The sequence below is a fragment of the Anomalospiza imberbis genome, chromosome 1 (assembly GCF_031753505.1).
Source record: "Anomalospiza imberbis isolate Cuckoo-Finch-1a 21T00152 chromosome 1, ASM3175350v1, whole genome shotgun sequence".
Lineage (NCBI taxonomy): Eukaryota > Metazoa > Chordata > Aves > Passeriformes > Viduidae > Anomalospiza > Anomalospiza imberbis.
In genome coordinates this window covers 118,292,810-118,349,149 of record NC_089681.1, presented here as the reverse complement: position 1 = coordinate 118,349,149, position 56,340 = coordinate 118,292,810, and the positions used below count along the sequence as shown (strand labels likewise).

The window sequence follows — 56,340 nt, the reverse complement described above, 5'->3', positions numbered from 1 at the left end:
ACAGTCGCTCTTATCTCACCCCTCCGTTGCCCTGGGAAGACCTGCAAGGCTGGCAGATTAACGGTGACCTACAGGGTGACGGCACGCCTGTGTCTTGACGTGGGACGGAAGAGGAGATGATTAATTCGGGGTAAGTGGGTGCGACAGAGGTGATGTTGTAATCGCGGACAAGACGGGAGGGCGCCGTGGGAGCGCTGTACGGAGGTAACAGCAGCCCGGTCGGGCACACGCCGCGTACAGCGCCGTGCCCGCGTCCCCGAGCCGCACCGGGGGTGCGTGCCTGTGGGAAGCGGAGACCACCGGGCGGCTCTCCGGTCCCCAACCGCATCCGAGTCGGGGCCCGCCCCGTGCGGGCAGGGCCGGGCTGGAAGTGACGCGGGCGGACGGGCGGAGCTGCGTGGCGCTGGTGGCGGAGGCCCCATGTTGATGTCCCCGGTGCCCTCCGCGTCTGCCTAGGTAAGAGCTGTCCGTGGCCGGCTGGGGGTCCGGGCAGGGCTGACACGCTCTTTCCCGCCGGCTTCCAGCCGCTTCTGGGCCGGGCCGGGGCGGCCGGGCCGTGCGGCCGCGGTTCTGCGCCACCGGCCCTCGCCAGCTGTTCGGGCCGGCCGTGGTCGGCAGGGGAGCGGCGGGGCCGGGCTGCGGGAGTCGGCGGGGCTCCCCTGCCCGCGGGGGAAGAAGAAGGCTCGGAGCCAAGGTGACCGCGTCGGGCAGGTGGCGGAGCAGCGGCGGGGAAGGGGCGGGAGGCGCGCAGGTGGGGGTCGGGGGTGTCGGGGGCCCGGGACCGCAGCTGGAGGACTCCAGGAGGAGCTGTCTGGGGTGGTGCGGCTAGTCCTGCTTTTGTTTTTCCTGCTCGACGAGCTTTTCCTCCTTTTCACCGTCCTTTCCGCTGTGCAAAGCCAAAACGCGTCGTTTAGCCTTCCCGTGGGAAGCGCTTGTCATGTCAGTAATGAAGCCTGTGCGTAGCTCTTCCTCCTCCTCTCCCGTTGCCTGGCCCGTAGCTGTGAGTTAAGCAAGCAAGTACCCAGCATCCCCATAACTATCCTTGAACTGTAAGTAATCTGAGCATCACCTAAGCTCCGGGGATTTTCCTGCCAGGCAACAGTAATCCCAGATGATTGTGCTGGTCTGCACGAGTTAGATTTGTGAGCAGTTCTGCTTTGGGGTTGGAAACCAGTCTACCTTTACTGGTTCCGCTAGGGCTAGTGCTCAGCTGTGGCAGCTGACAACCAGTGTGCACAAATGGATAATTTTTTCCCTTTTGGTTGGGGTTGTGGGTTTATTTTGGGTTTTGGGTGTGTTTTTTTTTTTTTTTTTTTTTTTTTTTTTTGGTAATATGTGCTTTGACAGAGATGTACAATTTTAAAGACAGATTTACTGAAAAAAATTCAATTGGTTTTATTATTAATGCTGTGTTTACTCTTTTTGTACTTATTCTACCTAATGAAAATTACACTATCTCATGTCAATGTTATTTGGCTAAGTTACCGAATTAGTAAAAATGAATGAATTTGTTGCAATTGAAAATGACTAAGGTTATTCATTTTCTTTTAGAGCCATAGAAATTGCTGATGCATACCATTTGTAGTTCAGAGTGAAACTGAGAGATGCCTTGAATGTAATCCTCTGTTTTGAGATGTGTGGGAATTTTCAGGATTTTACTGTGCTGTAACATTTCCTATTCTGGACTCTGAAGCTACATAACTGATAAGATTTATTGTGTACCCTGTTGTCTCTAGAAAACTGTATTTTGATCTTTACTCAATTTCTTGTTTGTGGAAGTTCCTTTTTTTTCTTTTATATCTATAAATCTTCACAAGCTTTGTATTTTATCTTGTAACGCGTGTTGTTCAGTATACAAAACTGCTTTTTATTTAACATCTGATACACTGAAATGATGTCGTGGCTGCCCACCCCTATGTACTTCATGTGTTACTTTAAATTGTGCAGTAATAAGCTTAAAATATCGATGGCTTAAAACTAAAAAAGCCTTTTGTATTTACCTTTTCCTTTGGGTGATGGATACGTGTTTACTTCAGAGTGCAATTTGTTTCAGAAAGCATAAGGTCTTCGCTACTTATTTTTTAACTAGTGAAATTTTAAAAGGCAGGAGGAGGTACAGAAACACCTTTTCATATTTGAACTACTTGAGGCTTGCAGTGGCCTGTCTCCTTTTGGTTTTGCTTTCCACATGTATCTTCAATGAAAGTAGCATATTATGTCACACACTTGGCAGTAACCTCTTTCAAGGTTTGAATGTGCTTGGTTGGTATAAAATTACTTTCAACAGCAATTGCAAGAACAGGGTAGCTCATCTTTCCAGAAATGTCAGATACATAAGGCCTTAAATCCTCCTAATATCAAATGTTTTGGCAAAATGTTGATTATACAATGGAGTCAGACACTTGAAACTTCTCAGTTGCATATTATTCTATTTTTGGCAGATATTGCCGAATCTGAGGAAGGGATGTTCTTGTTCTGCTCGTGAAGCATCTTGTGTTACTGTGGTTGTAGCACTATGTATCCTGAATGAGGTAGTAAATGGAAAGCACAAAAGCTTTTGCAGTCCAACTGATTAGTGTTAGTCCCTTCAACTGTGTGCATACTTCAATGTTCCTGCTATCAATGCAGGCCATTGTTTATGGTAATGAAGCTAAACACCAAGTATGTGTTACAGTGAGAATAGTAAAAGATGCCCACAGACTGCTAAACGGGGGCAGGAAATCTCTTGAAGAAGAAGTAGGGAAAAAAGCCAGCCCAAACAAACCCTCCTGTTTACATAAACTTTCTTATTTTTAAAAAAATGTCTTAAAATGGAACTTTGATGCTTTTACTGAGAGGGGAGGAAAAACTTTATGTGTAAAAATGCTGTGAAAAGCACTAAGCAGTACAGATTTGAGAAAAGTTAAAAGCAGGGAAACTACAGAACTTTTGTTTCTCCTTCTCTGGCACGTCTAGAACCATTAAGAATCTTTCATTAAGTTAGAACTCTGCTTTGTTTTCACACCACTGCTTTTATTTTCCACTTTCTGACACTGAGATATAATACTGGGGGCATTCAGCTGAGCAATGCTTTCTCTCCATCTTGATGTCATTGCTGAAATGACTGCTCTTTTTATTCTGAGAGGTGGTTGTTTTGGAGAGATGCTGAGGCAGTGCACTTTGGTGAATTTAGTCTATGGCTCTCTGTTTTCAGAACAGGGCAGCTAATTATTAGGCTTTTCGACTAGATTAATTTCTACTAGATTAATTTTTGTAACTTCACTAGTTTTTCCACTATGTTCAAGTAACAACTTCTACAATTTTGTTACAGATAACCATGTCGTCCTTTCAAGAAGTTCCGTCTTCAGCTAGCACTTTGCAGACATCCAATTTTGCACATGTGATTTTTCAAAATGTTGCGAAAAGTTACCTTCCAAACACGCATCTTGAGTGTCACTACACTCTGACCCAGTTTATCCATCCTCATCAGAAAGACTGGGTTGGTATTTTCAAGGTAAGTTATGCTTGTTCTATTGCTATTTTTGAAACATTTGCTTGCTCTCTTGCAAGTTAAAAAAATAAATCTCAACAACAGTACTTAAGTGATATATTGGTTCCTGCTGTTAGAGTGTTAGTTTTGTAACAAAGACCAAACTGGAGACCAAAACTAGAGGAGTGAGTCCAGCTGGAATTCTGCTGGAATAAAGAGAAGGTTTAATGTGTGCAGAATTAAATGGAAATTATTTGGGAAGAGATGTGTGGTTACAGAGTGATATTGTGGACTGAGTGAAGAATGTGATACTGTGTGTGAAATGTGTGTGCAAAGAATGAAAACTAAGCTGAAGATAACCTGACCCACAACCCTGACTAATTTTTATTGCTAGAACAGGATGAACAGTATAGATCACTAAAATTTTTTTAAACAGATCCTTGGAAAAACGATACTTGGAGATACTTTCAAACATTAGTAAAGTTTCATCTATGGGATTAGAAATTGATTAATTCTATATCTACTTCTGATAAGACCTTGATTTATGTATCTTTGTCAGTATAGCTCCTCATAGATGATGCTTAAATTCCTTATTTGCATTTTATGTAATAATGTTTTGATTCAGGCTTTAATGAAGTGATGCTTTGGCAGCGGGGAGGGGAGATGGGTGGCAGACTAATTTGTTACTGGAGCACTTTTCCCATACAACTCAGTTCACTGTTTAAAAATGTAAATGATTGACTTTGTTGTAATCTGCAGATTGTGAGTCTTTATTCAAGCTAAATGACTCCTCTGCAATATAGAAATACTGTGCTGTGTAACAAAGCAGAAGTGTTGTTAATGCAATGTGCACTGACTGTATAGTCACTAAATTGTGCCAGGGAGGCATTAGCTTACAAACAGGCACATTTCCCTAGTAAGACATTTTTAAAAATAAGTGTGTATGTGTCTTATTTACAAAGTTTTGACAAATGATGTAACTGAGGAAACACTTTAATGTTTAGTTCATGGCATTTGTGAAATGTAAAAAAACCCTCTTTATCAAAATTTTATAGATGGTTCTGTTTATATTGCATGTAAGCATCTTGAAATTATTGAAATGCAAATATAATGGCTTTGTATGTTGGCCTAAGTGAGGGAGGCAATCAGGCAGGACTCTAGAATTACTAATTAGGTAAAAGAAAAAAGAAGTTGAGAAACAGTTTTTCAGTGATTACACAAAATACTGTGTACAATGTACAGGTATCTGATTTCATCTTGACTGTGATGATAATTTTCTTAAACTATTGATGTTCTACTTTATTCTGCTTTAACAGTGGCAAATAATACTTTTGCAGTCATTTGAGGAACATGTTGAGCTGGCATAAGGTAGTGCTACTGTTCAAAGAAACATCTTTAATGCAGGGTGGCTTTTTTCTTGTGCTTCCTCTTTATGTGAAATGAGATCTTGTGTGGCAAATCAAATTGAGGTTAAGACCTCAATGGTTTTGTGACTAGATGTTTAAAATGGAATTCCCCAACTAAATTTCCAGTTTGCCTGATACACATCAGCATAAGGGAAGGAAGCATTGCAAGATGGCAAGAATAAAAATGGTTTTCTTTTAGTGGTTATATCAGCTTACACTAAGTGTTGTGAATATACTTAGTATGGTTACAGTACACTAAGTTAAATTGAGCCAGCTGTCTAACTATATCTGTGTCTACAAATATGTGTGTGTAATCTTTACAGTAAAATAAACTATGAAACCTAGTCATCTTGGGATAGATAATAGAAATTGTTCTGTGATCTGAATGTAAAAACGAATGACTTCTAGAGAATTGATTGTTCATGAGCAAATAAAAAAGCACCTGGATGTGGTTTGAAACCTAATGAAAGCAGAAAGGGGTGTTACTATTTACTTCTCTTAAACACATATGTAGGTTGCAATGCATGGTTAGTAAATTGAGCCTATGATTAAAAAAAAAAGGACAAAAGAAAATCTTGACTAATTATGAGAACAGTAATTAATGATCATCAATATTGGCTGGTATGCAGTGAAAGTGGGGTTTCTATGAGAGAACTCAAAGTGTTGATTCACAGACTGTTCATGTAGAGGGAATAAAGTTCACTTTGTCCTTTTGAAGTGCATAAGTTGCTTAGAAAACAAATGTGTTCAAGCTGGTGTCATTTAACCTTTGTCTGAAATTGCACAGAACGTAACTAGTGTTGCAATAGTGGACAGAGGAAAAAGGCACCTAGTTAAAAAAAGAAATTAAAAATCTCAGCCAAAACCCAAACAAATAGTGGTAATTTCAGATTGGTGTAGAGAATAAATATGAAGTAAGATTCTTCCTGTGCTCTGTGAGCATTGTTGTTTTTGGTTCTAATGTTGATTTTTGTTGAATTTTAGGGGTCAGTGGCTTCAGCAGTAATTTATCTTGTTTGCTCTACTGGCTGGATAAGAATTTTTTGTATTGAACTGAAAAGAAATAGGTAAAAATTAGGTACCTTTTTAAGTAAATGGTTTTTATTTAGGATGCGAGTGCATTTCTTCAGCAACAATAATGCCTTGAGTAAATATTACTTATATATATCCTTATATTACTGCATTTGTTTTGCTTGTCCAGCTGTTAGTGCAGCTGCACAGTGAAATGGATCAGTAGGGTGATCTGCCAGGAAAATACAGACTCTCCTCCTTCAGCTTTTACCATCTTATTTCATAACTGTCTTGGTTCTTCAGTTTGATCATGGTGTGGTGCAATGGACAGCTGTGCTGGTGTCACTGTGATAGAAACAAGGGGACTGGGAAGATGTATATGGGAAGGGCTATGCCTGCTTTATTGGCATGGCTGCTTAATATGGAATGACAGTTGAAGCTTCTTTTTCAATATGGAATGACAGTTGAAGCTTCTTTTTCAAACTTTTTCAGAGTTCTCTTCTTAATAGCAACTTACTTGAAGTTGTGAAAGTTAAAGACTCTACCAACTTCTCTGCATATGCTGTAGGTGAAATGTGATTATTTTTTTGTTCCCAGTGTAAGTTGCTAAATGTTGAACTTCAGTAATAATGAGCAGAAGGCTCTTTGAGGTGGCAGTAACAGGTTTAAAACTGTTCCCAGGCAAGTAATTTTGTATTGCTTAGAAAAATGGAGACCCACTGTTCATAAACCGAAAGAGTAACGTTGCATATAAGAGAATTATTTCAGGTGTACCAGTTTTTTTACAAACTAGATGTATTTAAATGCATACACTAATTCTGGGATTGGATGTCTGGCAAAAACTGGCAGATGTAGGAAGTGCAATAATGAAGATATCCTTTAGAGCAGAAGTTCTGCGTATGCATTTTTTTATTGGTTTTGTGTTTATTTTTCTTACTTGTCCCCTACAGGAGAGGAGTCAAATGCAGGTTTTGACTTAGTCTTAAAGTCTGTTGTCTGTCATTGCTGCTATGTGTTCTTTTGCTTTTATGATACTCTGGAGAGTCAACTGTAATCGAGTACTAAAAGGTCTTGATGAGTTTTATCCTTGTGTGTTACCAAGGGAAAAAAAGCATTTTTTTCAGATAAGTACTGGTGTAGTAGTTGGCATGGACATCTGGAGCCCAAGTTCCTCTACATGCAGTTTTATGAGAACCTGAATTTGAGATCAAATTACTCAAACCCTCTACTGAGGCCTTCTGTGCAGGATAATCTGATGGTTCCTAGTGTGGAGTCAAAGGTGAGAAGACTTAGCATCCTTGATTCATTTCATAGGAGGTGATTCCTAGAGTGATCTAAGACCTCTTTATTTGTTTCTGCTCATCTCTGGTTAATCAGAATCTGGAGAGGCCTTTAATGTAACCCAAATCTAAACCTTTGAAATGAGGAAAAATAATGAATGTGTGCACTACATCTGGTTGCAAAACTGGCCTGTCTGTAGGTAGTCCTAATTTCCGGCTAGGGAAGTCTACATCTCATGACTATAAAATAAAATAATCATATGGCTGAGTGATATTTTTGCATTTTTAATACATAATGTCCAGATTTGCAGAAGTGTTTGAAAAGCCTGCTTGGTTTCTAGGAAGCAGCGCCTACCTCTTTGTCTGGAGCTTATGTCTGAAAATAGGGCTGTCAAATGTTCAGTACACAAGAGATGCAGGTTTACTCCACATCTCAAAGGCACAAAGAAGGGCTCTTGTGGGCTTTATAAAGATACCGCATCAAAAGAGTAGTGTTAAAGGTGTGGGTGCTTGTGGGGTATATCATAATACTTTGTGAATTTCTGAAGTTATAATTTAGCTGAGACAAGCATGCTGGAATGCCCTGCAATATCACCACGTAATCAATCTTACATATGTTACGTTAATGACTTTGGTCTTATTGTGTCATTAATTAACTATTCCATCACAACTTTTCTGTTCCTCAGTTCTAGTTGATACATTTTTCTGAGTTCTACATTGCCATTCTTCTAGGATAGACAAGTTGTAGGCATGCTTTGGATATTGACTGTCTCAGGGTACCTCTAGAGAAGAAAAGGAAATAATTTCTTTCCTAATTTCTGTGTTTTTAATGGCCACAATTAAAAATTAAAAATTGAGTGCCGATGTTCTGGCAACCTAAAATATGGAACAGCTGAGTAACCAGAATTGGGAAGATCTTAGTAACTTACTGAACACAAGAAGTGCCTCTTGCTCAGAGAGAGTACTCAGTGTTTACAAGGCCACATCTGTGCTACTGTTTGTGCAATAGTGCAGTGTGTGTGTTTGTATGCAACTTAATTTCTGTCTTTTCAATGTCCCTATTTATTGAAGAACTCAGAATTAAATTGTCTGTGGTCAAAAACTTTTGTAACACAGTTTGACACTGGATGTGATAGAGACTTTAGAAACAACTTGGTGTTTGTGTTTTATCAAGGCAATGTACCTATATCTCTGCATAGTACTCTGGGTTATTTAGTCTCTTTTGGACTGCAAATAATAGTACAGCTTGTGTGAGTCATTTCAATATCCTGATTTTGTTGTAGATTGATAACTTAAGCAACAATTACTTCCATACAGATTACATGCTGAAGTACAGCAAAACATCTGGATGTGTTATTTGCCACATGCATATAGAAATACCATTTTTCTGGCATGGAATCATCACTGCACAGCTGGCCATGATAGATACAGGAATGTGCAGTGCACGGTATGTCCTGTTGTTAAAATAGTTGGGAAAAGAACTATTGGAATTCAAAAAGTTTTTGAGAATTGCTATATCTGATTTAGAGTGATTCTGTGGATTTCTGGTTTACTTTCTTTGAAAAGACAAGTAAACAGTACTTAGCATGAAAAAGAAAGACCCTGGCAACAATACTTGCTATTTCTATATGAGATGGAGAGAAGGATAATCTGGGTTTATGTGATGTTACCTTTGACAAGAAATTGTAACATTTTTTTCCAAGTGTCAGTAATTTTCTAAAACTATTTGGTGCGCTAGGTTGTAGAATTGTCACTACAAAGTAGTAGGTACCTGGTAACTATTTTGAAATAAAGGATTGTGCTAATTGATAGTTCTCATATGGTAGCAAAGGAATAGTTTACTTAAACCCCACCTGCTCTTTTTTAATACATTTTCATGCTTATCTCCTGAAGTACATAGTAGCTTTGTTACTCTTTGATCTGTCATACATTTTTTTGGACAGTAATTTACATATGTAACAGGTTTATTTTTAGGGAATTCATATTGTTTCTGTATTTATTTGATTTATACCTAACAGAGGAAGTTGATCCTGTGGTCTAGGCACCCTGTCAATGTCATTTTGACACATTCCTCTGAACTATGAGGTAGAAATATAACCAACGAGTGATGATCATAACTTAGGATCCTGATAGTACCTTGATACTGCAACAAATACCATATGTTTGCAAGAGTCCAAATTAATGTACGTGTTTGTAACATTCAGCAGAGATGGACTTCTTCAGGGCTGGGACTGAAAGAGCATTTTGAGATTAGAGCCTTTCATGAAGAATCTAGAGTACTTTGCAGCCATCTTCTACCCGAGAATGTCTCAACCTTGGGGCTCCTGTTGTGTAACTAATTTTAATCCCAGCGTGAGTAGCAAGGTTATGTCTGAAGTGAAGGCTTAAGCATCTTGGCTAAGTCAAAATTGCATGTGGTATAATATGATTAGACATAGTAAAACCTCCAGGGTTTGACTTTGCTTACTTATTTTGAAATGTCTCTGCCTGAATGTTACTACAGTGTACTTAATACTTAAATAAGTACTTTTCCTTATGTCCATGTTCTGAAATTTTTTGTACAGTTTGATTCTTTCAGAACTGCTATCTAGATACCATTATTTTCTGATGATGCCTGTGTTCAAAAGTACATTGCATCAATGGCATGTCAGTGTTGTCTTGGTAATTTTGGCTGGTATGGGCTTTGCTGTACCCAGATGTTTTCATTTTCCTATCTACTAGTTGTTTTAGAAGAACTTGGTGTTTGTAGCTGCCTGTTGTAGATTATGTGTTACAGTAGCACAGACATTGCTGTCACTTTCAAATAACATGACTTTACTCAGGATTATGGCCCAAGCCAAGCCTGCTTGGAGAAATCTCTTCCTATGATACTGGTCCCAGTGGTGTTTTGCTTAGACACCTGTGCTTTCTGTGGTTTGGGGCAAAGTAAATGTTTCTTACCATGTGAAGCATGGAAAGGCTGCTGACTTACCCTTGTCAGTAATAATTAAACTGTATAACATACACCTACTGTATGTAATTTTGCTTCTTTCAGAGGTAGCAATTGTCATCTTGCAGTATTTAGGGTGCTCTGCCAAATTTCTTTCTTAGCTATTTAATTTACCTTTTAAATTAGAAAAAAGGTTTAATTTTTACTCTGATAAATTTTGTGGTCAGGTTTTTTTGTCTGATTTTTTTAAAAACTGGATTGTAATTATGTATCTACAGTAAAGACCTGCTGATTATGCCCAAGTTGGTTCAGCCAAACAAATGTTTTCCAAAGAGGTGTTTGCTTCTTTGGCTTGTTGATGTTGTGTAGATGGGTCAGGCACTGTTAATATAGCAGAATGAACACTGCTGTTCTTTCAGCTGTGTAACAGCTTTCTGAGGCCAGGGAACAAAATGCCAAGTGAGCCTCCCATGCTGATGGTCTTTCTTTAAGGCACCCTGTCTCCAGATGGAATCAGCTGACTTTACCAAGCGATTATAAAAGGAAAGAAATTTAACAAAATGGAAAATCAGAAAAAATTTATTTTCCATGTTAATCTGAAACTCAAGAAATGAAAACAAAGTTGGAAATAATTTTTACACTGAAAACACTGTGGAGTTGTAAAGTAGAGCTTTTTTGCCTTAGAAAAACTTACATTCTGTGTAAAATGAAACAGATGAGAGTTGAGGGAGATACAGTGAAATAAAATGGTTATTATTTTCCCTCAGGTATTGGGTAAACTCATTATTGCCATACAGACAGGCACTCCTTATTCATGCTCCCTCTCTCATCCTCCCATTTATTTTTCTACTTGGCAAATTTTCTTCAAGCTATTCTGTTGAAACATACTGTGGGTGAAATGTAAATATGGGAAAGCTAATCTCATTGTGTGATGTGGCATTGCAGTAAGAAAGGGGCTTGTATCTGTGGGGCAACATAGAAGAAGAAAAAACTTTGTGATGACTGCATGTCTATTTGTCAGTAGAAGGAAAACCTGTCTAGTGTGAGTATTATGGGACAGCTGAGCTGTCCCTACTTGCCCAGCCAAATTGCAAAGTACTTGGTGCTGGGCTCTTAAACTTTACCAGACTTGAGCATTTCCACTGTGGCTACTGAGTTGGCTTATATGACTGAGAAGTGTTTATGATGTCCTAAATAGAAATAAATATTTTTGCTCAAAAGTGGGAGATAAGACTATCGTGATTGTGTTACTCTGTAATGGCCTATTAAAAGTTTACGTTTTATGGAGGGAAAATTAAGTAAGGTTTCAGTTATACATTGTACATAATAACCTAGCCTGGATATGACTTTTTTGTGGGATAAATTATGTGTAGTCATATTTTGGTTTAAAAACATGGCTGAGAAGGTGAAAATAGGATTTGGTTTCTGGATTGTTAATCTCTTAGTTAACTTCTGGAAGGAAGGCAAGAATGTTTGCATTTATGCACAGCTATCTAATTAAAAAAATGTATTTCAGAGTGGAGTTTGAAAGAATTAAATGTAGAGCATGTAGAAGAATGTGTTGAGTAGCAGATGAGTTATGTCTAACTCAGTTGTAAAATGGATTTTTCTTCTTTCTGTTGCTTTAGGGAAGTTATGTCATCTAAGGCTTACATGCTGTTTTAACTGAGAAATAAGAATGTTTTTTATTTTTTGAGTTTTGAACTCCAAGTAAAATATTTTCAGTGTTTTCAGTGAATTCCTTAAAAAGTAGTGGTATCAGCACAGTCAGTCAGTGCTGATGGCTGCTGTGCTCATCAGATGATGAACCCGAGTTCAGGCTTCACAACGAGTAAAGTGTAGTAAGTGTAGTTTGACAGGTAATTCTTCATTTTTCTCCTCTGAACTTCAGAAGTTTTTGTGTTGGGAGTTCTTCTATAATTTGTGGTGTTTGTGTGCTTGAATGTGGATGTTGTAATGGTTGCCATGGCCTGTGCCAGGTTTTTAAGCTGGACTAATAAACTGTGCCTGTTTTCATCTTCCTGGCTCAGAGAAAGTTTTTCAGTGTGTCCTATAGAAATTTCTCATTTACTTAAGGTTTCTGATAGTAAGAAAGTACTACTGTGCATCAGCACACACTTTATACTTTGAGTGGAACTTGGTTTCATGTTTGTAGTCGACTTTTTGTTGATTGTGGTTTTTTGTTGTTGTTGTTGTTGTTGTTTTCAGCTGATATGTGAAGTTAACTTTAACTTTGATTTCATATTTTGGTACATAAGAATGTGTTCTTCATACCAAAATAGAGCTGTTAACTTCACATGAGTCTTCAACAAGAATTAAGTGTGGGTTTCCACATCTTTCCCCTTGTTACCGTCTTTTGACAGCTGTTATATTCCAATTAATGTAAATAAATATGCTTGGAACTTCATAAATTTTCATAATTTTCACAATTTTCATAAATTTTTACAACTTGCTTAGTAAATGAAAAATGATACAGTATTATTGAGTATTATTGAAAACTTAAATATATTTTTATACTGGACAAAATTTCTCTCAATGGCTGTTTTTCATTGTTTTGAATTTCAAATGCAAGAATGAAACTTTCAAATCATTCTAACAAGCATTTGTTTGTTTTCTATATAATGTTTTAATGAGAAAAGGTGCTCAGTGTTAGGCATATCAGCTGTTTGGGCAGTTGAAATAGTCAAACTCCTGTTCTTATCAACCAGAGAATTGCAATAGCCACTTCCTCCTGTCAGTGTAGTACAGGCAAGGTGTTCACATCAAGTGGGCTCTTGTGGGGGATCTGGACTCATCTCCCATTTCAGAGACTAACTTGGAAGATAGTCTGTATTATTGGTAGTAGGTTTTGTTGGTATCATCAGCAGTAACACAAATAGTCTAGCTTTTCTGATTCTGAAATGAAACTATTTTTCTAAGCTAATATACCCGATGTTGCTGAGGATGCTGTTTGTTTTGCTTCCAAAGCTACAGGGTTTTATTTATCATATAAACTCACTGTGGAGCTGCTGACGAATATACCTATCTTCTCTTCATAGTTTTCATTTTTTATTGATTTACTTTGTAGCTTTTGCCACTAGTTTTAGTTTCTCAATTTTTATTTACTTTCCCTTAAGCGGTGTTAAATTTTATTCATATGGTTTTAACCCTAGTTAAAGTTTAGACATCTGTTGGTTTTCTTTCTGAGCTGAAAGAAATACCTATGTCAAAGATCACATTTAAATCATTGCTGAGCCATCCAGTGTGTGCTGTAGTCTTAGATCTGTGATAGTGTAACCTGTTGCCATAGAGAAACTTATGACTATGTATATGTATGTATATAGCATAGTAGTTTGTAGTTTGGAGCCACTGTGTACTCTGTACTAGGCTTATTAGAGAGAATATTGACAAAAGATAGAAAGTACTAAAATAAAAGTTTATTAAAACCTGTTGATAAAAAAACTGATTTCTTTTGTTTTTTTAAATATCTACATCCTACACCTAAAACATGGATTACTTAAATTGGTTTTTATTTTATGCTCAGTATATCATTATGTGGCTTTGCTCCTTGTTTGTGCCATCTAAGAAATAACCTTGTGGAATTTAATGATATTTATTGTTATGTAGGAAGGATGTTGAAAAATGTTACTGAATTAACTTGCTTGGCTGCAGAATACTCACCTTCCCCTTTTAAAATGTATTGAGATGTGAGGAAGATGACATTTGTTCATATTTCCTTCTCTGCATTGTCACATTTTGACGTGTGCAACGTGTAGCAGGGAAAACCCTCATTTTCTGAAGTTCTGTGCAGTGACAAGAGCTGTTGGGCAATGCACACCGGCTGATATCTTGCATGTGCCCATTAAGAAAGGATGGAATTGTCATAATCATAAGAGTGTAAGACAGGGAGCCTTGCCAGGGGAAAGAGATTCTGGATGACAGAAAATGCGGGGAATTTTACAGGAAATACTTGTGGGGCAAACTTCCTTGGGTATTCCTTGCTAGCTCTTGATGTGTCACAGTTTTCTCTTTACCAGTAGTCCACAGATTACAGTTATACTTAAAAATACAGCACCTGCTGAGAAACAGACCAGGAGAGTTATTTGTTTTCTACATAATTATTCTTTTTGTTTGTATCGGTATGGCTAAAGTTTTAAAACCTTTAAAACTTAAAACCTGGACCTCAAAAAAACCCTTTTGTTGATTACTACTGCAGGTAGGGTATTGATAAAAACAACTTTTGGTTTCTGGATAAATCACTAAATTCATGAATCAAACAAAAATATAAAAAGATAGAATTCTTGGAATAAACTTTTTATTGTCGTGTTTATGTTCACTGGATTTTGTTTCTTCTCTTATGTTTTCCAGTGTTAATTATCAGAAGGAACAATGTTAATTTAGTAATGAAAATAGCATTAGAAGCAGTGTGTGCGTATTCTGGTTTTTAACAGATGAAAAGATTATTTCATTTCTCTACAGTATTTGTTCTGGAGATGAGAATATAGTTTCTTTACTGGAACGAAAAAGATGATGTTGAATTTTCACTCACCGAGAGCTAAATTTAGAAAACAGTGTGCTTTAGTTTAGGACAGCAAATAATGGTATATGCTTCTCTTTTCTGAAGTAAAAGCAAGGTCAGAATAAAAAATGGGTAGTAACGTCTGAGTTGGATTTGAAGACATGACTAATGTGAAAATTTGCAAAATGTTTCCTATGAACTTTTGTCGAGAAAAAATTGCTTTTACTGCCTTCAAGTTACTGGAAGAGTTTTCCTTGTTATTTCTGAGATATCTAAAAATGTGGGAACAACAGCACCAGGAAGTCTCATTTCATTGACATTTTTAAAAGCTGCTTGATAGGAGATACCATAGAACTCTTCTTTGCTAGGAATAGGCCTAAGACGTAGCAGGTGATTCCATTATAGTGGATGTGTTGAGCATCTGCACTACTTCTCTTTAATAAGTGTTGCCTTACAGAAGTGGTGAGAAATTCATCTGGTTTCACTGTTGTTAATCTGTGTTTTTTGAGAATATAAGAAGGGCTCCATCATCTTCAACATTAGTTTCTTCCATATTTTTTAATAAAAAGTGAAGAAGTGAATGGATATCTATGGAATAATCTATTCAGATTTTTTTTTTTAGTAATGCTGTGTATTAATTTCCGTACATGAAATGCATGCTTATATACATATATAATTGCTGCTTTGCTGTTGAATTACTTTTACCTCTGATGTTCTTTTTACCTTTGCCTATCTAAACATGTTCTCCTTTTTTTTTTTTTGCTTTTTAAATTGAAAATTCCTTTAAAACCCAGCTATTAATGCTTTTGAAACACACTGCTGCAATGTATTCTTTATAAAGAAAGACTTCTAACTTGGAGTTTGGAAGTGTTGCCTATTGAAGCAATGAAAATCATGATTGGTAACTTAATATTTTCTTGGTTGTTGTGTGGCTTTTGTGTGTGGGTATTAGTTTTTTTCTTCTTCCTCTTGAAACAGTCTTACCTGATAAAAATTGGGAAACAATTTATTCCCTTTCCATCTCTTAATTCTTCCATCACAGTATTTCCAGTTACTGATAAACTGTACGACACCTAGCATTTGATAAGTTGTTGGTATTTTCTTTTTTCATCAGTGGACTAAATCAGATATATTTATTCTTTTCCTTTGCCATTATGCTATTACTATCAATATCAATTTTTTACACAGTTGCTTTGGCTTTCTGGTTCAGTTGCATGTATTTCAAGCCTGTTGGGATGTATGTCTTCAGAGGGTAGAATCGTAGGCTCATAGAATGACCTGGGTTGGAAGGGATGTTAAAGAAGATGTAGTTTCAAGCCTCCTGCTTAGGGCAGGGACACCTCTCACTAGACTTTGTTGCTCAGAGCTCCATACAGCCTGACCTTGAACACTTCCAGAGATGGGCATCCACAGCTTCTCTGAAGTGGCTCACCACTGTACAGAACTGCACTCTTAGGAAAACTCTGAAAGCAGAGGGTTTTTGAAATTAGCAGAAGACTGTGCTGACTTATCTGAGTTATGTTTTCATGCAGATCTGTTTTTTTTTTTCTTTCCAGACATAGCGTGTATGTATGAGAGAGTTAGCATGACGCTGAAATGCTGGTCGTTAGCATTGCAGAAGTTGTCAAAAAAGTTTGTGTCAATTGTGATCTTTTCAGTAGCATAGAAAGCTGTGGTGGTGAAACAGCAGGCTAAAGGCCTACAGACTGAATCCTGACTTGAGCTGATAGAAGCCATGAGAAAGCTGACAGCTCTTCATGAGAACAGATTTCTGCAGCAGTGAAAAGCAACTTGTTTTCCCTGAGAAAGAGCTCTAGGACTGTAGAAAATAACCAGCTTTCCCTGAGAAAGAGCTCCAAGACTGTAATAAACACTAGCCACCTGTATAAACTGTTTTTTTACGCAGTTAGAAAAATGAAAACTATCTCTCACAAAGAACTTTTCCTGTGCATACACCCCGGGGATTTGAGTGACCAGTCAATACAGAGTAACTACTTGTTGCTGACCAATGAGAGTCAGACAGGGATGGTCTTTAAAAACCCTGTGAAAAGAAACGCGCAAAATAAACCAGGACTGATCCTTTCCTTTTCACACCATAGAGCGTGTCCTGCATCCTTCCATCCTTCTTTATCGAGCGCCACAGAGACAGAAAGCTTTTTTTATTCCCCCCCCTCCTTTTTGTTTTATGATGAATCAGTTGGACTGTGGACACAAAAGAGTCAACATTGGCAGAACCTACACTAAGGAGATTTCCTTACAAAATCAGGAATTAATCTTTTTGTATTTTTAATATAGAAATGTGTATCATTATAGAAAAAAAATGGTACCAAATAGTTTAACATACAGTGAAAACTGTCTGGTATTTTACTTTATATAGACCCTTTTATTGCCTTAGACCCATTTACTGCCTTAGGTAACAAGCTTAATAAAATTAATGCTAAATCTTTGACGTGCTTGTTAAAATATTCCTGATTTGTAAACATTGTTAAGTATCTTTTTATTGCATTTTGAAGCAGAAATATGCATATTACAGTATGTTGTAAAGGCCAGACCATGATATCTTAACTGTGAATATCAAACTTCTCTGTTTAATGTTTTCTCTTTCTGTTCTTAATTTTTTTATTCTTTTTTGTTGTGGTTTATTTAATTTTAGGTTGGTTGGAGTACAGCAAGAGATTATTACACATTTCTTTGGTCACCTATGCCAGAAAATTATGTGGAAGGATCAACTGTTAACTGTGTGCTGACTTTTCAAGGTGAGTATAAGGCAGTGTCTATCTGTATTTTCCAGCCTACTCAGCTTTTTAAATACTTATCAGTTCGTTTAAATGCTGAGCATTGTATAACAGTTCTGGAGTTTAAAATAGATAAATTGGAGGATAATTTTCAACATTTCACTGTGTTTTAGATGTCAAGGAAAATTGTAAGGAAAAGTATGTGACTTAGTATGTTTTTTACATAGTAATGGCAGATATTCATGACTGATGGAGAAGCTCTGTTGGAAACTATTAAAATACAATAAGTGACTTCATTTAATCATCAGCAGGTTTTTAAAATCTTGGCCTCTCTTAGTGCATTGTGTCTTTACATAGTCTTCAGTCCCTGGACTTTAAACATTATCAATGTGAAGTGATTCTTGTCAAAGAATAAATAATGTAGATGATGGCTTCATGAAGGTTCAGAGTAGTCATAGAGTTGCATGGGACCTTTTGCTGCAAGGAATTGATGGAAATGTCTGAGGCTGTTAAGAAAAGAATAAGGAAGAAACCATAAAATGTTATACCACTGTACAAGTCTACAGTATAACTACATTTTCAACATTGAGTGCAAATCATACCCTCTCCCTCCCCTTTGCAGTCTAGTAAAGTGCAAGAAAGGAGATCAAAATTGAGAAATAGCTTCTCTGTAAAGGTGTGGAGTTACAAAGATGAGAGCCAACTTGTTAAATAGAAAAAGGGACGATGGCTGTGAGTTATGACGTGGGAAGTTTATGTCCAACATTAGGAAGAGCATTTTTACCATGGAAGAGTAGTGCGGCTCTTGAAGAGGTATCCTGGTTTGGAAGGATGAGAATTCCATACAGATGTTTAGACACAGCCACAGTAATCTTAGGTGCTGACAACAGCCTCTGGAGTGGGAAACCTGACAAAGTGACCTTCCAGACTTCCTTCAGCCGGGTTTTTCAGGCTGGGCAAGGGAAATAATGTGAAGTGACCGATGTCTCTAAATTCAGCTACACATGGCATGAGTGGATTAACCATTCTATATATCCAAATAAATAGGAACCATTGATGCCAATGGTTCACTACCACTACCAAGTCACTTCCACTACCAAGTGACAAATTCAAAATGGAGGTAGATTTGATACTTTTATAACACAGTCAACATGCAGAGCTTGTTGCCACAGGAGACGTCAAATGTCAAAAGTCTACACACATTCAAAATTTCATGTGAAAAGAGCACCTCCACTAAATCAATGCTTTTCTGCGTACAAATAGTGATAGCTTTGAGTTCAGTTCTTTCTCTTGCCAGATCTTTTTTTATTCTGGTGCTTTCAATGATGATCATATCCACATGGTCTTATAACCTGATAACCATTCTATAACCCTGAAGTTGATTGAAAAGTGTGTGTAGAAAAAAAAAGTGTCTGTAGAAACTGGAAGGAAATAATTAGTTTCTTTTACAGTTACCAAAGTTCACTGAATGAATGAAATTGGGTTGGACTGAAACAAAAAGTAATCTAGAAGAGTAGAACTCTTCTGTTAAATAGAACTGCCATTATCAGTTCTTTGTACATAGAAATTTTGCCACGCATAAAGGGACCAAGTATCTCTGTCCCATCTGTTACATTCCATCCTGACAGATCTCTACTTTTATAGAGCTGCCAGATTGAATCTCCATTCAAACAGTCTCCTGGTTGTGTTTGGCAAGCTATTATAATGTTGCTGAGATGAGATCAGTAGAGCTTACAGGAGCTTAATTATCTGAGCTAAATAGTAAATGTTGTGTGGCATGTTAAATGTGGTTGGTTTTTTTTATGATCAAGTAAGTGTACTGGAAGAAAATAATCAGAAATGTGTTTCTCCAGTACATGTTAGAACAAGAAAAAAGACTTTCAGTAGTTTTAAAATCAGGTTGTCTAAACCGATATTAAAATGTGCTGAAGCAGCAATGTAGATATTTCTGCATAGTTTCATCTTACTTAAACACTGAATCAGGTAAATTGAAATACAGTGCTATATAGGAAAGTGTAGCCAGGCCCGAAAGCATGAATCCTGATGATTTGAGACTCAGATACTATTCCGTGAGCGACTGTTAATAAAGTATAAGACTAATGGAAACATGAAGTTCTTGATACAAGTGCTGTCTATGTAATGTAATGTTTTACTATTTCCAGGAAAGGTAGTTAAGAGTACTGGGAAGAGACTTCCAGGAATCTGGAATAAAAGGTGGTGAAAAGTTAATGGTAAAGTTAGAAAGGGAGAAGATTGAAATGTGGTGAAATAAGAACTGAAAAGGGTGGCATCACCTATTGGACTGAGCACTGGGTGAGGGTTTATTGTGTTAGTATCATCCTCAGGCTGTCTACAGTATCTGAAAATAAGTATTCTGAATAAAACTGGCTGGTTTTCTTACCATTAAATTGGGTAAGGCATGGGTCATGAATATATTAATAAAGGTAAAAATGTCAGTAGTTCTCAAAATTATTGTTTTACATTCATAAATCTTATTTTGTGAATCTGGGTCATGCAGGAGGCTTGAAGCTTTAGTGGGCAGCAGTTCAGTTATATATTCACACAGAAATTCTTCTCAAATAATTTGCTTGCACCATGTACCATTACATAGCTTCAAGAAAGAGGACTTATTCTTACCTTGTAAAGTTTAGAAGAATATTTTTCAGTTTTAAAAAACAAGCTCTTTGTTAAACTCCAGACTCATCTCTTTTGGCTGGTATCATCCATCAAGAGCATTTCTGTGCTTTGACATTAAAAAATGGCAAAAAAAAAAAAGGATGTTTGTCCCACAAACCCCTGCCTTCCAAAACAACAACAACAAAACCCTGTGTACAAATGCTACCCGGTGAAGTTGCAGATTCTTGTCATTGCATAATATTTTGTCTTTATCTGCTGTATTTGGTTATGTATGTATTTCAAGGCCAAAAAATCAGTTACTCTATATTCTGTGACTGTACAGTAGTCACACGATAATGTGGTCATGATGCAACTTCATGGCATCTGATAACTAATGATTCTGTTTCATAAATGTATAGGCAGCAGCTGTTACCTGATGCATGTGAGGTGATGTGTACATATAGCAGCTATTGCCTAACACTGTTTAATCTTTGTCTTAAATGCTAGCAGAAATGGCTGGGGGATGAAGGTTACTAAATAGGATGACTTTCTTTCTGCTGTTTTGATGGTATATTTATGCCTTACTGAGGCAGTGAGCATGAAATTTAATTTTAAGTCAAACATGGTGTTGTAATCTGTCTGCAGATGGAGACTTGTAAGCATTTGTAGAATATTTCTTGAAATATGAATGTATTTTGATAGGATATTATCTACCAAATGATGATGGAGAATTCTATCAGTTCTGTTACGTGACTTACAAAGGAGAAATCCGTGGAGCAAGCACACCATTCCAGTTTCGTACCTCTTCTCCTGTTGAAGAATTGCTCACTATGGAAGATGAAGGAAACTCTGATATGTTAGTGGTGACTACAAAAGCTGGACTTCTTGAGGTTTGATACAAAAATTCTTAAAATGCTATTTTTTAATACTGTATACGTACAATCACAGATACTGAGGAAAAAAATAGTAGGAAAAGACATGCATGTGTCAGTGTAGTGTATGTATTTCTGGCTTGTTCTATAGTATTTGGTTGAAGTTCAGAATATTTGTATGTTTTTACATTTACAACAAGATGTAAAAATGTATACCACTAAGCATGGACAGAGAAACATAAGAGTGGATACCGCCCTTCTCTCACACCTGTAATTACCAACAACTGGAGCAGGGGGGAAAATACCCTTTGTGTGAAATGGTGCTTCTTGTAAGGAAAAAGAGTTATGGAATCAGTATACTTTCATTTTGCCCAAGTTAAGAGCCCTGGAGACTGAGCTGAATAATTGCAGGTGCCTAAGTATATTAGAATAGCTCTTATTTTATTTAAAGCAGTTTTATATGTGTTGTGTTTTTTGCTAAAGAGATGTGGTTGGTCTTGTGTGTGTATATCCAGAGTCAAGGTGTTCCTAAGTCATTTGCTTGTTGCTGTTCATAGGCTGAACACTATTTTAACTCAAACAAACAAAAAAGAAACCCAAACTAATTTTTGTTTGAGTTGCTTCTTGGAAAATTGTTCAGTGCAGTTCCCTTACCTTGAGATCAGATATTTTATCCTGTTAGGTGCATCTAGGCACATACGTGCATGTATTTGATTTATGATTTTCAAAGTTTAGGGATAAGAGCTTTAGTACAGAGAGACATGTGGGATATTTTTGCTTTTCAGATATGTACTCGTAGTACTAAAATTAAGTAAGTTCTCAAGTATTTTTTATGATCTTTGTTTATAGAACTGTAGAATGGTTTGGGTTGGAATGAACCATATTATGTCATCTGCTCCAACCCCTTGCAGTGAGAAGGGACATCTTCAACTAGGATCAGGTTGTTCAAAGTCCCATCCAGCCTAACCTTCAACTTTTCCAAGGATGTTGCATCTACCACCTCTCTGGGCAACCCTTTCTAGTGTTTCACCATCCTCACCATAAAAGTTTCTTCCTTATATCTAATGTGAATCTATCCTCTTTTAGTTTAAAAAAAACCCTTGTTCTGTTACTACAGGTCCTACTAAATAGTCTGCCCGTCTTTTTTATAAGCTCCCTTTAAGTATTGAAATGGCACAGTTCATGTTCCAGGGCTTACTTTTCAGGTGTTGGTGGGCTGTGGAGTGTATGTGCATATTCATTTTTCTCAAAAATTCTTCAAATACTGCTATAGAGAGAACATGTGTCTCTACAGTCAGCTGTCATTTTTTCACCAAGCTGCCATCATCAGAATTAGCTCTTCCATAGTTGCTGTCACTTGGGAACAGTAAAGGCACTTCATTTAAGGAAGAAAAACTTGAGGATAAATCAGGACACTGCAAAGTATGCTATCTAATGGTACTATGCAGTAAAAGCAATTAAACGTCAGAAATTTGAGAAAAAGGGGAAAACTGTAATAACCTAACTGGGGAACATACAATTTGTGTTTCTGCTCAAACACTGGAGTAATAGTTATCCACTTGTTTGATTAGAATGAAGGGCAAAAAATTACCAAACACCATTATTTTCCCTTTTTTTTTTTTTATTTACAGTTTAAAATTGAAAAAATAATAAAAGAAAAAGAAGAGCTGTTAAAGGTAACTTCTGTTCTGGAAAAGGAAACTACACAACTCAGAGATCAAGTTGAACAACTGGAAAAAGAACTTAACCATGAGAAGCAGAGATGTGAACAACTGCAAGCAGAGCAAAAGGTTAGTTGTTTAACTGATTAAAGCTGACTCATAATGTCTGCATTACTGCTTTTTCAATAACCAAACTATGTGAAAATCAGCTGTCAAAACCCCTCAGCAGTTAGACAGACATTTACACTAGAATAGGTCAGTCCTTATTAACCTCCTGCCACTATTCCTTTTATGTCATAAAATGGCTAAAATATTTAAGGCTTTTGGTACCAGGCTTGGTAAGATAATCTATGACAACTGTTACCAGATGTTTGATATTTAACAGTGGAATTCATAGTGGAAAGTAGTTGATAATTTAGAGTTTGCTTACATTAATTTATAATGGAGAAAAGCTTTTCAAAAAAAACTCTCCTTAGGGAATTACTGCACAGAGCACAGGCTATTGAAAATGATAAAAAATTTTGGTATGAAAAGCAAAGATCAACAGAGAATGCTTCTGCCAAGGTATGTAAAGAGTCAAAAGCATCTAGTAACTGACTTCTCTTAAAAGGTTTCACAACTCAAAAGGACAAGAAGCATAAACCTAAAAATCTGTTTAAGTGTTAATTAATAGGGAAAATATAAATGTAGCCTAAACCAAAGCCAGCTTAATTTGGAATTCTGCATGTTGATAAGGAGGAATTCAAATACTATAAAAAGGGCACCAAAAAGTTGAACCTAATCTATCTTTAAGCTACTGCTTTTTAAAAAACCCAGCTTTTAGGAGAACATTAAAAACATGTGGGAGGGAGGTGGTGACATGGACAAATTTGAAGTAATGAAGCCTACATAATTTAGCTGTGGACAGCAGTTAATAGACTGTTTCTAGGTCCTAGTATTTACATGTCAACAGTCCTGTGTCATACACCTTTAATAGGAGTTTGTTGAGAGAACTTCAAAATGTTAGTGCTTTGTAGTATACTTTTGAACAGTGAATGGAATGGACTGGAGTGTTGGCTAAGGAAAAAAGAAAGGACAAGATGTTGTTTAGAAAAAAGCTTTTTTTATTAAAGAATGATTTTAATTTCACATGCATGGGAGAACTAGCTCAAATCAATGACAAGGATATAAATACACATTTCATTGATTTACAGATCATAAGTGTGGTGGATAAATCTGAATGAGCTACATAGATACTGTTAATTGTCCCTTGAGGCTCTTACTTAAAAAAAAAATATTTGAAAACAACTCTCAGTTCCAGCCCATGTTAGCTTTACAATTCCATTTTAGAACAATTTCTGAAATGGGATTCTCATTGCTGTCACGCAAGGATAAAGTTAGACTGTATAGGAACAAAAATGTCTCAATGCTTTCTCACATTTTGCAGTGAACTTCTCTAATCCAGAATAGTTTTGCCTCTAAGATACCAGAATTTAGCAGATAGAACCTAATTTCAGGAATGTTTGGGTTTGTGTTTTTTTTTACTGTCTTTTTTTTTTTTTTTCCTGCTGTTGTTGTTCTGCTTTGGCCTTTATTTTCATGAAGTGAGAATGCAGTGTGAGAAACCTCTCACTTGTATTTAGCTACAAATAGATATCTGACCTAAGGCTGATGCAGCTCTTCGCCTGGCTAAAATACTATGGAAGTTTTCTAACTTAGGCAATTATTTTTTTGTCACTTAAGAATTTGATGCTGTCTTATTTTACATTTTTTTCTTATTTTCTGTTTTCCACTTCTTTAAAAAAAAGAAACTTACCTGCTGATTTGAAGAAGTGTTCATTTGTTTATGTATATAACCAGAATATAAATTGAGCGTTATTTCTGAAAAATATGTGAGCATCTACTAAATCAGGTGCAGTTAGTGTTTTAAACATTGGAAATTTTAATAAGCAATGCTTTATATGTGGCTCTTCAGTCTTAGGGATGACATTCTCTCCCTGCTCCCCTCAGCCCAGTACATAGCAGTAGATCACAGGATTATGTAATTTATGTTTGCTGGGAATACATACAGTGCATTAATGGATTGATTAAAAAATTCCTGAGAAGCAGTGACACAGCACTCAGCTGGATTTCGGTACCTAGATTTTATTTTTCTTGTGACTTATTTAAAAAATAAAGCATCAACCAAACCCAAAAATCCAAAGAAAACTACCCCACAAAACATCCCCATTCCAACTAATCACTAATACAGGTGTTAGAAAACAGCTCCTGAGCACAGCTTTGTGTGATGTGAATAGTTGTTATTGGCAGTAAACCTAAACAATGTATTAATTTGGATGTTTTTATATTAGACTGCAGGGGATTATCTTAGAAGTGATAAGTAATCAGAATGTATTTGTATTTTCTGTAACAGCAGAATCTTCACAGGTGCTTAGTGTGGGCCAGGTTGTTTTGGCTTGGCTTATAGTTTTTTTGCCTTTGAGTGGTTGTTTTAACTAAGTACTGTGGAGGCTTTTTTTTTCTTCTTTTGTTTCTAGTTCTCTTTTCTCATATGCATGTGAATTTTTAGTTATGCTCTACAAACTTTTAATATTTAAATAGATAATAAGTGGAACAGATTAATTTAAAATCTGTATTTTAAAAAATCTTTAACTTAGGCAAAGGTTTGACTTTTTGGAATTGTATTAAAAAATCTTCCAATATACTTTAGAGCATATTAGACTAATGTAAAAAGAAAAGGTAAGTTACACTGAACCTGTGTGCAATCTCTTAACAGCATTTTTTTTTGTTTTGTTTTGTTTTTGTTTTTGCAAGTACTTCCATCAGGAAGTGCACAATATATTTCTGCTTGTGCAAAAAGCTCTCAAAAAATCCACAGTAGTACAAAGCACTGTGTCTAAAAAGCAGTAATTGCATGTGTCAAGGAAGTGGGTATGTCTGTACAGACACATATATTTGGTCCTAATTGAGTGCAGAGCTCTTTATGCTGCCACTGTATTGGCAACTAAAATTTGCTTATTACATTTGTATTGTGATAAGGGAGTCCTGGAATTATGAGCCCCTAGAACCATAATACTTGCCAATCTGCCCAATTTCTGAAAATCTTTCTTGGTTTCTTCAGAGAAAATTATATGGGTATCTTAGCTCATTTTGTCTTTTGATCAAATCCATTGTTAAGATATGTTATATTTTTGTAATTGAACAGAATGTGGATGGTATGGTTAGGGGTTGTAGTACATAATTTACTTTACTCTGGTGCAGTGTAACAAATGGAAGATGGGAAAGCTCCAAGTTCCTACTATGAAAATATTTCCTTAAAAAACAGTTCTCTTAAAATCCTTTTTTTATTTATATTTATTCATATGCCTTTAGACCACTTTCTTCTTTTTGGTGTTGATTTTTATCAGGACTTTTTTTCAGAAATAGCTCAGAAGTAGTTTGGATCATTGAGAAATGCTTCTGAAGAAGCATTGCATTCTTAAAATAGACAGGATAGTTGTAGACATGACAATGCCACAGCTAATCCCAATTAGTGCTTCCCTCCTACTCCTGATTAAATGACCTCTTCACACCTCGTTACTCGTACAGAATTTTGGGCGGTGGAACTAGTGTCTTCTCAGTCTTCTTTTTGCTGAGTTGGGGTATTTTGTAAGTGCTTGGGGAAAATATTAGGGAGACATAAGCTTAAAGTAGATCAGTCTTTTAAGAACATGGCTTTTAAGAATCTATTCAGGTGTAATACCATCAGTGCTCCATCAAGCTTGACTATTGGGATCTATGCATGTTTTCAGGTATTGAAAAGATTCCCATTTTTTGAGTTTACAAATAGTTCTGGTGTTTGTGGCACTTGAAATTAATGGCTACAGCAGACTACAGGCTTTGGTTTCCCAAGGCGCCCTTGCTGTTCAGGAGATAGACAGTTTTGTGTTGCCTTCTTAAAAGGTAGGCATGTCGTTTCCTACCAAAGGTAGGAGGAGTAAACACATTCGAGACATAAAGTTATAATGTGCTATTAGAGTTCCTGAAGCAGATCTTGTAACACATTATTGCACTCTTGTCCCTAAAGGCTTTTGTTTTTTAGATTTGGTTAATTTTTTTAGTGCTTTATCACATTAATAAAAAAGATTAGTATTCAACATATGAATGATTCTGCAGACAATATTTTTTCTTGTTGTTGCCGCCATCACAGAAAAAAAGATATTTGCAAGACACATAGCTTGGCATTAGTCAGTGTTTGCACTCACAGGGAACATGCTGTCCACCCCCACTTTTTTAGTGTGTACTTATGGTTTATTACCACTAAGTTGTGTTAATAACCCCATCCTGCCAAAGCTTGAGATATTGTAAGATGAGAGACAAATTCAGTCTTTATTTCTTATAGGTTGATCTTTTTCCTTGTATCCAAGGCCTGCTTAATGCAGTATGTAGTTGTTCTGACAGAATCAGTTTAGAGAAAGGTGTAAGTGGCCTTTCCTTTTTCTTGCCCCCAAGCATGAAAGTTTCCTGCCCCCCTCGTCTAGCCTTTTGAAAAGGGCTTGACATAGGGCTTGCTATATATTTTCAGTTAGAGGAAAGCATAGTATTCCTTTGCAGCAGTTTTCATGTCAGCTAAACCATTCCTACTATTTTTTCCCCTGATGACATTAAAATAGTTCTTACTGAGTGTGAAGATTTAACTTAATCTGTTGCTACTTTGTGTGGGAATTCAGAGTAAATGCGAAATTATTGGAAATGTTTCAGAAATGTCACATCTTTTTCTTGCAACCTTCTGTTAGTGTTTCAGAGTTACTCTGTTTTTACTAGGGTAATGTTCCCTGGTAGCATACTTTTATTTAGGATCATGCTATATATGGAACTTGCAACTCTAGCAATATAACACTGTTAAAATAATGATGTAGCTACACATTAAGATTATTTTGCTTAAGAAGATGACACATTATATGTGATTACAGAACTGTTTCAGGTTGCTTTTAATATTTCAACTTTTCCTTTGGTTTACTTTTGTAAACTGATACTTAATCCATGTGTTGTATAACATTATTATGCTACTTTTATCTGTATATATTTTGCTTTTTAAAAATTGAAGGAAACAAACTTTTTTAAAAAAGGGAATAAAAGCTTAGTATGTTTTTATTTAGAAAATGAGAATATAAATATTTCTAATCTTCATCTTAGATATTATGAATATAAAATGTGTTTAGCTTTGTACATAATAAGAATGCTTTCTGGTCTTTGTGTTCCCAGTTTTGTGTATGCTTAAACCATGTATTAGGTCAGTGGCAGCAATGCACTTGCCTACTTTTAAGATTCAGTCTTACTGTGCTGAAGAAGAGAAGCATGTAGTAATCATTGTGTGTCTTTCATTGTTTATTCCTTTGATAACTCTGCAACCATTCAATTTTGTGAGCACTGGTTTTGTGCTTTTGCAGAGAGCAGATGCTTTTGCAGTCATTGGTCTCCCTCTAGTGGGAAGAGGGCACTTCTAAACTGATTTCTTTAATGTGACGGTGGTGAGAAGTCTTATTCCTCAGGCAGTAGTTTCTATGTTTAACTTGACTCAGAAACAATGGATATGAAGACTGCCTTTTCATCTTTTGATCTTGTGAACATTTGAATAGTGTTTCTGTTATGATGCTTGCATAAATTGATGCAGAAGTGAATTTACTGACTTGATAAACTTGTTCTTTCACGCTTCTTGTAAATTTAGTTTACCATTTAACTTTTTAAAAGTGGGCTTATTCATCTATCTGATTGGGAATTTTAATAAGGCATCCATGTAAATTCACATTCTGCTGACAGGTTCTACCTGCACAGTAGCTTTATTTATTAGAGAATTTTATTCAAATATCAGGGATTCATTTAAGCTGGCTTTTGATGCCATTTTATAAGGAGAGTTTCTCTGCTTAGATAGTGAAAAAACACTGTTGTGAAGTGTGATAATGTCAGCAGTATGGGTAAGCAGTGCAAGTGCCCGGTCCAGCCTGAGAGCATAGAATTAAGTGAATCAATTGTTTTTTCAGTGTCTCTTTAGACCAGGCTCTGTTCATACTGTTCATGTGCGCTGCATATGTGAAAATCTGATGGTAACAAACCATCCAAAAGGCAAACTGCCCCCCAGCCCAAAAAGCTAAACTCCCCCCAGTTGCATTTAATTTTAGACACAAATTAAACACTCTGAATTTGCTCAGGTTGGTTCCAGCAATTACAGCACCCTTGGGTACTATAAACATCATATGAAGAGAAAATCCTGTTTCATGGGTTTTTTTTGACTGTTCTCTGTATGAATATTTCTTAAACTGGGCAATTGAAAATTATTTCACTGGAAAATTAAATAGTAACTTGAGATATTCTACAGTTCAAATTATGTATTCATGGAAACAACCTTGCAAAATCAATTGCTTATAGTGAAATTATAGCATGCTTTAAGAAATTAACATTCTGACATGTAAATGCATGCTGCAAAATCAGTGTGTGTAAATGCTTCAACTGCTTCCTGTAAAAACTTACTTGTTTGTAATCTTCATGACAGTAATTGAATGACTGATGTAACTTAGATGAACTCTTACAGATTTAGTTTTGTGGACCTTAGTTTTGTAGTTTTGATAACTGTTGTAGATGTTAGTTAAAGTACTACCACTGTGACATCTTCTATTTTCAAAATAGACTGCAGTGTTTTTTAGAGCGGTATTTCTATTACAAGTCATAGTCACAAGGATAAAAGCTTAATGTCATTGAGTTTATTTGGAATTGGCTTGCTCTTTACTGAATGCTTAAATTTTTTTTTAAATTACAACTTGAGGTTTCCTTTCGGAACTTTCATGTCGTGTTATGGGAAGACTTGGTTTTGCACTGGCTGCAATTGTGCTATGTTGTGTTCATCATTTATATTCAGTGGTCATTTAAACAGAGTATGATGTCAAACAAGTGTTTCACATGATTCTATTGGAGCTGCTGTGATGTCAGTGGTATAAAGAAAAGGCTCCTGCAGATAATCGATCTAAGCCCCCTAAATTCTCTGTAGGATATCAAGTATAATGGTTCCTCTGACAATAATTTACATCCAGACAAATCAATCCAGATGAAAGGTGGTGCTGCTTTTTGTTTGTTTGCTTTTTATTTTTTTAATTTTTGTTTTTAAATATATTGCCTTGTATTTAGTGACTTGACTTCTTCAGTGTGAGCTGCATAGCCATTTTTAACTTCTCACCCTTCATTACAGTGTATGCATTCTCAAAAAGTAAAAACAGGCTGCAGATACTAGCCAATAATCAAAGGTGAATGCTTTAGGTGTGGGATGATTTTGAAAAGGTTGGTAGGGAGTTCTATGTGTTATGGAAAGGGAAGATGAAGCATAAAAAGCCATGCTGACCATTGCCATGTTGCAAGGTGTTACAACTGGAAATAGTCTTGGATTGTATTTTTCAAGTATTTTATTCTGTCTGCTGGATCTCTCTCTACCTTCAGCATGTTTGAAAAATGTGTTGTTTGTGCTGATCAGAGGAAGGGATGTCTGTACCATTCCATTAACCAGACTGTGCTCAGCAATGTTTTACTGCTGTTGTAAAAATCCATTTGAAGTAAGAAATAAGTAGGGAAAGCATGCTGTTCTTCATTGTTGAATGTGGGGATTTTTGACATTATTTTCTCTTATGAAAATGAGAATTTAGAAACATGGCTATTCCATTCTCCAGTGAAATATTATTAGTTCTTTTGCAGCAGAAATTTATTTATTAAATGAATTTTAACGTGTTTCAAGGATGACCCCAGGCATGATCTTTGCATATCCTTTAGGTTGAGCTTATAATAGCTTTATGAGGACAGTGTTGCATGGAATTACTATAAAATTATTTTTAAAATAATCAGTCTTAAATCTTCTGCCATTTTAGAATAGCAGTAAAGATTTTGGATATTTCTTCTTGTTCTGTATCTGAAGGTACATCAAGATTTTCTAAGTGGGGTTTTGATTCTTGGGAAATTTACCTTACAACTCATTGGATTTTTGCTGTTTCATTTTACTTATGAGACTCCTAGTAATTACAGGAATTTTTGTTTTGATAACTTCTTTTTTTGCAGTAGTAAAGCTGATTTAAGTAATTTCTGGTTGCTTACTCTTGACCCTTGTGATGCAGTTTGTGTCCCCACCCTTAGGGCTGTTGCAACTCTAGGGAAGGAGATGGGGGAGCTGCATTTGTAACTGGATTTAAAATAACCTTAAAATTGTTGAGTGTTTTTAAACCAGTTCATTGAAATGATTCATGCTCTTGCTGTGCTTTTTATGTTCCTCTGTTAAGAAGGTGGAAGAAAATAAATAATATTGGTAGATGTACCAGGTAAGATAAATGAATTAAAGCAATGATTACAGAAAGTAATTATCTTTTTTGTAAGAGGGGTTTTACATGTGTTTATTCTTCCCCTTCAGACTCCTTCTGAACATAGTTGACTTTACCTGTAAAATAGTCTAAGAGCACTCATTTTAAATTTTACAGGCTCTGAAACCACTGTAACCAGTGCATGGGACTCGGGATTGCTACATCTAAATTGAATGACTAAGAATTCTGTAAAATAACAAGTCGTCTCTAAAAATGAATCCATTTTTTTTTCTTTAAAAACTGTAGGCTTTAGTTGTATCTAAACAAGTTTATTAGGTGAGAATCTGTTAAGTATGGAACTTTTACATTTTAGTACCATGTCCCTTTAGAATAACTAGCAAAGCAGCATCAATTGTAATGCTGTTTGCGGAGAGAATTTTTTCAGGCTATTAATTCCTTTTAATATATGTTACCTTTGGCAGCCTGTTTGAACTGTTTGTACAGTTTGTATATATAATGTATCAGATTAAATTCTTTTGAAGGCACTTGGGTTACAACACTTACAGTTATACCAAAGTGGTGTTTAGAGAAAACACAGATATGCATTGAAATAGACTTTTTACTATACTAGGCTTTCAAAACAGGGGCAAGTAATTAGTCTCCACTGCACTAGGGGAGGACAAGCAGTTATAGAGTGTGTTGTTGCTGCTGGTTATATAGCAAGTTTTACTTGGAATACTGACTTTAATTAAAATATCTTGCCCTTTTTACACCACGTATTTAAATTTTTGATTGGAAGAAACTGATAGCTCTTCAAAAATAAAGACCTTGTGAAAGTTGTGTGTTATCTTCTCCAATGCTGTTTTTTAAAAAAAGATGGCACATTCATAATCCCTTGAATTTCTTTTTTATGTTAAGACATAAGAAAGCCATTCAGAGTTGAAATAGTAGTAATATATTAGTCCTTTTATGTAGCATATATAACAAAAATTTAAAAAAACAAAATAGATATAACAAAATATAACAAAAAAAAAAGTAACAAAAATTAAAATCTACATGCTGGTGTAGTGTGTAGCAAGTGAGTGAGTCATCATTTGCCACTCCTCAATTCAATACTGCCTACCCCTCAACCCCCTCCCCCCCAAAAGAAAATCATAATGCTCAAACTTCTGTTTAGTTGCTTGTAAAAGTGAGGCTTAATTATACTTGCAAACAGTGTATCTTGACAATTAATGACTAAAACCAGTCCTCATTATATTTTATTGTACTTAAAACATTGTTTGTTAGGTTGGAATTTGGTCAGTAGGGGTTCTTCATAAAGTCTGGCTGATGTGTTTCTCTTGATATAACAGTACAGTCTTGTTATTTCAGGGCATTGAGCTTTGTTTAAAAATGAATAGATGATGTAGTGGTTTAATCTTCCAAATCTAGAGCAGAAAGACAACTTGTACCTTAGTAGCTACACAAAAACTCCTAAGTTGTGCTGTTGTTAGGTATGTTGGTCAGTCTGTCTTGACCTTGTTTTACACTTTGATCCATATCACTGTCATGGTTGATAATAAGCTGAGCTTTATCATACTTTCATATCAGAAAAATGTGGCATATTATCTCAGTATGTGTGATTTACTTTAGTGCTACTTATTTTTTTCAAGAAAATAGTTATATTGAAAAAAAAAAAAACATTTTCAGGCTTATTTAAGATAACTTGACTTTAAATGGCTGTTTTGCTGCAGTGGAGATGGCATTCAGCTGTCCATTGCCTTAGAACAATATGGACATTACTGTAATTAGATAACGAATGCAGTACTTAACAGTGGTTTCCCATCTTGTATTTGTCAGTTTTCTGACAAAGGAATCTGTTTTGGGTATTGTCATCATCATCTGTCTCAGTTTCCATAATCCCACAATGGTTGCATGAGCTTCCTTGAGCTATGTGAGGCAATCTGTATGTTCTAGCTAGGAGAATGTCAAGTAGTAACCAGCTCTAAATCAGGATTTTGTTTTGTTTTGTTTCTCTTTTTGCCTGCAGTTGTCTTTACTGTGGTTTGCTACGGTGGTGTAACTGTCTGGAAAAATGCAAGGTCTTCTTCTTTTTAAGTAAAAGCAAGTACAAAGAGAAATAAAAGTTCTTTGTTTTCTAAGCTAGACAGTCAGTGGTTTGTTTGCCTAAAGGAAATAGGCAAAAGAAGTCTTTGGTAGGCTCTGAAGTCTTTGGTAGGCTCTGAGTAACTGAATGCTTGCACCCAAAAAAACTCCTTATTGACCCCTTATTAATACATGAACTGTACATAACAATATTCAATATATATTTACTTATGTATACTTGAAATGGGCTTGTTATACATTTTAAGGAAGAGAAGATATCTAATGGCCATATTTTGGCATTAATTCAAACAGCATGTTTTACTTCTGAAGAATTACATTCTTAAATGGCATCTATTTGCAATTTTTTAAAAAGGAAAATATTCAAGCATCAGAAGATTTTAAAAGGGAAAATAATGATTTGAAGAAGAAGCATGATGAAGCTGCTTCAAAAGTTCTCCAGCTTGAAGAAGATATCATGACTGTTACTCAGAAAGCCATTGCAAAAGAAACTGAGTTAGACAGGTACTTAGTCTTTCGTTCCTTACCTTCCTTATTTTACTTTTTTCCCCTAAAGATGTTTTTTTAAGCTAAGTATATTTGTTATATGCATGGATTTTCTGTATTAATAGTTCTTTACCACTAATTTTTCAATGTTTTAGTCTGAAGGACAAACTGAAAAAAGTGATGCTTGAGAAGGAGCAACTTGAATGTGTGTTAAAGACAGAAAAGGATGAAAAAGAACTTTATAAGGTAACTTTATTACATGTACCTGTATACACTGGAATGAAGTGGTTTGAAATAAAGGTAATAATGTTTTATGGATAAGTCTAATAAATTGAATTTGTTAAGGAAAAAAGGAAATGGGTAATTTCTGTGAACATATCTTTAAGATAGTTAGAGGTGTTCTTATATAAAAATGAATGAGGAAAACAGCATCTGAATTCAACCATGTTATAAAAAGGTCTCTAAGAAGGAGAATGAATCACCAATTTGTTAAAGCTGAGACATAGTAACAAAAAATAAAATATTCTAGTGAGAAAATTCTTTAGTTATACAGTGCATCACCCAGTAACTGATCATCTTTAACACACTTTTTCATAACTAAAATACTTCCTAGTAATTTAAATTCTCTCTCCAGACTTTGTTTTCTAAATCCCTCTTCTTGAGCCTTGTGTATAACACTGAGAAGCTTTAGTAGATTCTCTATTGCATTGGATTTTACTAGCATGGCTGATTTCTTTTGCTGGTGTTGAGAGACACCCATATATAGAATAAAATACACTACCTCCCTCCCTCCCCCAAAGCAGAGAAAACATTATATGCTAAAATAATGAAATCCTTAGGTTGTGTGAAACAGATCAAGTGTATTTAAAAGCTTATTTCTGTTCCTAGATTATAAAATCTCAAAGCATCATTTACAAGCATAGAATCCCTTTGTAAATAACACAGATCTTCTGGTCTGAGTGGAAAACACTTGAATGCAGGAGCTATTCTGCATTATTGTAGGCAGAGTTGTTAGAATTAGTTTGCTGTTGTTGAAAATTAATATTTCTGATGTAGACCTGTTTGCTTAGATGACTATGGGCAAAAGTTTAATTTCTCTTTGGGTTTCTTCAGGTCATTTCTCTTTTGCTTGTCCTTAGTTGTCCAGCATTTGTGAAGAGAGGAGTGAATCCTGAATAACTTAATGTGATGTGGAGAGAAATTAGGCTTTAACTTCTAGTTGTAGAGTGGAGGTGTTGTTAGGTGACCATGCTGAAAGAATTCCAGCCAGAAAGTTTGGGCTGGAGGGCAGTGATAATATAAATTATTTAATTTTTCTCTTTACCAGTTCTAATCTGCCTCAAGTTAGAATAGATTAGAATTTAGTGAGCACATAAATAGGTGAGCAGTAGTTCTAACCTGGAAGAAGTTTGACATGTTTTAGCATCATTGCAGATACACTTGAAGAATACAGAAATAGAAAACACCAAACTAGTAAAAGAAATCCAGACGTTTAAGAATTTGGATGCAAACAAAGAAAACATGATATCGTATTATAAAGAGGAGGTTGGCAGATTACAGCTATTAATAGCTGAAAAAGAAAATATGAAGAAAGCTATTTTGCACTCCTCATCAAACAAGGTAAGCAGTACTCAATATAATTGGCCTGATTTGAATAAACATATCTAATGTTGTACGTGCTTGACAAAAGAAAGGAAGAAGTTGAAGAAATCACCAGGGTATAGGCTAAGAGGCATGAGGATTATGATGTTCTCTGTAGATGCAGAAAATGGTGAAAAGACTGAGATCTGTTCTAGTTTTGCACCTTTTGAGCTTATTGAGGTCTCACATGATGAACTGATATTAACTATGCGTGGAAAGGTAATTTTTGAGTTCAGTAAAAGTGATGTGCTTCTGCATTGCTTTTAGCTTCATGAAAAATGAAAGGAGGTTGAGGAAAAAGTTTGTAATATAGCTGTGTTGAGGCTGTAGAGGGTGATGGAGAAGAGAAGAGGAGACGTGGAATGATTGCTGAAGGACTTGTTAGGTGAGTGTGCTGTTGAGCTACAATGCTGACTGAGAACTCTGCAGTGACAGTAGGGTTTCGAAGGAAGAGGTGCCTTACTGTGCCCTGTGGCAGCACTGTGGTTAGCAAGCAGTGTGGTGTAACAGGAGAGTGAAATTGCTGAAGAACTCATATTTATGCTGTCCATGGTCCACGTGTGGTTACTTCAGACTTAGTTCTAGTTGGGTGCTATGGATGCCTGTAATGGGTTTGTGTAGGTTTTAGTAGCTGAGTGGCTTCTGTGAGAAGCTGCCAAAAGCTTCCCCTGAGAGCCAATACCAGCCAATGCCTGACAGAGCCAATGCCAGCAGGCTCCAAGATGGACCCATCACTGACCAAGGCTGAGCCTGCGGATGATGATGGTAGCACCTGTGGGATAACAGATTAAAGAAGGCTATGGGAGAGGGGAAACCATGTGAGAGAAATTGCAGCTGAAGAGAAGAGTGAATGCATGAGAGACAGAACTCTGCAGACATCAGGGTCAGTGAAGGAGAACAAGAGGTTCCAGGTGTTGGAGCAGCCCATGGTGAAGATCCTGGTGAGGCTGGCTGCCTCCTGCACCCTGTAGAGGACCCCATGCTGGAGAAGGTGGACGTGCCTGAAGAAAGCTGTGACTCTGCACTGGATCCTGCTGGTAGGATCTGTGCTGGAGCTGTCTATTCCTGGAGGACTGCACCCCATGGATGGGATCCTACACTGGAACAGTTCATGCAGAACTGCAGCCTGTGGGAAGGATACACGTTGGAGAAGTTTGTAGAGGAGCGTCTCCCATGGGAGTTACCATACACTGGAGTGGAGGAAGAGAGTGAAGAGTCCTCCCCCTGAGGAGGAAGGAGCAGCAAAGACCATGTGTGATGGACTGACTGCAGCCTCCATTCCTCATCCTGGCTGTGCTGCTGGAAGAGAGGAGATGGAGAATTTGGGAGTGAAGCTGAACTTGAAAAGAGGGGTTGGGGTCTGGATGTGTTAAGATTTGGTTTTATTTCTCATTATCCTATTCTGATTTGACTGGTAATAAATTAGATTAATTTTCCCCCCAAGTTGAGTCTGTTTTTGCCCATGACAGTAATTGCTAAGTGATCTCTCCCTGTCCTCATCACAACCCACAAGCCTTTTGTTATATTCTCCCCCTTATCCAACTGAGGAGGGGAATTTTGGAGTGGTTTTGGTGGGCACCTGGCATCCAGCCAGGCTAAACCCACAATAGAATAACCATTAGGTGTTTTTTCCTGATGTACGTCATTCTCCATTTCATCCAAAAGGAATGCAGTTTCTGTGCCCTGAGATTGTTCTCTGATCTACAGTGTGATAGGCAATAATGAAATTTACTGAGAGTTTTGCTTTACAAATGTGCTCTTGATCCAAATTAGAGAGTCACTTTAGACATAGCCTTTGAGGCCAGCATGGAAAAGTCAGATTATGCAGGCATCTTTCTGGTGTATCTTGCCAATCTTTTCACAGCAAAGCAACTTGGATCTCAAAAGACTAGAAATTGTTTTAAAGTAATATGAGTTATGAATATAATATTGAAGTGGAAAAGTAGTGCTGTTGAGAATGGACATAGAGGTTAAAAAGGGCATACTGTCTAGCTTTAAGTTACATCTTGTTGATGTAAAAAGAAAGAAAGTCTCTTCCTTGCTTTTTTGTTTCTGAATGTGTTAAGTTAAATTACTACTGTGTTTTATTTTGAAGGGAGTGGATATGTTTCAGTACTGAAGGGACAAAACGTTTATGTAATTTATTAATCTTAAATTGCTTTTGATGTTTCTGGTGGGATCATTAATAGTTTTATCTCACACTGTGAAACTGCAGATATTTACTGAAATATGTTCCCGATGTATCATGTGCTGTAAAAATAGCTAGGAGACAGGACTTCAGGGCATTTTCTTGTCTATCCATCTTCATAAATGGTTACAAAATGTATTAGTATTCCTCTGGACTTACATGATATTAAAAAAAATTAACAAATAACGGACTAGAGATAGCTGACTTTATGTCTGGACTCAAGAATAAGATGATTATGCCATCAGGGAGACTGGAGGCAGTGACTACTTTATATAGTAGCTTTTTTTTTTAAACTAAAATTATATTTTGTAATCCTGGCCTTCTTGGAGGAGTGAGAGGCTGGTAGTTCAGCTTGGTCAGTTGGCTCTTGGATTACCCTGAGTGCTTAGTGCTACATGCTGCAGCTTGCCCTTCATTATTATTTGTTCTCTCTTCCCTCTGGAAAGCTTGTTGTGCAAGACCTTGGGAAATAGAGCTGTGAGAAAAACATCCCAAAGCTGCTTTACAGTGTTTTACATCAACCAGTTGTAGGCACTGTAAAACCTCTTGCTCTGTTGATACTTTCAGTGTGTTTCTGTGGGATGAACTTTGCTTTTGATGCTGGAGTCCTACAGTGATAAGAGCAGAGATGTGGAAAACAGACTTTTTTTGGTCATACATTTAAAACCGAAGCTGAAATTCCAACAAAAATCCAGAATTTAAACTTCTGTTTCATAGTGAAACTATGTCACTATGCCTTTATTTCACAGTGAAATAAATTTGCACATCATTGCTGGCAAAGAAGACAAGTGGGGAAAGTAGTACTTGTGTACTGACTTCTTAATTTAGTAGTTTTGCTAAAGCCACCAGGAAAACTTGTTTTTTCTTTCAGATCTTTCTAATCCCTATACCAACCTTTATTTAAGCTTTGAATTAAAAAATGAGCAATTCTCTTCCATCTCTTCTCTTTCCTAGGACGAAACAAGTATTTTGAAGGAGCAGCTTCGGAAAGCTGAGGATCAGATTCAGGCAAGCAAACAAGAAGCTGTTCTCATGTCAAAAGAGCTGAGTGATGCAGTAAATGTGCGGGATAAGACAATGGCAGATCTTCACAGTGCCCGGCTGGAAAATGAAAAATTCAAAAAGCAACTTGCTGAAGCTTCAGCTGAACTCAGAAACATCACAACTTTGAAAAAAGAACAGGTAAATTGTCAGTGTTTAGTATTGAAGTTTGTCTGTATTAAAATCTTTACTGGGAAAAAAATAGGTTTCTGGATGATTAGTGAAAATAATTATCAAATTTTCTTTCAGCATTCAATATACTACCTTGAATCAAGTGCAAGTTAGCTGATTTGGAAGTTTGGTCAGAAAGCTCTTACTCACATCTCCTTCTCCCCACATTATTTTCACAGAATAATGCAGTATCTATGTTATTTTGAATCCTCTCCCTGTCTTAATTCTGTTAAGTGAGCCACAGTAGCATTAAATATTCATTCAAATAAGAAAATGTATTGGTAGAAAATCGGGTTGTTTTATAATGTTCTTTTGTTATGAATAGATTCTGTCTAAATCCTTATAAGTCCTTCCAATATTTGTAATCAAAGTTAACTTGCTTTAAGTACTTATAAGTATAAAAAATATTAATGTAATGGAAACTGTCTTGACCTTAGTCTTGGATAAAAGTATAGTGAGCTAATATATGTTTCATCATTTTGATTAAAATTAGCTTTATCAAGGATCTTCAGTGACTGCAACTGTATTGCATTTATTTGCTACTAGGATTACTGTTATGGTGTAACTGTTTGAAGAAAATATATTAATCTGAACAGAATTAAAGTAGTACTGTAATATTACAACACTCAAAAAAACTATTATATTTAAAATGTCAAAGAATTGCATGGTTTTTTCCCAGTGAGTTTCAGTTGTATACAATGTGTTTTGAAATGTATCATGAAAGAAGTAGCGAGTCATCTGAATGCCTCAAGTTACCAGAAAGAATCTGAGCATGGCCTCTGTCTACTTGCTGGATGTGCTTTGTGTAGCTTGTGTATCAGTGTAGTGGCTCAATGGAGCCAGTCCCAGGTGAAACCTAGTGAGTGTGAGGGAATAGCTGTGGACTGTGCACTTTTGCTATGTGGCTATACTTGTCTGTATGATAGCTGGAACACCCCCTGGAAGGTGTTCAGTCTTTTCCTATACATTCAGACTTTAGATACACATTAATGAGCTCATAAAATAAGAATCTTCTTTACCTGCCTCTGGTATTATACCAGTGCCTGTTTATGTCCCTCAGTGTGTCCTGCTTGGAATGAAGCTCAGCACATATTCTGCCTCTCTCTGTGCTCTATTGCTTGTGCTATTCCTTTCTTTCCCACAAAGAAAATAGGAGCTTCAGTTCTTACATGGAGCATTATGCTTTTTTTAATTGAAAAAAGACTTTTTAGGAAATAGTGGTATTTGAACATAAGGGAGAACAGTTTATATTTTTTTTTAAGGAAGCTTCAAACGCAGTGGAACAGGAACTGCGCAGAGAAGTTGAAGATCTGAAGCTTCGTCTACAAATGGCTGCTGACCATTACAAGGAGAAATACAAAGAATGTCAAAAACTTCAAAAACAAGTAAACAAGTTTACAGAACAGGCAGTAAGTAGAATGGGATAAATTGCACTTGCCTTTTGGTAACATTTCAAAAACAATTTAATTTCCTTCTATGAAAACAAATGCTTTTAAAAAGGATTAAAATGTGTGGTAAGCAATGACTCTTTACCATTTTCTTTCACAAACTTAGTTGTGAAATTACTTCTATGGTTCTCTTTAGGTAGTTGTCCAAACCCGGCATAGAATTTATAGTAGCTGGTGTAGAAGCCTGGTAGAGTTTATATGAACTTACAAGCATCACATTGTTCAAGGAAGAATTTTGAAACTGATGGTGGGAAAATCCATGATTACTACCTCTATCCAGTACCACCACAAAAAAGCCCAACAAAAAACCCCAAGCCCAAAAGTGGGGAAATAGAGAACTTGAGGTAGGGTTTAAAACCAAGTGGAGAAGAAGTCTCCACAACACAGTATGGAGTTGTATTCCGTATGTATTTTGTAATCTTACCACTCTTCCGAGATCTGTTTCATAAATAAATGAATCTTTTTGAATGATGATATAAGTCTTAGGCCACCTACTAACTGAACCTGTCAGCCGACTTCAAACAGATTTGAGAGCAGAGTTCTTCAGAATTCTGTAAAAATTAGAGTTGGAGAGGAGCTCAAACAGGAAAAGGCCTATGCACAGTGGCAAGATGTGCAAATACGAATCCTTAAGAAAACCAGACTTAAGTATTTCTCTTATCCACAGAACATTGCATAAAAAACTCATCTTCTCATCCAGAAGGTCAGTGGTGAATGAGGTGCCATATCAGAACATCTGTACCTTTTCCTTAAAAATCTTCCTTATCTTTGACAATGTTGTACATCTTACAGCAAACACTAGATTTCGTTGTTTTTGTTCCAGAAGTCCAGCAGACATTTCTGATACAGACTCTGTTTTTCTAATGGAGGATTAGATTTAAGTTAATGAATTAAAGTGTAACTGATTCTCTAGAAAATGAAATTTTCCTAATAATTTGCTTAGAAATTACTCTTCCTAGGGAAAAAAACCTTCATCAAGTAAGATTATAAAAATCATAGTCCTAAGCAATTTCAATCTTAGAATTAAATGTTTTTGTATATTTATTATTACCTACTGTTTAAATGAGTGTTTCTGTCTAATTTTGGAGCAAATGATACATTTTGCAAGATACATTACTTTGTTCTTTGGCTTTCATATAATCAAGTACCAAAACAAAATTTCTTTTCGCAAAGAAAACTGCAGGGCATCAACAGAAACTGACAGATGCTTCTAACATTGAGACAGCTACTGCCATCCTTACAGACAAAAAGTTGTCTGCATCTCCAGGTATCAACAGCTTAAATTTTGTCTGCCTTTATAAGCCTGAATGTGTTGTCTATGTGAAGTAGTCACTAATAGTATTTGTAGTATAAAGTAGGTGGACTTATTTGTTTAATTAAAGCATTAATTAGAGATGTGAAGATTGAGCTGAATATTGTCTCTTACCACATGGTAACAATCCTAAATAAGTTTATATATCAGTTTAGTTGCTATTTTTTAATGTCAGTAGAACTGAACTCTTGAATTTCTGCTTCATGGTGAACAGAGATGGTTTTGCCAAGCTAAGAAACAGCTTGTTAAAAAAATCTTACTAAAATTTTCAATTTGAGTAAAATAGCAGTAATTTTGCAGTCATATTATTATGACTATCCCCTATAACATTCTGCTGTAATATCAATCTGCTGGAAATTTCTGATTATGTGATGGCAAGGTCAAGTCTACTGACTGTTTTCATTAATTATAGGTATAGTGGTTTATTAGAAAATGTTTATAATTATTATGAACTAATAAGTTATTGCAAAAACAATATTCTAAAACTTAAATATGTAATAGGTTTAAACTAAAGAAGAAATCCTTCACTATGAGGCTGGTGAGGCATTGGAACAGGCTTCCCAAAGGAGTTATGCCCCATTCCCTGGGGTGTTTAAGGCCAGGTTGGATGGGGTTCTGAGCAGCCTGGTGTTGTGGAAGGTGTCCCTGCCCATGGCAGGGGGATTGGAGCTAGAGGATCTTTAAGGTCCTTTCCAGCCCAAACCATTCTGCGAGTTTTATCATTCAGTTTAAACTGATAAGTGCCAAAAAATGCTGATTAGTTTTTTCTGTGTTATTTTATAACTGATAGATTCTTGCTGCCTTTAAAGACCTAAAGTTGTAATTTCTATCAGTTTCCTCCTGTCTAAAAGAAATTCAAGGCTTTCTTAAAACATACAAACCCAGCAAGCTCAGTGACAGTGTGTGATGAAGTAGTTTGCTGATGTAGTTCCATGTTTTTATGTAAGAATAGAGCATTTAGAATGATAGCATACGTATTTTGGTGTTTACTTTGTTTTCTTTCTTGGGAAAGTACTACATGTGTGTGTATTTATGTTGATCTTCTCTCGGTGTGAGAGAACTGAACACAGATATGCCAGTACAGTTGCTGATCGTACATAGCACATAATACTGATTGTCTCTGGTTTGGATAACATGGAGCACTCTGGTTTTGATGCACTTTCAAATCTTGGCTGTCATCTCTCTTACACGAACTTTATGGAAGGAAAAAAATCCATGTTCTTGTTTTTTTTTCTTCAATGTTCACAGTTAGCCCCATTTCACCTGACATAGTTTCGGAATCTGTGGTAAAGGAGCAAGTGCGTGAGATGAATAAAGAGATTGCTGAGAAAACAGAGAAGTATAAGAAATGCAAGCAAATGTTGGCAGTAAGTAAAAAGCTGCTTTGGAAAGCTGAACAAAAAGTAGCTGTAGGTGCTAAGCCTTAAAACCACAAGGCCTACCCAGCTGAGTTGCCTTCCTTGTTTGTGTGATACACTGTGATTATGGCAGAAATCTTTACATTAGAAAACACATTTTTGTTCAGTCAGCTCTTGACTATGTATGGTTTTAGAGGGTCCAGACAAAGAAAACCAAGATACAGTAAAACAAATGTCCACATGCTTAAGGTTTTAAATACTTTCTGTTCTTACATTAAGTGTAATTGCTCTTATAAATCAAATACAGCAAGTTGCTGTAAACCAGCTGATGTTTGGAACAAGTGTGGTAGTGTTGATCTGATAAACTGTCCAAAGCAAAGTAACTTTTCCCAACCTGCCTGTCATGGCTTTTACAGTGTTTTCACACCTGAGTGGGTGCTGCCAACTACCTTGGGCTCAGTCACACATAAAGGCATTTATTTGGTTGTCTTGACCAAAGTTGGTACTTGATTATCATTTAACCAGTTTGGATGTGTGTATGGAGTAAAGCATCAGTGGCACTGATGAAAAGTTCAGAACATTTAAAAAAATTCTTTCTTAGTGTTGTCTTGTCCATCTTAATTTTGTGGCTTTCATTATCACAATGATACTATTCTATTTTAGTATGTTTCCCAGGATGCAATAACTGTCCTGTAATTTTGCTCATGACTATGTCTGTGGAGAGCCTGCATTGGCTTCTGCTGGATGTTTATTCCATAGTGATTTTTGAAGAAAGCTTTGCTGTGACCTTCTGGATGAAAGATACTTAGGTTGTTAAAGTCACTTGGGAAAGGTTTTATATTGAAGTGAGGTACTTGAAAGAGTAATAATGGTTAGTAGTGTTAGTGTACAAAAAACTTGAAACTGTGAAATTAAAGGGGAGTATCAGCTTGTTGAAAACTCAAGGAAAGAATTGCCTATTGAACATAATTTATGCAGTGTTCTGTGGTCTTGACCATTTCAGAGTCTTGAGTCAGGCTTGTAGAAGCCATTTGTAAATGGTTTTGTTTTAAAAGCATGGAGTGACATTTTTGGGGGTGGGAGGGAAAATCTCTTAAGAATGTAAATATTTCATGCCATGGTATAAACTACTTTAGGATGAGAAGATGAAATGCAGTGTTTATGCTGATGAATTAGCTAAACTGGAGCTGAAGTGGAAAGAACAAGTGAAAATCAACGAGGGTATAAAATTACAGCTGGCAGCAAAGGAAGATCAGTATAAAGTAAGTTAAAGGTTTTGTTTATGACAATGAATGGTTACCTCTTCTTAATATGGCTGCTTATTTCTGGTAGTTCAAGTGATGAAGATCTTAAATAAGGAAAGCACACTAAATACATTTTTGCTGTAAATGCAAATTCTGCTGTTGAAGAAAAAATACAGTCTTGTAATGTTTCTTTTAAAGAAAGAGAGGTCTGCTGAGATCTACTATCAGGTGGCCATCAGTCTTTTAATACTGTGGATTTAGACAAACCCCTAAATTATGTAGTCTTGTACTGCGGGAAAAAAAGTGCAAGGGATTTCTAATTTTCTGTTGCTTACTGTAATACTAACAGGAAGATTGATTGGTGTGTTTGTCTAAAATCTTCATATTCTATATTGGTTTACCAGTGTAGTAATGTCTAATGCATTTTATCTGAAGTCAGTAGAGAGAGAGGAGTGGTCCATTGTTTCTAAAATCATGCAAGAATTTAATTTGGAGAACCTCAGCTATAGTCTTAGTAGAGTGATGCAACACATTCGCCAGAAAGTCAAGCGTAATGGGCAGCTTTAGCTTATGAGGTGCCTTAATCTTTGAGGTTATGTGATAGGAATGCTTTTGCTGAATTTGATTTTTAGGTCAATATGAATGAGATAAGAGCAACAGATGTTCATGAGACCAGCTTTTCTGGTGGTTCTCAGTCTAATGGTGTTATTACAGTTGACTGTGTTGCCTGTTTTTGCCCATTGTGATGAAAAATGATTAAACTGAACTGTGACTGTATTGGTTCTACTAGGAACCCCTTTTTATTAGGAATTACAGCTCTTTTTCTTTATAAAAAACCGAATTACTCTGCAGTTTATTTCAGTATTCCACAGGCCATCTTTTGATGACACTTTCCAAAACTCTAATTTCAATTTTATAAAATGTATCACTCTTTCCAGTTTATTTTACTAATTAGCAGTGATCAGTTACCATGCATAATTTAATGTGAAGTAAGTTTAACTTCTTGGCAGCGGGTGTAATAAATAATTGGTTCCATGATCGAAAGCATTTTGACTGCAATTAAAATTTGCTATAATTCAGGAGGGTGCATGTGGTAGAGAAAAAGTGAGCTTTTCTTCCCAGTCAGGAGATTTTGCTCCATTGACCTAAATTAGGAGAAGGAGTTTCAGAATTGAAAAAAATGGATAAGCAGTTATGCCAAGCACTGAGCTTTGATATTAGAAAAATAGGGGAAGAGGCAGTCTCAAAAGGAACTAGAATACAAATAAAATAGTCATTTGTAGTGAGAGATTATTTAAATCATCATTTTGAAGCCAGGAAGAATTGTGTAATTTGTCACTTGCACCTTCTCCCAGAGCACCCAATACAGACACAATGTAGGTGTTCATGAAACAAATTTATTGTCTCTGAGGCAGGGGTAGCTTTTGGTTTTCCCAGTTTCTGTGGTGGGACATCTGACATGCCAAGAAAATTCTTTATAAATAATGAGATGAGGCTTGCAAACCTTCAGCTATGTCTGGGCAGCGGTGTCCCTCCTGCCATTGGTGGCAATGATACAACTCCTTGTTTTTAACACAGAATTTTCTCATTCCACAACTGTTCAGTGAAAACTGGCGAGAAAAGGCTGCTGATTAACTGCTGTTATCCAGCAGATAAAACTTTGTGAGAATTGTTGGGTTGGATTTATTGTAACACTATGTGTTGCATGTAACTCTAATAGACAAAACTATTTTAATCTGAAAGATTAACTTAATTGGGGAGCTTTGTTTTCACGATGTAACATGCAGGGAAATAGTTTCCATTCACTAATATAAGAATCTTAATCTTCTTTTCATATAGATTCAGCTGGCAGAAAAAGAGAGACGAATAAGGGAACTGGCATCACAGTTGGAACTCTTTACCAGCGAGAAGGTATTGTCACACATTCTGAAATATTAATGTAATGTAGAAATACCTCTGAGGTATTATATGGCAATTAATCAAAGCTAAATTTTATTGAAAAGTGAAACAATAAAATGTCTTTATTACATTGAGATAGTATTGTATGGTATTGTGCAAAGTTTTTCTTTGAAACTTTATTTCATTACTTTACAATTCCAGGATGAAGAGATACTTAGTAAAACCAGTCATTTTAATACTGATAAACTGAAACAAAACTAAACTTTCAGATTAAGCTAGTTAATTTTTTGTAAAATTCTAGATTATCAAGTAGTTGATATTTATCTTCTCTTTAAGCCAAGGATATAATTTTTAATAAATCTCTCATATTTTTCTAGTTCAAAAGAAATCAAATTTAAGTTTGAGTTTTGGTGAGGCTAGTTTAGTTGGAGGGGGTAATTTTAAATACCACACATAAGAACAACAACTGTAATAATAATAATAATAATATATGAAGCTTATAAAAGCTTTGGAACTTTGTCTTCCAAATTTATAGATACTTACATTACTAAGAAGAATCAAAGTGCCTTGCTAGACTGGACCCATGATTTAAAAGATTAAGCATGGGTTAGTAGTAAACAGCATTTCAATTTATACTCATTATCAGTGATTGTTTATAAACCAAGCATAACTTTCTAAAAAATGTTCATTTGCTGTCTCTTCAAACCTATGAAACGACTTTGTTTCTGTTTTATTTACATACTTATATAGCTTTTTTTTTTTTATCAATCTCTACCCTAGCTGTCCAACTTCTGGCTAAAGTTTATTTGCATGACCTTTTTACAGTCATGTTGATCTACATTCTGTTTCAATTGTATGTAATGCGACAATTAAAGTACGAATGCTACCGCCTCTTGATTTCATTGCTAATTTATTTTTCCTGTTTTGTATTGAGTAAAGATGAATTACTTAGATTTTACATACTCACTAAAATGTGCAATCCTAGCTTTTAAATCTTACCTGTTTTAATCATATGTTCCTTTTAGTTTATAAATCTAAAGTAACATTGGCATACCTTTATATTGTATCTAGAGGACGGATGTACTTGATTTTTGCATTTCTCTGTTCAAGAGGTTGATCTGAAGTTCACCTGTTTGCAAGAAAAAAATTAAATTGTTCCTTTTTTAAACAGACTTTTAATTCTTATGAAGTTGAACTGGCAGTTGAAGATTTGTTTTTAAGTTTCAATTTAAAATCTTCAGGGAAAAGACACACTTCAGTCTTTGAGGGTTTTATTAGCAGCATGTCAGCAAACATTAAACATGAACCCAGAGAACCCAGAAGAAAATACTAATCAGAAAGAACATTACTGGAAAACATGTCTCCCTTAACAGTCCCTATTTTTTAATTATTGTTTTCATATTTATATCTCAGAATTTTTTGCTTGGTTCTGAATTTAAATGACATATTCTTTTTGATATTCATGGCATTTTGCTCTCTCTCCCTTAACCCAATTTGTTGAATGGAAGGATGAGAAAGATTTTTATTGGGATAAATTAAAGCTGATGCATTGACCACACTGAAGTCACTTTAATTAGTGTCTTTTAAGACCCGTTATAAAACCCCTTTATAGTTTGTAATTACTGTCATATGTATGGTGTACGTGCAGGAACCTAGAATTTTAAGTATATTAATTTTCTGAAGAGTTCTGTTTGATCATTTCTGAAAGAATGATCTGATTCAAATATTGCTGTTAAATATCAGAAGGGGTCCAGTGCAATGTACTTAATGGTTCACTAAATATCTGCCACTCATGAATTCATATGGAATTATGTCAAATATGTACAAAGATGTGCTCAACATACTAAAATGCTACAGTTTTGAATGGTATGGTATGATATGAAAAAAATAATTGTTTTCTTTTTAATTTTAACTTTTAAAAACTTTTCTCTCTGTACATTAATCTACCGATTTTTACTGATTTAGCTAATTTTTCTTCATTGTAAAAAGGATGCAGACACTTGAAAAGCATGGCAGTTCTGTTCATGTAATTAGAACTAACTGACAACAAACCAAGAAAAAATAATATCTCTTTAAAATATCTTGTCTTTTCTTCATTGACTATTTTTGGTATTTATGATATACTTGGCATAAGGTCAAAATGAAAAGACAGTAGGAAGGTTAGCAGATTTTTTCTTTTAAAAACATATTTCATAAACATTTCAGATTTTCTTAGGACTCCATAGCTTAACTACATTTTGAACTTTGCATTATTTAGGAGCTTGGCAGGACACCAGGAGATCAAGCTGGAAGGATGATGGAAGGACAGACTTCACAGCCGACATTACATTTTCGCAACCCATATTCAGAGGAAAATGGACCAGTTCCTGCAGTGCCAAGTAGACTACCAGTATTGCAATATGGAAACCCTTATGCAATTCAGGAAAGAAGAGGTAAATAAATTTCAGACCCCCCAATATAATTTCTCCCTCTCTGTTTCAAAAGCAGATTAAGTATTGAATGCAGGTTAAGTACCAACAGTCTTCAGAATGGTTTACAGAGCCTTTTCTGATAGATGAACTTCAGTAGAGGGCCTTTATTTTATGATGGAAATCAGTAAGGTAAACAAAGTTCTGAACGCCTTTGGAAAAAGCTGATTCTCTCCTATTGTTTTATACTATCTAAACCAAAAATGTGTTTTAATTCTTGATTTTTAAAGGTATGGTAGCATGTCTCTAATCTCAAAATACAGTCCACTGAACAAAGATGTCCTAATTAATTTTTCTTCAGATGGAGCAGATGGCGCTTTTAATCCTGATGAGATCCAAAGACCACCTGTTAGAAGTTCCTTTTGGGAGCTAGATGATGTAGTGTGTAGCCAGCCTTCACGCAATCTCAGTCGGCCTGATGGTTTAGAAGATCCTGAGGATAGCAATGCAAGTTACCTTTTTTGTTACTTATTTTCCTTGATACGTTTACTGATGAGTTACCAAGAGTTTCATATGGGTTTTCCATATCTGATAAGCCAAATTTATTCTTATGTAAATTTGGAATTGGTTTTTCTTTTCCCTGAAAAATACTTTTGCTTGTTGTGAAGGGAAAAACTCCACTGATGATAATATACTTGTTCCCCTAATCTCTTGAGTTACTGACAGCTTGTTTTGGTATTAGGACAGTAGCTTCTCAATTCTTTAAGTACTAAAGTAAAAAAAGTTAAGTAATCTCAACTCATGATTTTTCACTCATGTGTGGTAGAATGAGAGCTCAAAATGTAACCACATCTCACTCATTTTATAATAGGAATATAGGAAATAAAGTGGAATGCAACAAATAAAAATGTAAATGATTCACATACCAGTATTTTCGGTAAATGCCGACTATAAATTGGTATACTAATAGATACATTATTCTAATCTGTTAATCTTTTGTTCTGTCTTCTGCAAATTTGCATTTATTCATTCCCATTTTGAATGCTTTTTGCTATTGGACATGTATTTGAAAGAGCTTAATTGACTGTTGCCTAAAGCTGATTGAACTGAAAGAGATACATTTGCACTGATTTTTTTTTTTTTTAGGGCTTTGGATGTTTAAAGTTTCTGGTTACTTTTCTTTATAGTACAGTAAACGTGCACATTCTGGTATAAAAAATTCTGTAATAAATTGGACTGTATGTCTTCATTTGAACAGAAACAGACCTATTACTCTTTCTTATTCCAAGTACTCTTGCACCTTCAAAAATTTTAAACAAGAAATACCTTTCTGCGAAGTATTGTGCTCTTTGCAAGTACAGTGGTATCATGACCTGTTTCTCATTTAGTCTAGTTTGCCACATTTAATTGCTATTAACCTTTGCAGAAACTGATCAGTGTTCAGACAGGCATGATTTTAGCCCTGGTGCTCAGCACCTATAATGGAGAAAAATGTATTTCTCCCTCCTACCTTTTGCTCCCAATGTCCATTACTGTGGATAATTAGAGAACCTGTCAGAGCTTTTGCAGCCTGCTCAAGATCTCGAATGTGAGCTTAATGCTGTCCCCACCTTTACTTCACATTTTGCATATTTAATCTGATCATTCTTGACGTAGCTATTACATCTGACAAGCTCTTCTCTTCTTTAGTCATCTGCTGCAGTTTAATTAGCAGGGTGTTTTCTCTGATCTATGTGCTTTGCCCTCTTGCAAACCCAAGAGAAACAGTGCTACAGTCTTGTGCTCGTTTGCAGACACAGCTTGGATTTTTGTAATGAGGTGGAATATAACAGGCTTAAATAAAGTTCAGCTTGAGAAAAGGTGCCTTTAAATCAAATAACTTGTATCTTTATTTTTATTTGCAATTGAGAATCAGTTGCTTGTTCCTCACCCAAATAGACTGTACGTATAGTGTAGAAATTTATATGGAAATGAGAAGCTGCAGGAACCTTTCTAGGGAGGCTTAGTAATATGCCAAAGATAAAACAGTTCTGAGGCAGCATGTAAATAAATAACCAGGAAAAACTTCCACATATGTAGGTGATTCATTATAAAGAAGAGTCTGTCATTTGTGAAGAAGAAACAGCAAATATAAAATGATAAATATGAGGATATTACCATTTCTTGGGCTGTTTTTTAAAATAAGATATTTAAGATGTGGTTCTCTGCATTTTTTCAACCAGTGGGTTGTAGAGCCTTTTGCTGGAGGAGGATTTCCTCCCAGAAGAAAAGGACTGGTAGGCTTGCTGATTTGCTTAAAATGCTACCATTGTATGGACTTCTGCTGTCCTTCTGTCCACATTCCTTTTATTAGTTTAAGAAATTAAGAAACTTCCACCTCTTCATGGCTAAAATATCTGTTATCTTAGATAAATAAAGTAGACATGTTCATCATCATAGGTGAACCACTACCAAAACAGCCATGAAGAGGTGGAAGTGACTACAACACCCTTAATTTCTTAAACTAATATAACACAAGATATTCAAATGCCTCAGAATTTTTGTGCTGTTGTGTTCCAATTTGGTTTCTCCCAAAACTTGGTTCCTTAGAAATGGGTACTTCCATGTCTTTGGTTGTCATAAAATCCCTTCAGTTTTGTATGACTGGGAAGAGTTTCTAGGATTCTTGTAGCCTTGACTTTTGGAGCTCATAGGCCAAATAAACTGTGATTTCTGAGAGGGATAAACTGGTCTGTGTTAATAGTGCCAGCTGAGCATGTGCACAGTGGTGATTTTGTTTGGAGTGGCTGATTTGCCACAAGTTGCTGCTGTCATCTACTCAAAACTAAATTTCCATTTACTCATGATCCTGTAATTGACCGAAATGGAATTGTTGGGAGCAAAGAATTCCTACCAGTAAAGCAGAGATCCATAAACAAAACATACACACACACATATATATATATAAAATACTAAAATATGAGTTTTAGAAATGTAGTCCTAATTACAGTTGGCAGCAAGCCCAGAATAACTATCCTGAGACTATAAAACAATGTTTTAGTCATGGTAAATTTGTAGGGGATGGAGAATGTAACTTTTGGCAACTGAGCACCAGGTCAGGATATTTTTTCAGGTAACTCCAAAATGGCCTTTCTTCTAGCAAAACCCCCCACAATGCATTATTATCCTGATCTGACCCTGGCAGCCAATTACTATCTTTTGCATAGGGAGGACATGAAAAGAGCGGTTGGTATCCAGGTGTCTCTTGGGAGAGCAGACTGCTTACAGAAAGGTTGAGAGGCCTAGAGGAGTGAGTTTGATTTCACTCCCACAGCAGAGCTGAATCACAGAATAAAATGTGTGTGCCCCTCTTCCCAGTGTACCTGCACTGCATGTCAGCTCTGTGTCTGTTCATGTGTTTTTTAAGGCCGAGGATGGGCATTGGTTCCTTACTTCTCCATGTCAGGATGATCTGTAGCTCTTGGAGATGGGGTTTTTTACTGTCTCACACAGCTTTCTAATTTCTGTTTGATAATGCTGGAACTGCTTACAATTGTAATTATGAAAGCAGTACTTGAGACAGAATTGATTGGTTTCAGTAAAACAAATCAAGTTACACTTACTTCTGACAGTTTAATGTCTGGCTTTCCCTTCTTCCCCTAGTGGCAAATCCCTTTTTTTTAACCATGCTTTAGTGTGTAATACTGTATTTATCTTTATGATTCACTTAATCTGTGGAACTCATTGTGGCAGTTTTTTTTTTGAGAGCCAGAGGTAGAGTCCAGTGATAATGGTTAAGTCATGATGTTAAAGACATCCTTTATAATTCATTCGCCTAATTATTCAGACTTCTGAATTCAGTGGGCCTGGCACTTGTTCTGCCACAGGATCACAATGCCAGCCTGTGGGTCCATGGTGCCAGGCTTTTTCCTAAGGACCTGAGCCTGTGTACCCACTGTGTTACATCACTACAGGGCACTGTAGGGCTCTTGGACTAAGAATGTGCAGCCATGTCCATGTCCCTGTCATCAGTCTGGACTGTAAGAAAGGTGGCTTTGGATCTACATAAAGGGCAGATTAAACTGTTTCTTTCTCAAAATATGGAGTGTGGGCTTTCATCAAAACAACTTGGATGACTCAACCTCATAGTATCGAAGTAAGCTGATGCCTTTACAGCATAGGCAAGAGCCACTGAGGCAGTGAGGCTTGGCATCTCAGAATTGTTGTCATACTCTCTCTAAAGCAGCTTCAAAAACCAATGAATTTTTGTCTTTTGAGCTGTCAGGGATAGTTCTTTTTCCCAGGGGAGAGTGATGGGTATTTAAATGCCAGGTTGAAAAGCATGTGTAACCTTGTTAATAAGAATAAAGAATACATTGCTGGATTATACTGGGCACTAAGTGGCTGTGAACCAAGATGAGAACCATGTGGACCATGATGATCTGTCCTCCCCCCATAAAGTGCTCAGTTTTACGTGGAGCACTTAAGAATTTTGTCCATCAGAAATGACAGAAATAGACAGCTGTTGAAGCCCAATACAATGGCACCTTCTCTGTTTTCCAGAAATTCCGAGTTACCCCAGGGCGCTGCGTGAGAATTTTTAGTTTGTGGTGACTGTATAGTGTTTACTGTAACTTGCAATTGGAATAGCTGAGAAGTCCTCTCAGAGCAAGATGAAGTTCTCATGGTTCCTGTTTGGCCATGCCGTGGTTACACAGTAATCTCTGTAACATCTCTGTGAGGTCAGCTCAACACAGAGACATTTGCATTCTTCTTGTGTGGGTTAGGCATCCCAAAAGGTTAAGAACTGATCCCTGTGACTTTGCCAAGAGCAAAAGTACACTGAAGAGACAGACGTTCCGTATCCTAACAGGGTAATATCAGTACATACTTAGTATTGACATTCTTGTACAGGGCTTGGGTCAGAAGCTGCTGTAAGGAACACACTGTATGAATTTCTCAATTACGGGAACTGGGCCATGAGAAAACTGTAGCCTTAGGACATTCCAAAAGCTTTTACATGTGCTTGCCTTGTGTTGAAGAGAGTTTTTGCAGGGCAGCCATGTAGGACAGTGCAGGTGTGCCTATACAGAGGAAAGAATCGTCCTTTTTTTCCAGATGTTTCTCAAAAAGGAACAAGGAGGAGTGTTACATTTGTATGTGGTTGGGTACCACACTTGCCAGAAGCTGAAAGAGAGGGCAAAAGCTATAAATAATTTTATCTTACCGAGTGACCAGCTGTAAGCCAAATGCCTTTAAAAAAATAAAGGCGAGGAGGGGGAAAGGGGTTATACTAAAGAATTTAACTAAGACTTAAGTGTTAATTTGGCCAGTGTTTGTAGTGGAACTGTTTTAGTGATGGAAGATGCACATTAATTTTCTTGGTTAAGTCCTGGTGTGCTTCAGTCTGGTATTCAGCAAATTTGTTGTGTTTTTGTACAAGCTCTAGCATTGTAGCATAAGAGTACTTTAAACAAAATAGTTTTTCTTTCTTAATACATCTATCCTGTCTCCTTCATGACAAAAGGAACAACTGATGTTTTAAAACTCACATGACCTTTTCACTGCAGGTGCAAAGCAAACAGACTGCAAGATTATGCTTGTTGCCAGCATCTTGTCATAGCAGGCCTCACTGCCTGCTTAATGGAAATCTTAAATGTTTTAAACTAAACAGGTGTTGCCAGAAGAATATTGAGGAAATTTTCCCATCCTTCCCTGTTTCCATTAACCCTTCATAAGGGAAAAGTACGCTAGACTAAAACTGAAATATGTTTGCATATGAGTTATCTGTAAAAATTACAGATAATTAGAATAATTACAGATAATTTTTTACAGATACTGTAGTTACCTGTAAAAAACACAGCATGTGTGCTGTTATATGTGCTCTTTTGCACATCATTTTTTGTAGATCAGCTAAATAATTCCTAGCCCTTGCTTTTAAGGCATCTTTGAGATAAAAAGGAAAATGAGGTAGGAGTTGGAGTTCCAAAAATCTTGGAATGTACCTGTATTTCCACCTTGAAATTAACCAGTTTTTGTGCTCTATTACTGAATTGCAGAATAGAGCCAAGATGTACAAAAGCAAAACTTATGCTGCAGAAATTAGAGAGTGAAGGTAAATTTCATCTGGATTTGTGTTTGATAACAAAAATGCATATTGAGGGGAAAAAAAACCTGTTTGTAGGGGTTAGTCTTTAAAATACTTTCTCTTTTCAATAGGATGATGACAACACTGTACCTTCTGCTCCTGATCCTCCAAGTCTACTCTTGCGTGAGCGGGGCACGGGCTTCTGCTTTGATTCCAGGTAGATGTTATCTTGTATTGGTCTTTAAGGGCATGGAGAGGTTTTACCCAAGGGTGGGGGTGGAGGTGAAAAGCTACTGAGCATTTTCAGTGAATGTTTGGTTTACAATTAACTGGCAGAGAATATGCCGTGAGACTGGGTAGGCTGTTCATGCTATACCTTTGATGGAATTTTGACAATTTTTTTAGTAAATGAATGAATAACTTTTGTTTTTTCCCCTCTCTTGCCAACCTAATTGTGAACCTAAGGTTAGAGCTTTATAAAGTGTTATGTTTGCTAAGAGCAAGCATTTATGAGCAGAGAGAGTGGTTTCCCATGAAACTGTTTGGCCATTAAGGCATTCAATAGATCTGTATTCAGTGGTAGCTGGAATAAGGTCAAAATTACATTGCTTTTAAAATGCCAGGTTATTTTGGAATTTGCATGTGAAACTACTCTGACTGCATTGAGTGCTTTTGGAAAAACATTTAAATGAACTGGATGATACTTGGATACAAAGTCCACTCAAATTGAAGTTGGTAGTAAAGTTCTGAAGGTCAGTGGCAGCAGGATCCTGCTTTTAGTTTGCATTAACAGAATAAATAGAAATAAACTGTTCCCTTTTTTCTTTCTCTCTGCCTCCTCGTGAAGTTTTGATGTGCAGAAGAAATGTCCTCTCTGCGATGTGATGTTTCCCCCAAACTACGACCAGAGCAAGTTTGAGGAGCACGTTGAGAGCCACTGGAAGGTCTGTCCCATGTGCAGTGAGCAGTTCCCGCCCGACTATGACCAGCAAGGCTTTGAGAGGCACGTCCAGACGCACTTTGATCAGAACGTATTAAATTTTGATTAAATACTTCGTTTTGCAGTGTAGCTTAGAATCCCACCACTTTGAGTAGTCCATCTCCAAAACAAAAGCAGTGCAGCTTTCTGTAACAGTGCAAACTTCTGATTAAAAGCTCATGTACTCTAACGGGAGCCATGGCTGTAAGCTGCTATGGGGTTATCTTCTCTCTCTGCCTAACACTGTACTAAGGAGACCCACAACCCCCCATCTTGTTGTGTATGTAGCTATTTATTCCCCTACTTAGTGGAATTTCTTCCCCTACTTAGTGGAATGCCAAAGGACACAGGAATGACTGAGCCTCAGAAAAAATGAGACCGGCTTCGTGGTGTTCTTCAGCTACATTTAAAAAAGATCACCAAAAACACCTGTGGTTTCTCTTAAACTTGATAATTGAGGCACAGTTAAAAATGTAACAAGCAGGTGTTTCTCCTAGCAAATCCATGTAGTTTTTCTCTGAGTAACACTTAAATCGGAAAGTTACATTACTTACCCTATGAAAATATAGTTTTCTAGTACATTTCTGAGATGTAGATGCATGTACTGTGAGATTCCAGGCTTGCAACGAGAGGAATGGTAAATACTTCAGTTTCACATGTAGAATGTTTGCCTTAAAGGATAACATTAAATGAGGTACGTTATACTTTAAGGCAGTGGTTTTGAGTTGAAAGAGACTGCTGTGCTTAAATGCCTAAAAGTAATTGTTTAAAAAAGTCATTGCCATTATGTTGCAGTTTTATTCAGTAGAAAATATTGTTCTATTTTCACAACAGTGGATTGTGTTCCTTCTGGCTTTTAAAACCTTTTGCGTTTTAACTTTATGTATTTCTTTCCAATAAGTAAAAACACGTGTGTATATCTAAACATTTTATATTTACTTTAACTGTATTAAGTATTAAGTAAATTTGCTTCCCACTTGCTGTACAGTAGTCTTGTTACATTAAAAGCAGAATTATTCATGGAGTCAATGGTCTATTTTCCCTCCTGCTCATTTTGAAATTAAACAGAGTATAGACTTCACTTAGGAGTAAATGATGACTCAGCATTGTATGACAAAGGGCTGCTCCTCACATCTGTTTATGTTCTTTGAGAGGGAGACTCTGGGATTAAGGGTTAGAGTAGCCTCTGTTGACTGCAGTTCCCTCCTGAACATGTGCAATATCCAGTTA

General features: G+C 36.3%; 1 protein-coding gene across 5 annotated transcripts; it reads left to right on the top strand.

Moving 5' to 3' along the window:
* The first annotated feature begins 237 nt into the window (after nucleotides 1–237).
* On the top strand, nucleotides 238–56,134 carry TAX1BP1 (Tax1 binding protein 1). Of its 5 annotated transcripts, none has more exons than XM_068208135.1 (18): nucleotides 238–456; nucleotides 3,311–3,493; nucleotides 17,247–17,349; nucleotides 20,647–20,834; nucleotides 22,448–22,606; nucleotides 33,224–33,372; nucleotides 33,510–33,600; nucleotides 34,789–34,974; nucleotides 38,138–38,365; nucleotides 39,658–39,804; nucleotides 41,017–41,110; nucleotides 42,404–42,522; nucleotides 43,650–43,775; nucleotides 45,597–45,668; nucleotides 47,917–48,088; nucleotides 48,426–48,571; nucleotides 54,263–54,348; nucleotides 54,979–56,134. In XM_068208135.1, exons 2-18 carry the CDS (start codon nucleotides 3,317–3,319, stop codon nucleotides 55,178–55,180), a joined length of 2,445 nt encoding a protein of 814 aa, XP_068064236.1. In that variant the 5' UTR covers nucleotides 238–456; nucleotides 3,311–3,316; the 3' UTR covers nucleotides 55,181–56,134. The 5 variants fall into 5 exon arrangements, with proteins under 5 accessions (XP_068064236.1, XP_068064228.1, XP_068064245.1 ...); XM_068208127.1 differs by having other exon boundaries at nucleotides 246–456; nucleotides 47,914–48,088; XM_068208144.1 differs by lacking the exon at nucleotides 34,789–34,974 and having other exon boundaries at nucleotides 247–456; nucleotides 47,914–48,088.
* Nucleotides 56,135–56,340: the final 206 nt, after the last annotated feature.

Coding starts and splice junctions, on each gene's coding strand:
- TAX1BP1 (XM_068208127.1), top strand. CDS start 3,317: ATGTCGTCCTTTCAAGAAGTTCCGTCTTCAGCTAGCACTTTGCAGACA. Junction 22,607..33,223: donor AACTGCAAGCAGAGCAAAAG/GTTAGTTGTTTA, acceptor TTTTTTAAAAAG/GAAAATATTCAAGCATCAGA. Junction 45,669..47,913: donor AACTCTTTACCAGCGAGAAG/GTATTGTCACAC, acceptor TGCATTATTTAG/GAGCTTGGCAGGACACCAGG.